This window comes from Arvicanthis niloticus, chromosome 1 (genome assembly GCF_011762505.2).
Source record: "Arvicanthis niloticus isolate mArvNil1 chromosome 1, mArvNil1.pat.X, whole genome shotgun sequence".
Classification (NCBI taxonomy): domain Eukaryota; kingdom Metazoa; phylum Chordata; class Mammalia; order Rodentia; family Muridae; genus Arvicanthis; species Arvicanthis niloticus.
Genome location: NC_047658.1, coordinates 127,750,385 through 127,822,473, shown reverse-complemented (window position 1 = coordinate 127,822,473; position 72,089 = coordinate 127,750,385).

The following is a 72,089-nucleotide window of genomic DNA, read 5'->3' as shown; positions in this document are numbered from 1 at the left end:
GATGGTGACCTTTTTCTTACAGAATTATTTCAGTTTTATGAGGTCACACTTCTTAATTGTTGATCTTGGTGCCTGTGCTGTTGGTGTTCTGTTTAGAAATTTGTTTCTTGTACCAATGTGTTCAAGGGAGTTGACCACTTTGTTTTCTAGGAGATTTAGTATATCTGGCTTTATGTGGAAGTCTTTGATCCATTTGAACTTGAGTTTTGTGCAGGGTGATAAATATTGATCTATTTGTATTCTTCTACTTGCAGACATCAAGTTAGGTGATCACCATTGATTGGTTGAAGATGATTTTTTTCCATTGTATAGTTTTGGCTCATTTGTCAAAAATGAAGTGTCTATAGGTATATAAATTTATTTCTGGGTCTTCTATTCTTTTCCATTGATCAACCTGTTGTTTACATGTCAATATCATGTGGGTTTTATTACTGTTGTTCTGTATTACAGCTTGATATCAGGGATGTGATACTTCTAGATTTTTTTTATTTTACAGGATTATTCTAGTTATTCTGAGTTTACTGTTTTTCCCTATGAAGTTGAGAATTTCTCTTTCAAGGTCTGTAAAGAATTTTGTTTGATTTTTGATGGGAACTGCATTGAATCTGCATTGATACCGGTTTTGGTAGGGTGGCCATTTTGCTATGTTAATCCTACCAATTCATGAGCCCTGGAGAGCTTTCCATCTTCTGATATCTATTTCAGTTTCTTTCTTCAGAAACTTGATGTTTTTTACATACAGGTCTTCCACTTGTATAGTTAGAGTTACACCAAGATATTTTATATTATTAGTGGCTTTTGTGAAGGGTGTTGTTGTCCTAATTTCCTTCTCAGCATTTTTTATCATTTGTATAATGGGAGGGGGGCTACTGATTTTTTTTAGTTAATTTTGGTATCCATTCACTTTGTTGAAGATGTTTATCAACTCTAGATTTCTGGTAGAGTTTTTTTGGGGGGGCGGTCTCATATATATACTATCATAACATTCACAAATAGCAATACTTTGACTTCTTTCTTCCCAATTTGTATGCCCTTTGTCTCCTTTAGTTGTCTTGTTGCTCTAGCTAAAACTTCAAATACTATGTTGAGTAGATATGGAGAGAGTATGGTATTTTTTCATCAATGTATATAAAGGAAGTTTGTCTGAAATTCTCTTTCTTTGTTGAGCCCTTGTATAGGTTAGGTATTTTGATAACTATGGCCTCATAGAATGAACTTTGCAATGGTCCTTCTGTTTCTATTTTGTGAAGTAGTTTGAGGAGTAATTGATATTACCTTCTCCTTGAAATTCTAGTACAATTCTGCTCAAAATCACCTGGCCCTGAGCTTTTCTTTGTTTCGTTCTTTCTTAGGAGTTATAGGTCTACTTAAATTGTTTACCTGATCTTGATTTAACTTTGGGAAGTGGTATCTACTAAGAAAATCATCCATGTCGTTTCCATTTTTCAATTGTGTTAAGTATAGGCTTTTGAAGTAAGACCTAATGATTCTTTGGATTTCTGATTTTGATAATGTGAATATTGCTTCTACTTTCTTTCTGTCTTTTAGTTAGTTTGACTAAGACTTTGTCTTTCTTGTTGATTTTCTCAAAGAACTAGCTCTTGGTTTCATTGATTCTTTGTATTTTTCTCTTTGTTTCTAAATTATTAATTTTTGCCCTGAATTTGGTTATTTTCTGCTGTCTACTACTTTTGGGTGTGCTTATTCTTTTTGTTCTAGAGCTTTCAGGTGTGCTTTTAAGTTGCTAATATGAGGTCTCTTAAATTTGTTTAAGAATGCACATATACTATGAATGTCCCTCATAGTAGTGGCTTTCATGTGTCCCATAAGGTTGGGTATATTGTGCCTTCATTTACATTGAATTATAAAAAGTCTTTTAAATTTTCTTCATTTCTTCCCTCCCCCAGTGATCACTGAGTAGAGAGTTGTTCAGGTGACAATGTGTGACCCATCACTGTGGCTATTCATCTTTTCTGTTCTTAATTAATTGGGGTGTTCTTTCACTGTTTTGCTTTTTGTTGTTGTTGTTAATTTAGATGGGGGGGTTGTCAATCTGATTGATGTTTTAAAGAAATCGCACTCTTACATTGACTTTTGTGTGCTGGGTTTTGTATTTGCTTCTATTTTATTAATTTCATCCCTGTCATTGATTATTTCTTTCCATTTACTTTTTGGGTGTGATTTTTCTTTTTTGTTGAAAGCTTTCAAGTATGCTGCTAAGATACTAGGATGAGATCTTTCCACATTTTTTTTGTTAGCACTTAGTGATTTGAACTTGCCTCTTAGAACCTTTGCTCTGTGCCCCATATGTATGGGTATGTTATATTTTCATCCAATTCTAGAAACTTTTTAATTTGTTTCTTAATTTGACATGACTCATATTAAACTCAATAGTGTACTGTACTGTCACTTTCCGTAAGTTTGTAAACTTTCTTTCTCATGGTGATATCCAGTTTTAATCAGAGATCTTCAGATAGAATACGGGTTGTTATTTTAATTATCTTGTATTTATTAAGACTTACTTTATGTCCAATTTTATGGTTAGTTTTGGAGACAATTCCATGAGATTCTGAGAAGATTGTATATTCTTCTGTGTTTTGGTGAAATTTTCTGTAGTTATCTGTAAGTCCATTTGGTATTTAACATGTTAGCTCCATCATTTCTATATTAATTTTTGTCTGGATGACCTACCCATTGATAAAACGTGGGTATTGAAATCTCTCTGTATAAGTGTGTCAGCATACATAGGTAACTTAATCTCTACCAGTGCATCTTTATGCACTTGTGTTTGATGTGTATCAGTTAAGAATTACATGTCCTCTTGGTGTATTTTCTTTTGATAAGTATGTAGTGTCCTTCCCCTCTCTTCTCATTATTTTTGGTTTGAACTCTATTTTGTCAGATAATAAAATGGCTATACCAGTTTGTCTTTTAGGTCAACTTCCTTGGAATATCTTTTAACTCCTTTTACCAAGAAGTGATACCTATCTTTGATATTTAATTGTCCTTCTTGGATGCAGGAGAACAGTGGATTCTGTTTTCATATCTATTGACATTGAGAGATGTCATTGAGAAGTGTATGTTGAATCCTATTATTTTGCTGTTGTTAGTGTGTGTGTGTGTATGTGTTTGTAAGTGTACCCACTTTTTGATATGTTGCCCTAAGATTATTATTCCTTAATTTTGCTTGGTTATGGTTAGACTTTGTCTTTTGAAATGAATATGAATGGTGACTATAACCCTAAGGGTCTTCATAATGGGCTGATCACCTGAAAAACCCAGGCAGGAGGAGGCATAGTTTAAACCTGAACAGTATCGTCACCAATAGATAATAATATCTGGTCATGTATATGATAACAAATCCCTAAATTACAAGTTCTGAGAGCTTTCATACAGCTAAATACAAGAATGTTCCTAATGATGAAGTTTTTGAAGTCCTTGGAACTATCATGCTCCTTCTTTGTATGTGAGCCTATGCCTCTACATAATATCCATCATTATAATGTGGAATGGAGTTATTTCTCTGAATTCTGTGAAGCATTAAAGCAAATTATTAGAAGTCCACATTAGGCTTGTGGAACACTGATTTCTTCCTCATGTCTCAGAACCATGTACAAAACACTTGTAAGTCTGTGAAGTGTCAGGGCCCATGTCTCAGAACCATGTACAAAACACTCGTAAGTCTGTGAGGTGTCAGGGCCCATCTTGCCACAGACCCTTTCTGCCTGTGGGGTCTATCTTCAGGTAGTGTATCCACAGAACAGAATAAAATGTTATCCTGTTTTGCCTCCTCCACTATTTGTTTGGTATTTAACAGAAAGTATCACAGAATGTATTAAAACTAAGGTCTTTTGACTGTAGAGCTAAAAAAATGAGTTTGTTATTCAAGTTCACCTTTTCTGCCCTATCATCAGGTCTAGACTTTCATTTTTCTTTTCTTGTAATTGTTTTGATGAAATGAAGAATATTATTTTGTCTTAATTATGAAGTTATTTGATTCTCCAAAGGAAAACATTGATAGTTTGTTCCATAAATATGATTCTTGTGGTAAATAGATCTTTCTTTGACATCGATATCTAAGTTAAAACAATAAAATAACATTTTGAAAATATAATGCTTTAATAATTTCAGTCTTATGCTGTTTGTTGATTACTCCTACCCTTCCTGTGCTAACAATCTGTTCCTTTGAGTTACTATTTTTATAACATTAAAAGAAAACACTTGAAATAAAGGCAAAATACTCTACAGTTATGATTTAGTAATTTATTTTTCTAATATTCTCAGTTATGAATAAGTGCATTATCTCTGAGTTGCTCTCTGACTTTCATTTACTAATTTTCTCATGTAGTGAAAGTCACTGATTATATTGCTTGTGAAGGTGACTTTATAACCCTGGTATCTCTGTTGGTTCTTTAATTAAGAACATTATAAGAAAGATTAGCTAGAAATCTTGAAACAAATATATCATGACATCTTTACTCACAGAATCTGTCTATTTATAATATCATCTCATAATGTCATCTCTGTTTGTTACTTGAAAGTACTTAAGTTCTAATTCATAATTTTAACCATTGAAGAAAATATGAAGAGCTGAAGTCCTGTTTGTAATAGTGTATTGGTCTTTTTTTGTTTTGTTTTGCATGAGTTCATCTTCTTGAAGGAAGCTTTTAACCCTCTGCTTTAAACATTTGAAGCAGCAGAGCCACTTTGGGGTTAGTATAAAGTTAAGCCTTGAACTCAATAAGTAACAAGACATTCTAGCTCTTGAATTATTCACTACAAAGCTCATTACACTATAAAACCGGAGACACGACTAACTTAATGATGCAATAACAGTTCATATTAAAACTGAATCTTAACTCTTTGAGACTGTCTTAAACTTTTACTTGTCTTTTGAAAATGTCTCCATTTATTTATAACACAAAATTGTTTGTAAGAAAGTGTCAATGACTCAGTTCGGGTTTGTAAAGTACTAACAGTTCTTGAGAGGAAATATACTATATTGAGAAAGTGTAAATAGAATTATTGGTCTTAATATAATGTTTTTCAAACTGTTGGCAGATGGTGAATACAATGAAGTATTTTCACAACTCCTTGTTATATTTTCAGAGAATTTGGAGGCTTAGTGGAAATATGAAGTTCTAAATATTTGAACATCCAGATGCTTCCTCAGATCAATATACTAAGGCTTGCTTTTTGTCAAATAATTTCTGGTAATTTAAAAAGGAAGACAGAACTAAGAAAAAAGGAAAAGGAGGAACAATGGAGATCAATGCAAGACTACCAAGCATCACGCCTTCTAGGCAATCTCTGCATATTCCAAACAGAAGAAGCATCCTCAAAAGAGCTTGTATAGAATCACTGACATAACGTGGGCTAGTATGTCAGCATTGAAAATACTGAGTTGGCTGGAAATACTGTGGTGTGTCAACCTTTATTTGTCCTTTAAAGCAAGAAAAAGAATAAAAGTATGCCTGTAGGCAAAATAAAGTCCCCCTTCCTCCCTCTCCCCCTCACCACTCTTGCTCTTCAACTTATATGCGATTTGTAAAATGAACTGTAATAGAAAGTTCAGATGACAAAAATTATAGTGGTGTGGCCAAGAAAGCACCCAGGGGGCTTTTAGCTTCCGTTGTGCCAGGACAGAACTCTCAGATCAGCCTTCTGGACTCAAATGCGACACTGTCAATAAGGATACATCATCTTTTTTGTGGTGTAGAAGAGCTGTCGGTTGTAATTCCCATTATTCCAAAGCCAGGATTTTCCATTAGTACAGCCACCTGCTGGGTTGCTCTACTCAGGTTTAATGGAGTCTGAATCTGAATTTATCACCATCTGCAGGAAGAAGGGTAAGGAGAGAGCATCACTAAGTCCTTCCTTCATTTGCTAAGGAGGGTTGAATATAATCTTTATAAGGTGCAAAAGCTGCTGAGGCTGAAGTGCATGCAAGAATAATTTAGCTCACCTTGATATTAGAGCTTCAGACTTAGGGAACAAAGTGCCCTCTGTTCTAGGGCCAATTTCTGCAACAAAAAGGATGTTTTAATTTGCTATGTAATACAGTATCAAAATTAAGCAAATTCAAGATATAGTTTCTCTTTTGCTTACAAGAAGACCTTGAAAGATTTCATCATATTCTTGGTAACAATGAAAGATGGATTCTGAATTAAAATAGTATCTTATAAATAGAATAACATAGAGTAGAGCTGTCTGTTATATGTAGATCGTTTTCCTCCATAAATTAAAAGGAGTCTCTGCAGAGCACAAGAAGAGAGAGAGGTCATGGAATAGCGATCATTGAAGAAGATATCTCATATCAAAATACTGTGGCTAGATTTCATATAAATAGAGATCAGAAGTTGGGACTTACTCAGCTGCCAAGGATACACAATTGTCACTCCCTACAGTATAAAAATAAAACATTGTTGACAGGGATGTACACAACTGACAATTAAATTCTGACATTGACTATCAGAGAAACTAGCTGGTATAATCTTTCAGTTGGTATAATCTTCCAGTTTCTTTCTTTGTCCCATCAGTCTTGCTACAGTCTAGATTCTGCTGTCCAGGCAAAGGCTGAGAGGAAAATGGAGCCATCCTGACGTAGCAGCAGCAGTGGGTGCTATTGCCAGACCCAAGGAATCTCTAGCCAGGCCAGAGTAGTACTTGAAAAGATGAGGGAGAAAAACGTGCTTTCAGGAAAAAGAAATGACGAAAATGCTCCCCCACCCACACACACACACACTGGGGAGGTATTCTGAAGAAACGCTGTCATTGTCTTTCTTCAGGAACCATGAGTTCACCCATTTCTCATGAGTGTCCCTTCATGCTTATAATCGTGGATTAATGACTCCAAACAACTAGTGTTTTCTGAAGTCCTGGGGGTCAAGCTCTGTGGATTGCAGAGCTTGGATAATTGGAGGGAAAGCTACTTACTGCAGTGAGGCAATTCCAAGGGAGGAGGTAGAACCGCACAACAAATCACCATCCTGTTGTTCTCTGAGGCTGCAGGCAAGTCTGTTCTCCCATCAGAGAATCTGTGAAATCTGTATTGTGACAAAGCAAAATGCCTCCTGGGTGCATGCTTCTTGCGAAAAGTGTTTGATGTTTGATCTGTAATAAGATGGAAGAGGGAAACAGTCCCCTTGGTTCAGTAATGCATTGTGGATGCAAACACAATCAAAGATTTAAATTTTAATTCTGGGACAAGTTGCTCCATCCCTCTAATTTATTATTTACAAAAATCTGTATGCGCCTTTTTTAAAAAAATTCTTTTTTTTCTGTGCATTGGATCTAGCATACGTCTGCCTTCAAATCCTATTTAAATAAATCTGAGAAGTACGAAGCAAAAAGAATTTACTAGTTTGGCTCTTTGCTCAGTGACATTATGTGGTTTATGGGACTGTCTTTGAGCAAATAGTCGTCCAAACCTGAGGTTGCATATTGCAACTTGGTGCTATGGCTGGAAAGCTTCTTGGCACAAAGCTAGGGAAAGGTATGGATAGCTACCGGTAGCAGACATCACAAGGAATGGAATGAAAAATAAAACAAAAAAAAATAGCTGAATACATAAACAGTTCGTTTTCTTCTGCATGGCATGCTCTGGATGATGTACCACATATGGTTATTCATACCAGGAGCACCAACTTCAGGGATGGAGACAAACCTTAGAAAATCTGTCAGCTTGGGTTAATGGAACAATGTTATTACCTCAGGTCAAGCAGATGGAGGGCAAACTTCTCTGCTGGATTCTACTGCTCTTTAATTAATGTCCACATTTGTTATGTCAATATAATGCATCACATTTGCTCTAAAGGCTGTGTTACTTTAAAACAAAAATTATCATTGCATTTAATTTCAATGTTTAAGGAATTGCACAGGATCTTAAAGGCACAAGTAGATACTTGACTAATACGTAAATAAGAGTGGAGAAGAAAATGCAAAAGACAAAAGGAAGCAGGCTGGTTTTTTACACATCTCAGTCTTGATGTGGAGGTGATATTCATACTATTTTTATGTACATTTCCAAAAACAAAGAGAGTTTGAGGGCATGTATATAAGTATATAAAAGAAAATAGAAACCACGGATGATAAAAAATTGTGGGCCTTATTAAAGTGTTATTCCTTCATAAAGAAATTAACAACTACAAGTTATTTGGAGCTGTGTTTACCCTTGTCAGAAAAGAATGGCGGAGGGAAGGGGGACAGTACAGTGGTGACACCTTATATCTCATGTAAACTTTCATTATCTTAAGCTTGTTCAGAAGGCACAAGGGATCCCTGATGTCTGACACTAGGCATGTGAAGCTTGGTGCTGGCAGAATTCAAAGAATCAGCTTATGTAACTACCAAAACGGTGTGTGTCATAACTACAAATGTGCTTTCTTAGAGATGACAGGCTCACATTGTTCAATTTTGGAAAAAACATTTTTGCAGTGCTGGCTCCAGCTCCTAATTATTTAAGCTAGTCAAATCCAAAATCGTTAAAATGTGAAAATATTACCTGGAATAAATCCAAAAAGAAACAGTAGGCAGTGATCTGGCCCACCCTGTGAATTTACCACTTAACTGGTACATGGTTTTCTTTCAAAATTTATCATCGATATCCTTTTTAACCAAAGTTAGTAGTCTGACAAAATAAATGAATTTAATAATTTCTCAGTGGGTTTCTAAGAAACAGGACTACACCCAATATAGCTTGCTCTGATCTGTAGAAGACATTACTGAATTAAAATTAGGGTTATGGCTAAGTAAAATACACTCACATGTGTGAAACTTGGAGAGACCCTCCCTCCCATCTCCCTAGTCTCTCCCTACAACTCCAGTAAATGTAGATTCAAAATAAACTTTAAAAGACAGCTGACACACTACTTTAAACTGAAAATTTAGTTCAGTAATTCTCAAACAGTGGTTTTCTCCATGTACAAGCATTCCATTAGTGGGATCTAATAAATAGAATGCAAATGCACACTGCTGCTAAAGAATCCCCAAATGGACAAGACAGACTTTCAGCAACAAATATTTGGAACTATATGTTAATCATGCTGCTATGGGGAAGGTATGGTCTCTGTTAATGAAATTATCTTGTTACCTCAGGAAGAATGAAAGAGAGACCAAGAGAGACAGAAACAGACAGACAGACAGACAGACAGACAGACAGACAGACAGACAAGCAGGAATGAAACTCTCAAAATAAATAGGTATAACAAACAAAAATTATTTCCACCTATGTACCTTATAAAAGAGATGAGTAATAATAGTGTTACATGCCTTCACTGTAAATAGAACTAAGAAAATAAAATATGACAATGAGACATGCAAGGAATTAAAAGTTATCTCTTTAACAAGGTGGTATCCCTCTACTTTCCTTTTTTTTTATTATTTGTATCTCATTTTGAGCATGTTTTATAATCTATGCAGAAAAAAACCTGAAAAGTGTACAAATTAGCATGACATTATACTTAGATCAGAAATCTTTCATTTTCAACTTCTTCCATTTCTGAGACAAAACATCTATTAGTTAATGTCCCTGTCCTTCTGAACTTCATTCTTTTTTTTTTTCTTTTCAATTATGTTTAATCCTTTGTAACAGTCCAGTTCTTATGTCCCTCCAGGTATGCCCTATGACAGTTCCACATCCCATTCCTCCTCCTCCATTTCCAAGAGGATGTCCCCACCCAACACCCAGCCAGGCCTCCTGACTCCCTGTGGCCTCAAGTCACTTGATGGTTAGGTGCTTCTTATTTCACTGAAGCCAGACCTGGCAGTTCTCTGCTTTATATTTGTTGGGGAGCCCATATCAGCTTGTGTATGTTGCCTGGATTGTGGCTCCGTGTCTGAGAGATCTCAGGCATCTAGGTTAATTGAGACTGCTCGTATCCTATGGGGTGGCTCACCCTCCTCCAGCCTTTTTCTAATTCAACAATAGGGGTCCCCAACTTTTGTTCTCTCGTTGGGTGTAAGTCTCTGCATCCGTCTCAGTCAGCTGATTGTTGAGTCTCTCACAGACTACCATGCTAGGCTCCGGTCTGTAAGCACACCATAATATCAGTAATAGTGTCAGGCCTTGAAGTCTCCCCTTGAGCTGGGTCCAAATTTGGGCGAGTCACTAGACCTTTTTTCCCTCTGTCTCTTCTCCATTTTTCTCCCTGCAATTCTTAAACAGGAACAATTCTAGGTCTGAGTTTTTGACTATGGTATGACAACCCCAGTCCTCTACTTGTTCCTGTCTTTCTACTGGAGGTAGACTCTACAAGTTCCATCTCTCCACAGTCCAGCATTTCATCTAATGTTCCTCCCTTTGAGTTCTGAGTCTCTCACCTCCGAGGTCTCGGGTACATTCTAGAGGATTCTCCCCGTGTCCTATCTTTCAAGGTTGCCTATTTCCATTCATTCTGTTGACCCTCAGGGCTTCACTCCCTCACCCCCCCCCACACACACACACAACAAATACCTGATCATGTTTTTTTTCCTCCCTGTTCCCTCTCCCACCTATGTTCTTCCTCCCTCTGTTCCCCCTACCACACCCTCATGATTGCTTTCTTCTTCCTCCCAAGTGGGATTGAAGTGTCCTCACATGGGTCCTTCAGATTTGGTTAGAGTTACTCAAGATATTTTATATTATTTGTGACTATTATGAAGGATGTTGTTTTCCTATTTCTTTTTTTCAGCCTGTTTATCATTTGCATAAAGGAAGGGTACTGATATTTTTAGTTAATTTTATATCAGGCCAATTTGCTGAAGTTGTTTATCAGCTGTAGAAATATTCTGGTAGAATTTTTGGGGTTTCTTATGTATACTATCATATCATCAGCAAACAGTGATATCTTGACTTCTTCGTTGTCTATTTGTATATGCTTGATCTCTGTTTATTGCCTTATTGCTCTAACTAGAACTTTGAGTGCTGTATTGAATAGATAGGGAGAGAGTGGGCAACTTTGACTTGCTCCTGATTTTAGTGGGATTGCTTCTAGTTTCTCTCCATTTAATTTGATGTTGGCTATTGGTTTGCTATATATTACTTTTAATATGTTTAGGTATGGATCTTGAATTCCTGATCTATCCAATACTTTTAACATAAATTTTTTATCTTCCATCTATATTTTTACATTTTAAAATGATTTGTAAAGTAACTCTAACATTTATTTATGTTTTCTATTTCCTGGAAGACATCAACATCCTTGATGCTTCTTATATTATTTTCTACTTGTTCTTCAGTCTTTGTTACCTTCTCTGCTAACACATACATACAACAGGGGAGGCATTGACATATAGGACATGTACAAGAAAGAATGCTGTGTTTCTTTAAGAAGAATCCAATCTGTAATTTTCTTCATTCTTTTACAAAGGAACAAAACCATCAGTCTCTAAAGGGAGATGTTATCTCTATAAAGATATTTATTTAATTCTCCAAGTCCTGACACCTCTGGTATGTACTATTTTTTTTTTTTTTTTTTGGATATTTTCTTCATTTACATTTCAAATGTTATCCCCTTTCCCAATTTTCCCCCCTCTGAAACTCCCTATCCCATGCTTCTCTCACTGCTTCTATGAGGGTGCCTACCCACCCACCCACTCCTGATTCCTCACCCTGGCAATCCCCTACACTGGGGCATCTAGCCTTCACAGGACCAAGGACCTCTCCTCTCACTAACTCCTGACAAGACCATCCTCTGCTACATATGTAGCTGGAACCACAGGTACCTTTATATGTACTCTTTGGTTGGTGGTTTAGTCCCTATGAGCTCTAGGGTGTCTGGTTGGTTGATATTTTTGTTCTTCCTATGGGGTTGCAAACCCCTTCAGCTCCTTAAATCCTTTCTCTAACTTCTCCATTGGGAACCCTGTGCTCAATCCAATGGTTGGCTGCAAGCATCTGCCTCTGTATTTGTCAGGCTCTGGAAGAGCCTCTCAGGAGACAGCTACATCAGGCTCCTGTCAGCAAACATTTCTTGGCTTTCACGATAGTGTCTGGGTTTGGTGACTGTATATGGGATGAATCCCCAGTTGGGGCAGTCTCTAGATGGCACTTTCCTTCAGTCCCTGCTCCATACTTTGTATTTCCTACCTTGAGTATTTCCCCCCTTCTAAGAAGGACCTATACATCCACACTTTGGTCCTCCTTCTTCTTGAGCTTCATGTAGTTTGTGAATTGTGTCTGGGTATTCTGAGCTTTTGGGCTAATATCCACTTACCAATGAATGCATACCCTGTATGTTCTTTTTGTGATTGTGTTACCTCACTCAGGATGATATTTTCTAGTTTTATCCATTTTCCTAAGAATTTCATGAAGTCATTGTTTTTAATAGCTGAGTAGTACTCCATTGTGTAAATGTACCACATTTTCTGTATCCATCTGGATTCCTGCCAGATTCTGAATGAATAAGGCTGCTATGAACATAGTAGAGCATGTGTCCTTGTTATATATTGGAGAATCCTTTGAGTATTCTAAAAGAAAACACAAATGTTAAATGTGTTTTAAGAGTAAGATAAAATTGAAGACAAGGTAGTGACCAAATCACATAATACATTTTTAGTATCAGTAGAACTACACACATAATCATAAAGGTTTTATCATTATAACATTGATGACAGGGCCAGATTCAACATAACATAAGCCCATGATTTTATTGTTGTACATGTTAAAAATAAGCAAAGCATATATATATATATATATATATATATATATATATATATATATATATATATGCCTGTGGCATGAGCATATGTATGGGTCCAGTTGGGGGTCCTGCATCTGCCATGGCTCAGGCATGGAATTTGACTGTGCTCACTCCATGCCTCACCAGGTGGATGTTAGGCTGTGGGAAGCCACAGAGTTCTGCTCTGTGAGTGGGGAAAACACAGTTTGTGGCCCTGTGGGCACCAGAGCTATTGGGTTGGGGATCCCTGGGCCAGGAGATGGACAGGACCCAACTGGTGACAGCGACTCACTTGGCTGGGTCTCAGCTGGCTTGGCTAGCTCGTTTGAGTTGGTGGCCTCCATGGATGGAAGCATAGAAAGGTTCTTGATGGGAGGTTAGAAGGTGGCTCCATAGTAAAAGGCCTTCTCCATGGCTCCCCATGACTAGAGTTAGTCCAGGTCTTAAGATGTGGTCTTAAAATATTTATTGCCTCTGTCCTACTTAGAAGGAGTAACAAAATACTCAAGGGAGCAAATATGGAGACAAAGTGTGGGACAGAAACTGAAGGAGGGGCTGTCTGGAGACGATTCCACCTGGGTATCCATCCCATGTGCAGTCACCAATGGTAGACACTGATGTGGATGTCAGGAAGTACATGCTGACAAGAGCCTGATATAGCTGTCTCCTTAGAGGTCTGCCAGAGCCTGACATATTCACAGGCAGATGCTCACAGCTAACCACTGATCTGATCAAGGATTTCCCAATGGAGAAGTTTGAGAGAAGACTGAAGGAGCTGAAAGGGTTTGTGGCCCCATAAGGAGAACAACAATACCAACAACCAGAGCTCCCCAGGATCTAAACCACCAGCCTGGGAGCACATAGGGAGGGACCCATGACTCCATCTGTATATGTAGGGGAGGATGGCCTTGATGGGCATAGGTGGGAGAGGAGATCCTTGGTCCCATGAAGGTTGAACACCGAGTGGAGGGGAATTCGAGGGTGGGGTGGTGGGAGTGGGGGGAGTAAGTGGGGGCACATCCTCATAGAAGCACGAAGAGGCGGGATGGGATAGGAGGGTCCTGGGTGGTGGGGGGAATGGGGTAAGGGGATAAAATCTAAAATGTAAATATAATATCCAATAAAAATTTAAAAAAATTTATTGTCATGGTAGAAAGTGGATGAAGCTATACCCGCATATTCTCAGGGTGAGTCTGAGGTTAAATATCCTTTGCAAAAAGGAGGGTCTGGGAAGAAATGCTTTATTGGCTATGCCCTCTGACCTTTAGGTATCTCATGAATATGGAGATGCCTTGAGGCTTTGTGGCCTGTAGTCACACACTCTATCTGTGCTAAGTGACTGATAGCCACAAACCTCTCTGTGGGAGGTACTCTAGAGGCTGTGGCTATGGGAAAGCAACCAGGGGTTCCAGGAGCAAAGCCAAACTCCTACTGTCTCTTTAGGGTCTCTGAGGTTCAAGACCTGTGCTCAACCAAGTACCCAGTTGCCTCTCACAGCCCACCACTCACTATATATATGTGTGTGTGTGTGTGTGTGTGTGTGTGTGTGTGTGTGTGTGTGTGTATGTGTGTACATATATATATTGTTCAAATTTTAAAATCATATTTACATTTAGATAGTACAAAACAATATTTAGAGTAGATTCTATTTCTCATTTTATTTATTGAAGGGAGCTGTATGAGTTCATTCACTGTGTGATCATTTATGAGACATACATTATTTTGATTTTTATTGAAAAAACTTACCAAAAATATATTGGCTTTAAATCACAGTCATTTACTTTTTTGGGTAAACATGGGTCAGAAGTTGTGGCCCAGTAATTTCTTTGCTTAGAGTCTTAGTTTGCATTTAAATATCAGACTGATTGTTTTTAGTTTCTGAAGAATCTGGACAACACTTCCAGACTTAGATTGTAGCTGAGTTTAGACTCTTGTGGTAGTAGCAAAGCAGTCTTAACTTTATTATTAGCTATCAGCCAAGTCTAATTTTCAGTTCCTATATGATTTACATCGTATACTGCCTACCTGTAGATTTTCTAATGCTCAGGCCCAGTCAGCAATGGGCTGAGTTGTTCTGTATAAAACAAACTCACTCATATTCTTCCACCTCATATATCCTGCCTCTCTTTCTCTGTTATAAATCTTTTGCCGTCCTTCCCCACCCAGTCTTTCCCCATAACTGTTGATTCGGAATAAACTTTAAAAGATAGCTGTTATTGCCACACTTCTTTAAACTGAAAGTTTGGTTTATAAGTTATAAATCAAAAGTTTTTAACTATGTACACATAAATCATAGAATATTCTTTATGGTTTTTAGTAAATCAAAAAATACTTATTAATTGCTAATAAATACCAGAGAGTATTAACTGGTGGTAATTTGAGGTATGCATTTAAAATGTGCACAGTGGTTTCCTATTGTATATGGATAAAAACAAATATGTGTGAAGCATTTTAATGAGACAAGAGGTGTATAAACCACATTCTGGATTTTTATATGCTTAAAGAACATAATTCTTATGAAGAAATAAAAATATTAAGCAACGAGTAAAAATGTAAACCACTCTAAATTTGCTTATTTTATCACCATGACTTTTCTATTTGTTTAACATTTTAGAAAAATGAAGACATGCAAAATGTAATAGAAAATTTTAAAGATAAATTTAGCCATTTATTATACATTCATTTAATTCCAACTGTCTCTCTTTTAGGTCTATGATCCAAATTGAAGTTAAGATTCTGTGTTTTGACCACAATGACAGATATGTAAAAGCTCTCCTCAAACACTGCTTTGCAGATGAAAATGATGAGCCTTTTGAAGAAGTATTTTTTTATTCATGGGTTTCTCCTCATGTTTACAAACACTTTCTGCTGCTCAGACTACTGCCTACCACATAGTCGACATTTATTATATACTTTCTGACTAGATGAATGGTTATAGCTGGTGCCTGAGTACAAATAGTAGAAGTAGCAAAGGTTGCCCAGTATTCACTGCTATCCTTCCCTTTTCTGTTGTTATGGAAATATGAATGATGCATGCCATAGCAAATGTTGTCTACCACCATCACAATTTCTGGAGCATAAAGATTCTGTTGCGTTGCTTGCGAGACTGGAAACATATACCTGATTTACTGCCAATGGGACTATGGAGAGGTATGTGACTTGTTTGTCACTTCTGGTTAGAGACAAGAATGATTAAAATGGTTTCTCCACTTCAGTCCCCAATATCTTGGAAGTTTAAAGAAAAAGAATGTGGGTCTTGATATATAGGTCTGCGTAAAATGTTTGCCCATCTAATGTAAGACTCTGGGCTCGATTTCCAGTATTGAAGAAAACACATTTATAATGATAGGAGTAAAAGGTGGGAAAGCAGGAAATAAGGAGGCTACACTTCAGTTTTTCTGATCACTTTTAAAGGAGAATCATCAAAGCGAGCTCCCTTGATTAACAGTAGGTTGTGATCTGAACAATAATTTTAAAGGAGTATCAGTCTGAGATTTTGAGCATTATTTCTTATGAGAATCAATATTGTCACGATTTAACACTGTGATAAAATTTTGCAAAGCATAGATCTTTCACAAGTGTATTATTAGGAGATATAGGGAAATAATTTTGAACAAGATTTCTCAATCTGCTCTCTAAAGAAATGATATAAAAATGGAAAACATTGATCTATAACAGCTTGTCATGTGGAGTTATTTTATTGCTATGTTCTTTTAGTAGAGTAATAGCATTAGATTTTTGCTTAGGCCTCAGGCCTATCTAGTCTCAAATTCATGGTCACTTTAACAGGGTCAGCTATGGGGTTCATTTTATGGAGTGGCCCTTATATTCAATCAGAAAGTGGTTGGTTACTCTCATGATATTTGCACCAGTATATCTTGAAGACAGGCTACTGTTGTAAGTCACAGGGGTTGTAGCTAGGAGATACTGATGATTACCTTTTTTCTCAGGTAGTATCCAGAATAGTTTCCAATAAGAGTGATGCTTCTAAGAAGGCACCAGGTTTAATTCTCTCTGCTCAATACCATATATAAATATTGTCTTCAGCAATAGAGCCTCCATCAGGTTAGAGTATTGAATAGCCCTGACATTTCCTGGTGATGTTCAGCAGTTTCCAATGGACCCATTCTGCTGACAACTCAACAAACTATAACCTTTTTCTCACATTGAAGAGTTTGTTGGTGGCACGAGATGTATAGTTAGAGCATATTTCCTCTATTACTTGATGGCTCCTTTTAGACTTCTTTTATGTTATGTACATAGTAGAAAGCTTCAATACTTACTGGTAAGTTTCCAAATAGTTTTACAAATGGCCTTAGTGTTAGTACTGCTTCACCTTAGTCTTCTCTTTTCTCTTCTTTTTCTTCCCAAATTTATTTAATCTTCACATTTCAGTTTCCCTGCTGTCTCTCTGTAACACTCCAGACTCCATTCACCCTTCCTTTGCATCTTCTTCATTAATATCAGTCCTATACTCAGATTTAAGTATTTACACAAGCAAGATAGGGGTCCTGCCACTAAGAGGGAAAGTGGTCACAGGCTCCCATTCTTCACCCAGAAACTATTTGATACCAGTTGGAAATGGAAAAATTTATTTTCTCCAATGGAGTCTCATTAAATATATTAACCATACTTCAAGGCAGGCCCCATACCTAGAAGTAGTTGGCCAATACAAAATAAACTCAATTGTTGACTGATATTTTTAGCCACCTATGCCTCTGTTTAAGTATGTTTTTTTTTCTTGTTGGTCTTTTGCTTCTTTATTTTGATTTTTGATTTTGATGTTTTTGTGTGTGTTTTGTTTTTGTTTACTTTGTTTTATTTTTGTTTGCTTATTTGTTTTTATAAATAGAGCAAAAGAATGTTAAGTTGAGTGAATAAAAGTATGGGGAGGATGAGAGAGAAATTGGGAGAGGAAGAATATAATTGAAATATAATGACTAAAATTGTACTCAATGAAAAATAAAAAATATATAAAGCACAATAAATTTATTTGAACTTGTATAACTCATGTAAAATTTATATATTTTCTATAATAATATATAATACATATTAATATCAGGTAATGTTAATATGTATCATTCATATTTAATACATTTTGTATTATATATTAAATTTTATTAATGTAAATAGTATTAACTATATTTCTATTACATTGTTTATGTTAGTATTTATTTTTATTTATACATGTATAATATATATTAGTAGTAATATATAAAATATATGATTTTATTAAGAGTTAGAACCAAAGTAATCATTTGGAAATGATAAACTAAAACCAATAATTTTGTTTACTGTAAAAATATTCCAGTTTGTGATTAACTAACACGAAGTGTAAATTTAAACATGAATTTGGAAGCTATTTTTAGCAAACTTAGTGGATTGCAGAGTGTTTGTTCACATGGACTTGTTCACAAATATATGCATATTTGATTAAATATGTGCTCTGAAGAACATACCATGTCCTGTCTCATAAGCTAAATGGAACAATTTTCTTTACTATAATTCTCCTTCCTGGACAAACTCTTTTATAGATTGTAAGATCTTCAAAATATGCATATTCATCTTCTTTTACAAAACGTTTTATTGATTTTTTTTTGTGAATTTCACATCATCAATTTGCACCCCAATCCTACTCATCTCTCTGTCCCTCCATATCATCTGATTTCTGCCCTTGTAACTTCCTTCCCAAACGAAAACAATACTTCATTATGGAAGCCAGGGGGTGTCACAGTGTGTTGCACAGTATACCCTTTCTTCCAACATCTTTACTTGCAAATGTGCATTGCAATGGGTCATTGTCTGGTTCAAGGCCTCTGGCTTTTGCTACACTACCAATACTACAACCTCACCAGGACTTCTGTTGTATACCCCCTTATTGTCCTGTGTCATTGAGATCCTGCAGCTTTGCATCTGATGGACTAGCCCCCTTACCTGTTCCAGCAGTTCATAGATGAAGTAGATGTCAACTCAAAGCCCTGAATCTGGGTGTGTGAGGTAGTTGAGCACTGGCCACCATGTCCATTCTCTGTACCTGTACAAGAAACAGCTCTCAATGTTTGCTCAGGTGAGGTGCAGGGCCAGATCTGTGTTGGCCTTGGACATCAACATGGTCTCAGGTGTCCGCAAAGACCAAGGATGGCTGCATGTCCCTTGGAGGTACAATGAGCCATGAATGTCTACTCATACCCCTCCTGCCACAAGACCACTCAGCAGCAGTGAGGGCTAGGACATCACCATGGCCTTAGGTGGCAGCACAGGCTATTTACACCAAGCTGTTCCTTACTACCCTTATCGCTCCAGTTCCACCACCTCTCTTCATAGTGCTCAAACCCTTCCACTTCTCTTTTTCTCTCATCTTTTCACTACATACTTACACATTGTAATGGCCATGTGGCACTCTGGGTGTCTTTGTCCCAATGCTCTCATTAAATATTCTTCACGTGGGAATTTGGACTGAGCAACCAAGTCCAGCCCAATTCCTCCCTGACTTGAAAGCTGATTGTTAGCCAATTGGTCTTTTGCCAGCCAGACTTCTCAGCATCTGCTGCACCCTCTGTACTTCATTTTATTGAAAAGGGCACACATCAAACTTGAGTGTTTACTAAGTGTATGCTGTTTACTAATCAGATATCTTACTTGTTCAAGTCCTGGATCTCAGACCACAGCCTCTGACTATCCCCACCATGAAGTCTTTCTGGAAATTTTTTGTTTCCATTCTGGTGTCCATTAGAGGACATATTGTAGGTGTTTCACTTGACTATTGCATCATGTATTTCTGCTTTGCTATATTTTGCCAGTGTAATGAATGGGTCAGATACTGTTATAATCCCCTTTGTAATAATGCATGCATGATGAAGTCGACTTTACCATACTAGTTTAGTTTAAAGTTCCAGTAAACTAATAAATGTAGATATAAATTGTTTATATAGAATCAAACTTTGAAAAAATATTCAAAAATTTTTCTTTGTATTAGGTATTCAGTAAACACAAATGTTCTATCTGTATTCAAAGTACAATAAGTGGCTGCTCTCTTTAAAACAGACTGAAAAATTGAGAAGCCCAAGATTTGTCTTTTTGATACAGCTATTTGGCCAAGTTGCTGAGTGAAATGATTGCCATATAGTATCTCTTCAGCCCTGCCTCAGCTATGAACACAGCCCTCTGAGTTACATTTTATAAATACCACAAAAAGTGTATGATATTGATGAGTGCAGCATATCACTAACTAGAAGACGATCCTATATGTATACATTTAGAATGTTGTCTCATAACTATTTTATTAACTTCAAAGCTTCAGATCATGTGCTGTTTTTAAAAATGTATTAAACACATTCAGGAAAGTACATAATTTTACTCACAACATTTCTAAAAATCATAGGTAAACATTACATTTTACAATTTACTTGATATGACAAATAATTGAGAGGCATGAGTGACTTTAGTCAGGAGAAAAGAGAAAACATAGAAAGTTACATATCACCAGAGAACTGTTAAAATTAACTCATTGCAGTTTGTTGAGAAGCTTTGGGAATATAAATTGTATTTGTAAATAACTATTCTGAGATGTATGAGGTAAGTTTATGTCTTGATATTCTTGCAGTATAGGAAAAAACAAAAACAAACAAATAAAAACAACTAAGTATCTGCACCAGTTCTTAGAAAAATGTCAATACCCTTGATGGATATTATAATGAGATAATATTATGTTCAGATAAAATATTTCCATTTAGAAGTTAAAACTTGTCATGCATTAATTATGAGAATGATGTATCTTTGATGTATATTTTTAAATTAAACAATACTCAAGACTGATTTTATACTAATTTAAAAATATTTGTATTAAAACAGTAAATGACCACTTAAATTTTAGCTCTCATATTCACACCAAAAAGCAGAGTACATATCTCCTGCTCAAAAATTCTTAGTCTTAAATAAAACTCTTACTATCTATGGCAACATTGAAAATTTGTTCCTAGGATGTGTGGGAGGGGTGGGCAAGATAGTTGATGCTTGCAATTCTAAGCATCAACAGGTTGTTTTTATTTATTTCTTCAAGGAAAACAGAGTATTGTTCATGTGGTTGTAATTGATCATTATGGTATTTTTCCTGAGTGTTTTCTGACAGTGTTTTAAATATTAAATCAGTTGAGATATATTCTAGAATTTATTTCATTAAAGAAGTTGATGCTGGAGAGCACATTTCTATCTTCTTGCTCTACTTGAATTCACAGAGTAAAATATTTGGTCCTATTACGAAGCAAAAAAAAAAAAAAAAGGGTGACCCACTAGTCTTATTAAGACCAGCATGGCTCAAACAATATGTTTACTTTCTTTAGTTTTAAATTCAGAGATGTCAACAAAATATCAATGACATAAAGTAAAATAATAATGTATTAATTTCTAAGTGATATAATTTTATACCAACTAGTAAATTATAATGAGAAACATATTATGAACATACTAAGAAACCCTACTTCTAAAAGTTACATAAAAATACAACAATGTAAATCTTTAAAGAGCTGTAGAGAAATTTTAATCTGGCAAAGTAGCTGCTTTAGCAAGGGATTACATTCAAAGACCATTTAGGTCTACGTAATCTTACTGTAATACACACACACACCCTTAGTACACAGCTTTAATTCCAAATGATGACATTCAATTGAGGGGCAAAGTGATGAATCAGAGAAGAATTTGACAAAATGAGTCAGAGGTAGAATACACCCATCTCTTACAGGGAGAGTGTGAACAGAGACATGAGTAGGTTGGGTGTCAGTGCAGTGAGCTCAGTGCAGTGGAGTTGGTTTGAGATCATTTCTGAGTTCCTGCAGTTCAGTGCAGGTCAAGAGGAGGCAGTTGAAACCAGAGAATAAGGAGCCAGAAGGTTACAACAAATTGCCAGAGTTAGTCTGAGGCCAAGCAGAACAATTCAGTGAGAAGCTGAGAGAAGTTAAACTGAATCAGTCAGTCTGGAGAGGAGTTTGAGCCAGAACAGCTGAGTTGAATCAGCCAGCCAGAATTCAGAAAGAACTAGAAAGGGTGAGCTTATTCTGCAATAAGCATCCTTACTTTTACATATATATATATATATATATATATATATATATATATATATATATATATATATAACAGATTGTATCATTTTAATTACTATGTCCTAAGAATGTTTTCCTAATATTTTTCATATTAAATTGGAAGAATTATGTAGTGTGGTGTATGTTAGTTTTAGTACAATCACCATCCATGCTGAGAATTACTCCTAATACCTGTTGGCTACCTAGGAAATATTCCTCACATTTTTACATCAGAAAGACATGCACTGAGATCATTCCTTATGCCTTCAAGAGATGAGGAGTTTCATAAATTTGTGTCTGTTCATTGAAAACCTATTTCTGTTATTGATCATAAAAATAGTGTGACATATATTTACATAGCATTAGTTGACAATCTAAACTATCCACAATACAAATTGTTCAGTTATTAATGCTGTTTGAGTAGAAAAAAGTAACTCACAAAAAAAGCAAAATTTAAAGTATTCATTTTTGGTGGTTTGGAAAATAACCATGCCTTAAAGAAAGCACTACAATCAACATTATGAATCAACTTTCCAAGAATATTTGTGTAGTAACCAAACAGTCTTACCTTTCTATGTGCTCTGAATATAATGTTGCTTATCCAGATACCAGGTCTAAATCTCAAGGAGGAAAAAAATAATCTCTCAGTCTTACCTTTGAGTTTATTGTTGTTTTCCTCTTAATATTGTATTTAGCATTTGAGTCTCAGAAACAGGTCAGTGAATTAGTATATATACTCCACTCCTGGACAAATGCCTAGAGGGAATGAGACAAGCATTGTGAACATACAGTTTTATAGCTTGCTAAGTATTTCTACAGCACAAAGTAAATATTGACACTCTTCAGTGGAACTATGGTGAATTTCTGCTCATGTGAATTGCTTACCCATTCTGTAGTTTATTTTACCTTGTTGTTATCTATGATAGTTAATCTTCATTTTCACCTTGATCGAATTTAGATGTATCATTGAAGCAAATTTTTGGATACATTTTGAAGGTGTTTTAGAGAAGGGAAGACCCTCAAACCCAATGTAGGTGACATCCTCCCAAGAGCCAGTATCCTGATTTAAGAGGATGAGAAAGCAAGCTGAAATATCAGTCTTCATCTCTTTCTGCTTTCCGACTGTGGATGTAAAGCAACTAGCTATCTTTTGTCTCTATGACTATGACTTCTCCATTATTATGGGCCATAACCTCAAACTCTGAGCCAGAGTAAACTTGCCAGACTCACGTCCTGTTTGGTTGGTATGATTGGACTATTGCAGAGTAGCGGAATCCCAGGGGATGAAGGGTAGAATGGTGAGATGACGAACATCCAAGGGAGACTATTTTAGGATAGCTCGTTTATTAGGAGGGGGCAGAGAATGTGTATACCCTATGGAGAATGGCTCATTGGGAATATGTGGCAGTATATTATTGGCTGGGGAAAGAACATTGAGGGTGCTTCATTTGCATATCTGAGAGTAGCAGGGTCCAAGGAAATGAATGAACCGTAGAAAGTCAAGTAGAAAGGAAGTCCATCCTAGGATATTTCAGACCCAATATTCAGATAAACAACACCCAGCCCTCATAACCCTGGAGACCAGTGAGTTTAAAACTTTCTACATGTGTCAGGACTCATTCATGCAGGGAAGCCTATATGCTGGGGTCTCTTAGTACCAGGGCAAGGCAATGGAGCAGACCAATTCTTGCAGCTCTCAGGATGAGAAAATCCTGAATGATTCGACTTATCTTAGCTCCAGGCTAGCCCCACATAAACTCTTTGCTTTGTCATAACAATTTAAAACATAAAAATAACTAATGGAGTGTCAGAAAACAGACTATATAAAGTGGTGACCAGGAAATTTAAGGGTAGAGACACTGAATTTAGATTTGAAGGACACCGTGCAGAACTTGACATCAAATCACTCTGTTTTATAAAGGTGATTTGACCTGAATTGCTAAGAAACTGATTATCAGATTTGAGATTTCCTTTATATGGAGTAGGGATAATCTGTGAGTTTTTGTTTCTCTTAAGTCTCCAATGTTGACCACATCACCATTATTATTCCCCCTCAAAGTTACTAATGAATTTTAGTTTGTTATCTGAACCTTGACATCCTCTTGATACAGGATGGATCATATAGCTACCTGAGCAAACCTCCATGCGGTGATGATGGGAACCTGAGTCTGGAAGATCAGTATAATCTTGATCGTTTTGATTTTCTCTACTCAAATACAAGTTTTAAAACATTTCTCTTAAACAAAGTTGAGTGACATACTTAAATAAATGTTAGTTTTATTATTTTAAACATTAAAATAGTTCTAGCCAAGTGTGTTCATGACCAAAATAAAAAAAATGACTAGAATAAAGTGCTTACATACCAGAAAGTAAGAAGCACAATAAATGTTCAGGGAATTCAGTTAATTTTTTTCATGGAATGTACAATGCCTTACAGAGTTATTAAAAGACATGGTATTTTAAGCCTTCTTGTGCACTCATTTTTAGGACTGCTGAGGACCCGATGTGTCCTTTTACTTTTGTCAATGCAGTCTTGATTCTTCCATGAACAACCTCGCTTCAAGGCAACTGAAAACAGCCCTTCATACCTCACCTACTCTTAGGTTGTTCTCGTATGTCATTTGTAGAAGTGCTTGTAATGTGGAAGATTATCTTTTCTGTAACTCACTTTATGTGCATAGTCTCAACAAAGAGATCATGATTTGAACCTCTAAAATTGCAAGCCTGAAGAATTAACACATAATAAAATTAAAATCATTCTAAAAATTTCTTCCCTTGATCACTGAGGATTTCTAAGTACCATTTACCAGGAATTGGTCTTAGAGCAGAGAAGTCAATAACATGCCAAAAATCTTACGATAGTTAAAGTAATCATCATTTCTTGTGTTGCTTTCAAGGTTGCTCTATGTGAAACATTATTCTGAGCATCTGTAAACTTTTAATTCATTTATTATATAACAATTTCTTGAGATAAATATTGACATGTGTTTTGTACATCAAGGAAAGAAAAGAATACAGACCATCTATAATATACATATATGGTATAACACATAGAATATGTTCTATCTATAACATAGAGGATGTATATTACATATGTATAAATATATTATAATAAAGTATATGCAATTTATATGAAGTTATACAGTTTTCAAGTTGTAGCTAGGGCAGAAAATTAAAGCTATCTCTTCTAGAGTCCTTGTTTTTATCCATATGTAAACAGAGATCTGTGAGTAGGAGACTGTGGGCATGAAAACAGAGTCTCAGCGAATTTATGGGTCTTTAAAATTTTAGTTTTATTTTTAATTGTGTGTATATGTATACATTTGTTGAGATGGGATGAGGCTATGTCCACATGTTGAGAGCAAAAAGTTGGTCCTTTTACCAACAGATCGCCTCACAGAATTGTCTTTTCAATTGAAAAGTTATAAAACCTGTTTTTATTCCCCTTCAGAAAGTTAGGGACTGAGAGTGATCTGTTATATCTGTTGGATCATGCCATATCAAGCTCCTACAACTAGGACTGCAGATACCTAACACTCTAAGTGACACTTACACCTTGCCAGAACCCCTCCCCATGCACCAGCTTCCACAAGGAGGACCAGAGGTGCCTAATAGGCCAAATGACCTCTATATTCTTTTTGACCGAGACCAGGTGAGATATTTCTTTAAGCCCTTAAGGTAATACAATGAGCCTAGCTCCAGAACCATCCTCTTGTAAAAATTTGCACGTACCCTGAGTTGAGTTTCAATATAATTATGTTTTCTTGTACACTGGAAATTGTATTACACCAGAAAAATATGCAAATTATACTGTGCTTAAAAATGTTGGCATCTTGCATCAGATGTCAAACTACCTGGAGTTTGACCCAGGTTTACAAAGTCAATCTGAATCAAATGTTCATTCTCACCTCTTTGTGGATCACTGTTTGCCTTAATACTTGCAGAAACACTGTAAGGAACATACGTGCGCATTGTTGTAGAGGCCAGAGAAAAGAATTTATAGAGCTGGAGTCATCTGCATAAATGCTGGGAGTCAAACTCAGGTCCTCTGCAATATGTATTCCTATATATTTCTAACTGCTGAGACAAGCCCTCTCCAACCCCTGACCTTATTTTTAATTTGAAATATTTGATTTTAAAGAATTTTAGCCAAGTTCATTATAATATTATATGTTCGGAAACTGGGACTATATTCAGTCTTAGAAAACATCAGTCTTGTATTGTCTTGGAAGAGACAAAAGAAAGATAGAGAAGGGGGCACTACTGTGGTATGAAGGGGAAACAGGAGAGAAAGAGAGGGGGTAGTTTAAAGAGACCATCACCATCACTTACCTAGTTAACTTCCTAATTATTGTGTCTCAGCTAAAATTCAAAGCTGTTGCTAAGCTTAAGGATACATATATTATAGAGTAAAATGTAAGTTTTGGGTTGTGTCATGTGAGGCAGACTCACATGATGTTTTGCTTAGGCAAGATTGATGGGAGGACAAGCAATGTTTAGAAAGAGTATAAATAGGACTCAATGGAGAATGACGGTGCGCTTGCATAGTTAGCTTTGCAATGTGTCGGTGGTCCCTTGTCTTTGCTGATCTTCACTTTGTTGAGGGAGGCATGGCAGAGGACTTCTCCTAGCATCCCAACTGGTTCTTGCTACTCAGTCCTGCTGGCTCTTGCTCATTGGAGGCCTGGTGGTTCCTGCTGGATCATGCCACCACTGCTGATTCATGTTTGGTATCCTAAAACTACTGAACTGGGGTGCTGGTGTCCTGACAAACCAAACTACTAACCTACTAAACTACTGACAAAGTAGTTCTTTGGGAGTTTGCCCCAAAGAACTACTTTTAGACAGGTCCACATCCCCTTGTCCTATTTACCATCTGTCTCCCCTACTCTTGGATTGCAGGCTTTACTCAGCATATATTTGATGCATGTACAAACAAACACAGTTTCCTATGTGCATATGTGTTCAGAGTGTTTGGAGACTATAGTTTTGATGCTTTCTTATTATTTGACAGATCTGAGTGCCTAATTACTATGTTTTAACTAAATTAATAAATGCTGACGGAACAATCCCCCCTACTTGATAATAATCATATTGGTTAATGCCTCAGTGTGAGGGAAGAAATTGAAATGCCTTTAAAATATTACTCATGTGGATGACTCACAGCTGCTCAACATTTTTCTTTTTTCTTTCCTTTTTTTTCTTTTTGCCAAGATACTGTGATTATTCAGAATGGTTAAATAATCTTGGAAATTGCCAAACCTGATGATAACTTTAATTTCAAGTCTTTGAAGTTTTCTCCTCGACATCTCACTACTTCTATGGTTGTCTTCAAAGTTCACACTGCCCCATTTACAAAAATCTCTATGCAGATCTATTGCAAATTGTATTTCATGTGTGCTGTGCCCATCACATACTCATCAACATATTTTGAGGTTATTAATAACATAATAATTTTGAAGTGGTCAGAAAAAAGACAAAAACAAAACAAAAAACAAAACTGAGCCTTTTATGTAAAGGATATTGCAAATCCAAGCTGAAGTTTGTGCAGTATAAATTGAATTGAATTGAATTAAAGGCTTTTTTTCTCTTTTTCTTCTTTTCCTTTCCCTTTTTTTTTTTTTTTTTAATGTTCTGCTTAAGTCAGTCTATGAGAAAATGATGGTAGCTCTGATTAAATCTTAGTCTCTTATTCTCTTATATTTGATTAGAAGGAAAAATTCCTCTTTTTGGGGAAAGTGTTTGTTAAAAAAAAAGTTATTACACTTTAGTTCTTATTCTGTAGACATTGACAATATGCATCATGATAGTGTGATCAGCCCTCACAAGACAGTCAGACATAAAAGAAATGAAAGAAGACATTAGAATAAAGAAGACTATTCTTTATAAAAGATTTGTAGTGAGGCATGATAGGAAAGCAGAGTGTAGAGAGGAGCGTCCTCATCCTGGGCCCAACAGTCCTTGTCGGCCTCTTCATGTAGAGAAATCTCATCAACAGAGCATAAAAGCGCAGAATGAGGAATCTCTTCCCCTTTGGTAAAAGAAGATGAACATTTATATTTGTAAGAGTTCTGGTGTTTTATTGTCCCCAGAATCTCTTCTTTTGCTTTAAGTTCTTAAAAAGGGGGAATATATAATTTTAAAAGGACAAGAGTGCTGGAGAAATGCCTCTGTGGTTATGAACAGTGACTGGTCTTCAAAGGGACCTGAATTCTGTTCCCAGCACCCACATGACAACTCATAATAGTCTATAGTTTCAGTTCCAGGGAATTCCATGCCCACTGGTCCCTGTGACCACAAATCACACTAGCAGTAAACAGAAAATTATGCAGGCAAAGAACTCATACATATAAGATAAAAACAAAAATTTAAATTAAAATTCAAGGAGGGTTATGAATGCTGTCAAAAAACAGGAAAATATTGTTTTAGATAAGAGTCAAGGCTTGAGTGAAAGGTTATATTTCAGCAACTACTGTTACTCATTGTTATTTAATTAGACAATTAATTAATTAACTTGCTCACTTGTCACTGTGATGAAACACCCAATAAAATCAACATAAAGGAAGAAAGAGTGGTTTGAGCTCCCAATCTCAGAATCTCCAGCCCATGGTCATGTGACTGCCTGGCAATGGCAATAAAGCTTAGTGTGTTGACTTGAAAGAGAAGGAAGAAAGAAAGGAAAAGAGAGAAGGTGGGAGGGTAGGGAAGGCAGGAAAGCCATGGGTCAGAGAGGGATGGGGAAGGAGAGAGCGACAGAGACAGGGACAGAGAGACAGAAAGAGACAGAAAGGCAGAGAAACACAGAGAGACAGAGAGAGACAAGGATAGAGACAGAGAGATACAGAGATACAGAGGGAAAGACAGAGAGAGAGAGAGAGAGAGAGAGAGAGAGAGAGAGAGAGAGAGAGAGATTGTTTCTATATCTCACTATTGTTTTAATGGCAATAAATTATTAAGTATCTTCCCTGGGTTTCCAGTCCTAGAGTTTCTAGCTCTGTTGTTTACCACAAGCTGGAGATCAAGCCTTTAGCACATGAGCCTTTGAAAGACATTTCATTTCTAAGTCATAGCAACAACCAAAGCACATCCAGGAATCAAGACACATAGTTCTCTAGACAACACAGCTCCAAGTCAAGAGAATATCAGAGGCAGTGGTGTGATGGGAAAAAAGGTTCAAGGGATCTTACAGAGTAGTAAAGAAGTCTTTATAGTTCATGGCAGTAGGTGAAGAAGAGAGTGCTGAGTTGATGATGTGAGTACCATGACAGGAAGGTGCCATAAAAATGGAAGGTCACTTTATTGTATTTATTAAGAATAGAGCCCACGAGAATGCTATGCCAGGTGATTTGTCATGATTAGAAATACATCTTAAGGTAATCCTACCATCTGGGTAGTGAAGCAACTTTTAGTATTCATCAAGTTAGATGTTTGAAATTAAATACACATGTGTTTGATTGTCATTGAAGTTGTATAATCAGGCTATAAAGTGATGTTTTTCAAGTTATAATGTAATAATTTCAGATGCTGTATGGGTATTATGTTTTATGAAAAATAAAGAGGCCAATGAGGAAGTTATTTAATGGTTTAAGAAAGAAAAAGTAATGGTTTGGTGTACGAAATGATAAATGATGTGTTTGGATATTGTTAATGGCATAAAGAGTCTTGATGAAAATGCAACTGTACCCATTATGAGAAGGGAGAGTATCAAATAGAACTCAGTGTTCAATGTGTAAACGGTTTCATGGTGATTAAATTGTCAGAGATTAAAATGGCTCGAGGAGCAATTCTTGAAGGTAGAGGGAGTCAATGATTTCTGTTTATTTTAATTTTTGGATGTGCCACTTTTGAGATGTTCTTGAACTTTCAGATTGAAGCATGGAACTATACACAGATGCCTAACAGTATAGGACTCATTTCATAACTGGAATTATGAAATATTAGAGAGAAATAGATCATGCCAAAACGGATAACCTTAGTTCTGTACTTTAGAGATATATAGTAGAATTTAGTATCTTAGTGTCATGATGCTAGATAGAGCCATGGGAACACATATGAAAAGAAAAATTTTAGCTTGGACAATTTTACTTCAGTATCAGAGCCCCAAGAATTTTTGTTTGTTTCTGTTAGTGTCTGTTGCTAGTTGTGCAGCTGGTAGCTGCTGACTCTGGGTGTGAGAATGAGGCCAACTTACGGTATAGAGCCCAACTGATTGAAAGGAAAAACCCAACAAAGCTGAGAAGCAGACCTTCCTGCTTTAGTTTTTTGAAATCTGGAAGCTATTTGTTATTGCATCATAACCTACCTAGTTCATCCAGGACAAGATAAAAATAATGGCATCTAAAAATTATAATAGAATCACCAAAGGAGTACATAGAAAGAAATAGAATGTTCAAGGGTTGATTCATGGGACATTTTTATGTTTACTAGCTGGACAGAGAAAGGGAAGAAGAGTCAGGTAAATGAGCAGACCATGGGTTACTTATTTCTTTTAAAAAATGCTATTATTGTTATTACTACATAATTTTTTGTTTTGAATTGCTAGAAATTAATAAAAGGAATTTTTCCTTAGGATGCAAAAGGAACACTGCTTTAAATACCACTTTATCTGATTTTAGCATTCATTTGGTTGTATAATTGTGAAACTATTTTTACACCAGAGTAAGTTCAGCTTAAAACGCCTCTACCTCCTTCTACATGGACTCACATGAAATGCTTTAGGACACTGAGGGTAGCACAAATGACCCACGGCTCATAGTTTAATTTTAACCTCAGCAGTTATTCAGTAGAGTTGGAATTATGCTAAAATATTCTAACATACGCTTCCTATATGGTATAGTCCAATAAATGACAGTATAGGGAACTTCATACATACCTCACTTTCAGGTTTTAACTGCATTTTCTATTCAGTTTATTACAAAGTCATATTGTCTTTTTAATTTACATTTAATAAGATATAACATTAATACAACTTTGTTAAATATATATATATACATATTGTAATGTGATATATATATTCTGTAATATGATATATATTCCATATTACCACATATATTTCATATTTCAAGTCAGAGCTGTAAGTATTTCAATGTCTTTAAACAATCATTATCTTTAGGTGTTAGTCTTTCATACTACCCACAATTCTAACCTATAGCCATGATACTATGCTAAAGGAGAGCCAGAAATAATTCCTGAACTGTTTTCAGTGACCCTTATTGAACTTCTTCCATTTGATCTCATTCCTGCCTTCTTAGTCTGTACTGTGTGTCAATTCTATGGTTCAGATGTGTTACTTTACAACAATGAGTCTGAGCATGTGGTCTATGTATTTTTCTGTCTTACTTATTACATTTGAAAGTTCCCTCCATGCTTACACAAAAGGTTTTTGGTTGTTATTTTAGATTGATAACATTGTGCTATTTATATATACCAGATTTTCTTCATTCATTCATAAATTAAAGGGCAACTAGATTGAGTCTGTTTTTTAATTATAACAAATTGTGCTTTAATAAACATGGAAGTTAAAATGTCTTCTAGACATAATGATTTTATCTTTGGCTATACGTTCAGTAGTGGGATTTCTTGATCATATGGTAATTCTATTTTCAGACTCTCTTTTGTATACTGTTTTACATAATGGCTGTCAGTTTTCTTCCTCAATTGAATTATATATCCCTGAACTTTATTTTTGACATGATCTTTGGGTGATTTGGAGTGATGAGTATTTGATGTCTGGGTGAAAAACTACAGAAACCTTTGTATTAATCAGACATACACATACCACAATTTAAATAAGATGTATATTGCTTTTGTATTTTTACTACATAACTAATGATAGAAAAATGTTGCTTTCACATGCACTGATTACAAGGTGGACTAATCTTCACTAGTGAGTACCTTCTGTGTAAACTGAAACACTTCAAAACAACTGCACATGTATCATCTTATACCAGTGTCTGCTTCACATACACATGCTATCTTGCAAACTGTTGTGCATTCCTCCCCAGGTAAAAATAATGTGGCAATGTTTTCTTAATTTGATATACTTGAAGACAATCTGTATTTATTTTGCCAAGTTCCTGTTAAAAATCTACTCCTGTGGTAGTATTAACAAAAATAGGTCTACAGAGGTGACCATTGGTTATTCAGTGCATGTTAAACATGGCTCAACAAACTCAGATATGCACTGACTATTGTGTCACAACAGTCTTCTTATCAAGAAGTGAGTTTGTTTTTGACAATCATTTTAAGATAAGCCAAGCTTGAGAAAGTTTGAAGAGTTATAGAAAGACAACAATGTTTATTGCCTAAGTATAGCCCAGTCATTTCTCTTGGGTTTCCTTCTTCTTGACTGTTCTCTTATGGGCTTAGTGGATAAAGGAGATATGTCCTGCTAAACTGTGTGTGTATGTGTGTGTGTGTGTGTGTGTCTATGTGTCTGTGTGTGTGTATGTTTGTGTGTATATGTGTGTGATATTAAAGTAAAGAGAAAGAAGGGTTGAACACGAAGCTTATGGAGTATTAAAATTCAGGACAATAACTTTATGGGAGGAGAGAGATAGATGGCAGGAAGAGTAAGCAGCAACTGTGACTAGTCTTAGTGCAAGAAGACAAGGGATGGACTGCAGAGATGGCTCAGCACTTGAGAATGTTTGTTTTGTTTGCAGCACATGTAGGTTTAGTTCCCAGCACCCACGTGGTAGGTCACAACTACCCATAGGTCTTGTTTGGGTGATCGGGAGGCCTCTTCTGTGCTATGTAGGCACCAGGTAAACAAAGTGGGGCAGACATCCATGCAGGCAAAACATTTATATACATAAAATAAAATAAATAATTTAAAAAGATTATTAAAGAGGACAAAGACTAGATATCAGAAACTAGAGCTTTATTCTGGGTTTCTGCAAGTACATATAAAACATGGCACCTCTTTTAAATTCTTCAAACCTTACAAAAAGGTATAGAGAAAAGAATGAAGGAAAGAAAAAGGAGAAGAAAATTTATGTACTAAATTCTATTATTCATCCAATTTGCAAAACAATATAACAATTTACATAACAAATGACAAGCATTTCTTATAGCTTCAAGTATTAAAGTATTAAACAACATAGTCAAAGACCTTGATCTTTATTGAGCCCAAGGTGGGGAAACCTTAATTAAACAAATAAATTAATAAAGCACGCTCAAGAGAGTGATAAATCAGCTTAGCAGAGATGTAAGTTGAGTAAGATGCATAAGGGCTTTGAGTTAGAAACATTTTCACTGGTTGTAGGAGAACAAAGGTTTGTGTGACAAGAGCTAGGCACATTCTGAGGAGTTTGGATGACAAGAGAGGTAAGAGAACCAGGGTTGGGAGACTTTGAACCACTTTGAGGGTGGGTGACCTTCACTCATCAGGAGGCAAGCCTTGGAGAAACTGGAAGGTTTACCATGAGATGATGGGTTGTAGCACTGGGTTCTACCTCTCGTCACAGGGTGCCTGGCATTTCTGGTACACTGCCTTGGAGAGGACAGGCAAAAATGATTCTGAAGTAGGTAGGGTCTGCAGTTTGCCTCTTCCATCTGTAGCATCAGACACTGCTGCCCACCAGGCCAGGAGGAGGTAAAGCAGAGTTATTGCCCTTTAACTTAAAGGACTTCTCCAAGGATTTTTTTTAATGAAGCAGCTCTCTGAGAGGATTTTAGCCTGTTTGTATTTCTTTATTTGGGGTAGGTTTGAACAATAAACTTTATTAGGGTGAACTAAGTGTTATCCAGTTTTGGGAGAAGGATATGAGATTATCCAAGGAGGAAAAGGTCACTGGCTGAAGTCTAAGGCTACTGATATGCTTTACTAGCATGGAGAGGCATCATAGGTGCTGGATACTTGACTGACTCCCTGTGCTGGTGATGGTCATCTGTGTACATGCTCTGGGGTAGTCACAGAAACAAGGAAGGAGCTAGAACTTTCTGGGATATGAACTTGCTCTCCCTCACCAGTTCCATGCCAATTCCTGTGGGGAACCGAAAGAAGGCAGCTATCATCCTTGCAGCCATCTTGAGCCATATACCCTGACAAGAGATCTGATTACAATAGCCTACAACAGCTGAACACACGCTGATAACATCCTGTTTTAGGTACGCAGGATTTTCCCTTGGTTGTGTGAGACTTAAAGGTGTGTGATTTAAGGGCGTGGCTTAGAGATCAGATTTAGAGACAAGACCTAAGGGCATGACTTAAAGGCGTGACCTAAAGGCATGGCTTAGAAGTGAGACATATAAAAAGTGAGAGGCAGACAGAAGAAATCAGGTAAGAATTAAGCATTGAGGAAGAAGAATTATTATTAAGTATTGGGCACTTGGAAGGGAGCTTAGAACTTGGAGGCACTAGGGACGAGGGACTAGGGACTAGGAACTAGGGACTAGGAACTCAAAACTTGGGACTTGGAGAGAAGAAGAGAGACTGAAGAATAAACAGGATCAAATCACACTCTGTCTGGTCTCCATTCCTCAAGTTCATCCTCACTTTCTCTCTTGCTGAACCCTGACCCGCGGACTGGAGCAGCTTGGGGCGGTGCGGGCTCTAACAACTTAACCCCCAAGGCTTTGGGCAGTGCAGGTTCCAACATTGACAGAGTGGTCCGACACTTTGGCACCCAACATGGGGCAGAGCAGCTCAGGCTGCAACAAATTCCTCTGGTGGTATGGTCCATATGCCTACAATGGAAAAGATAAACACTGTTTATTTACAGTGAGGTATTTGGCATGTTGCTCCAAGTGAGTCCCAAGCTAGAAGTTAGACTTCAAATCAATCTAGTTTTTCAGGTGTACAGGTATGAGATTGCAACACAGGAAATTGCCTGTGCTAACTCTTCCACAGTATTTGAATATTGATTAGATACAAAAAAATGCATCTATGATTTTTATATAGCTCTGATCCTGACAAACCAAACTAGACGCTGGTATTACTATGGTCACCAGTACTTCTTGCTCATGGTGTGAGAACTGACACATAATACCAAGATATCCATCACATAATATCCAATGGATGATGGTTTCTGTAATATGTTCCTTATGTAGCTGTTTGTTTACATAGCAAATTTCAGGAGATAGTTTTATAGTGTCTGACTATTGAGCTCTGTCTTGATTGGTGTTTATCAGTCACAAGTATTCTGGAGGGTAAACATAACAAACACATGAACTTCTAAAAGTAATGTCTAGGACAAATTGAAATAGATACATGTGGTAGAGCACATGAAAAATACTACTAATTCAGTTTTAGAAATTCCTTAATTAACCAAAGTCTAAACCACAAAAGCACAAGGTAGAAATGGGTTTAAATGGGAGAAGTCTGAAGGGAGGTACATGTAATTCTTCAAGGCTTCCTCTTTTTTTCTTTCTTTTTTTCCTTTTGTCTTAGAAACTTTGTTTAAACTATCCCTTTCCCAGATCCCACTCTTTGAAGCAATAGGCAGAAACTGAGCCCTGAACATCTCAGCCCAATTGTGAGGGTGACAAACTAGCTACAACCAATGGAAATTAAATAAGAAGGCTATTGAACAGGGTTCTCTGGAGAACAGTGGGTCTAGTCAGTGGAGACACAGGGATACTAGGAGGAAGAAGCATTGTGTTCAGAGTCTCTGAGGTCTCTGTGGACAGGGAAGGAAGAGTATCCAAATAGTGCTTACATTTCTCAGTGGGCATTTCAAAGCGCTTAACAAAGCAGACCCAAAAGAGGTAGCAGGGGCACATATTATGTAGGCACTTTCATTGCATCCAGAAACCTAAACCACTGATACCAAAAGTGACTACAGAAAAGAGCTTTTCTCCCTACATAGTTGTATGATTCTAGCTCTAGTGCTGTATTAGAGAAAGGGGAAGCATTACATTCAGAATCTTAAATGAAACCCCCACATATGTGTGTCAGTCTAGTCACTGATAAGAATTACAACCATCTTCTGTTATGTTTGTGTTCTAATTCTTAATGATAAAGGGCCTGGCACAGAATCAGATTCAATGATATACTCTGCAATACAAAGTAGGCAAGTAGAAATACTAATATTAGCCCCTTTTATTGACATTAGATTTAGCCAAAATTGAGTACTTAAAATATTTGAAAACGAACAAGCTGTTTATATTAAAGCCATTGATTTACTATATTCTAATTAAAAGTAAGTCTATCAATTTAACTGTTTTTAACTTTCAAAACAATATGAAACCATCTTATAAGTGGCAATCAATTTTATTAATGCTTAAAAAAATAATTCTGCCTTAGGGGAAAAGCCAAGAACAAAAATAGTGGTATTTACATTGCTTCCTCTTGAAAATTTCATTTCTATGTTCATATTATGCACCAAAATTGAGCTAGTTCAACCCTCCCTCTCTTTCTCTCTCTCCACCCTTCCCCCCTCCCCCCAGTTCTCCCCACTCCCCTTAGAGTACAAGGTCATTAATTGCTATTGGGACCTTCATAAACCCTAGTCTGCCGACGGGGTGAGAACTCTGTTGTTAAATGTATTATGGCAGGAATGTCTTTGGAGATTGCCTGCTTGATTGCTTTGTAAGGGCCCAATGGCACATAGCAATTAAAATCCATAGACCTCCGTAACCCCTCTGATGTTTTATGGGCCTTTTTGTGTCCTTCGGTAGAGTTTACCATTTGTGTATTTCCCATTGGGTCTCTCTTTCAAAACTCTAAGTGGGATTTGTTTTTTATCCACTGTGATGAAGCTAGTTATACATCATGTGAAAGGTTAATGAATATTTTCAAAAGGAGCATATGTTTTTAAGTCATAGGTGAAAGTTATACTAAAGAATGGACGTATAAAAACTAATGGTATTTTTTTCCTAATGACATTAGAGTTGATTTCTATAAACCTCACAAATACCTGCAATTCCTAAAACATAACTTACGGTAGTTCTCAACCTGTGGGTCATGACCCTTTTGGCAAACTTCTATCTATAAAAACATTTACACTAAGATTCATAACAGTTACAAAATTATAGTGGCAACAAAAATAATTGTATGACGTGGTCAACACAACCTGAGAAACTCTATTAAAGAGTCACAGCATTAGAAAAGTTCAGAACTGCAGGCTTATAAGATTGTAAGGAGTTAAAAAGTAAGGGAGTATATTGAATTTCCACTGTGAGCTGCTTCACATCAATAACTGCACAATCTACACACACACACACACACACACACACACACTCAGTGACATTAGAACATTTATTTGGGGTAGGTGTGATTACACATACCTTTAATCCCAGCACAGAGGCAGAAGCAGAAGCAATTGGATCCCATTAACTTTGAGGACAGCCTTGTCAATATAGTGAGCTCAAAGACAACCAAGGATATGGAGGTAAGATCCTGCCTCAAACAATAACAAAACAAACAAATAAACAACAAGGGAACAACAGGAAAAAATAACCAAAAACCCCCCAAAAAACAAACAAACAAAAACAAAGAAGAGTCACCTGAATGTGGGGTGGTGGGCTGTGAGAAGCAGCTGTGGCTGTGGGTGCTTGGTCAAACATGAGCTTCGAACCCCTTAACCTTACTGGATGGCAGGAGTTCAGCTCTGCTCCCAGGTCCTGGTTCTTTTCATGTAGCTTCAGCCTTCCAACAACCACTCCCACAGAGAGGTCTATCACCAACAGTCTTGAGGAACAGGCCTCAGGCCCTAGAGAGATTTACATACTAATGAGGTACCTGAAGGCCAGAGGGTGGAGCCAATAAAACATTCTTCCGCAGCCCCTCCCCACTCACTCCTATTTAACTCAGGTCTGCCATGGGTTTTGGGGGTTGGGGGAAAGAGTGCATCCAGATCCATCCACCATCTGCCATGACTTTAAAGCCTGTAAAAACCCATGGACTTTCTTGTGTCATTGGGACTGCGCCATGAGGAACCGTGGAGCCACAGCAGCCATGCCTAACTTCCCCAAGGAGGAACCATGCCTTTCCAGCCAATTACCTACACCTGAATAAAGGACTTTGCAAACTAATGCATCAGGATTTGTGCACTGGGAGAAGCTTGATGTCATCATACTGGGAACTGGAAAAAAAGCCTCCCATGCGATGCTGCAGATAAAAGCACCACCAAGTATAAAGCTCTCTGAACATACCCCAGTTTCAGGGACACTTCTACTTACAACATTTCAACATTAGCTTATACAGTTGTTCTCAATCTGTGGGTTATGACCCCCTTGGCAAACCTCTATTTATAAAAGCATTTACATTTCACTCTTGTGACCTAACAGGGATATCACTAGGTAACTTGGTCATCTGACATTATAGTTCTTTCTTTTTCTCAGTACTTCCTCCCTCACTTAATTTTTTTCACCCATCTTAACTTGCCCTTCTTTCACATACTCTAATGGCATTTAGAAATCACCGTTCAGAAAATGATTTGCCCATTGTAAAATCAATTTCTTTGGTACCCAAGCCTCTTAGAGAGGAAGTGCTTCTAAGCTTCAGAAACTGAACACTGAATTCACAGTATGCTCTGCACAAAGCCTCCACTTTATCTCTTGCCAGGAAGATTGAGAGAACCAGAGTTTGAACCTGAGAATCACATGATACAAAGCCAACTCCCACATGTTATCCTCTGACATGTCCAGGTGTACTGTGAAATATATACACACCCAGACCACCCCTGAATGGAATTCTAAATAAATACACATTTTTAAAATTAAAATCAAAGCTCATATATTCTAAATATCACAAATTCTTATATTTGGTATAATTGGTAAACATGAAAAGAATCCAAGCCCCATGTTATTCATCTTCAAAATCATGCTCTGACTAACATTATGTGCACTAAAACTAAAAGACAGTGATTACTCAGTGTAGATGGTATGAGAGGGGGAGGATGAAAATATACTGATAAGACTCTATTATTTAATGGAGAGAGGTCTTAATCCCCACCACCAGATGGTCACAGATCAACAGGAGTAATTCTGTAACTCAGTTGTCTAGCTTATCTATTGATGGGTTCATGCTGTAATGTGTTTTGAAAATTGTGCATTGGTTATATTTTTAATGTTTTTGCTTTACCTGTGATGTCAAATTTGAATGGTTTAAACAGTTTACTCTGGTTGTCACTGTTTTCCACTGTTGCATTTACCAGAACTCATGTTTATAAAGCACCTAGATCATTTGCTAGATTTCTTTGCATGATAGATGCCCAAAGAGAACCTGAGTTTGATCTCCAGCATCCAGTTAAAACTGCCATGGTAATGTACACCTCTAATTTCAGTTCTAGTAAAACCAAGATAGTGGAGACCCTGCTACCTCAAGCCAAGTTTGGTTGTCCTATCTAGGAGAATCTGTAAGATTTGTGTTCAGAGATTCTTTCTGTCTTGGTTATTTTTTTGCCAAGATGATACCAGCTAATTTCATCTGGGAAGAGGAAGCTCTACTGAAAAAATGTCTCCGTGTGATTGCCTGTTGGTAAGTCTGATGAATATTTTCTTGATTAATGATTAATATAGAAGGATCATGTCCCACTTAGGGCAATGACTATTCCTGGGTAGGTGGACCTGGATCATAAATGAAAGCAGGCTGAGCAAGCCACAAGGAGCAAGCCAGTACGTAACATTTCTCCATGGTTTCTGCTTCAGTTCCTGGCTGGAGTTTCTACCCTAATGCATGATAAAGTATATGTTTAAATGAACTATTTTCCCAACAAGTTGAGTTGGTGTTTTATCATAGCAAGAGAAAGATAACAGGGATAAAGTCTATTTAAAATAATGTAGAAAGTAATTGAGGAAGATACCCAATCCTGGCCTCTCATAATACAAGCACATGCCTACCCAATCTCCCCTACACATAGGTATACACAAATGGATATGTATACATACATAGATCATGCAAATGCACATACACACATAAACAGAGAGAGAGACAGAAAGAGACAGACAGAGAGACATAAACAGAGAGACAGAGAGACAGAGAGACAGAAAGACAGAGACAGACAGAGACAGAATGAGACACACAGAGAGATTCCTTTTGCTATTTCTTAACGGAAAGAGTAGAAAATCTGCTCTATAACTTAAAGTTGCAAACATTTATTTAATATGAAGTTGGTACTGAAAATGTGCATTGTAGGGACTATTATTTTAAACTTGTTCAACACAACTTATTTATAATTTACAATATTCTGGCCAATAGACTTCATCACTCCTAATATGTAATATTTTTAGTATTCATTAGTTGTCCATAAAATATAATTTGAGAACTTAATATCCTTAAGGTACTGAAAATTATAGTAATACCTAACTGTTAATCTGAAGAGGTGTAGTGGGTTTGCTATTTCTCTTATTCTTTCATTTTGTCATTTTAAATACCCTTAAATTAATAGTGAATAATTAAGTATATGTAAAACATACATTAACATCTGTATAGTTTTATTATATACATAATCACATTGTAAATATGACATTATATATTTCTATTGCTCAAAAATGTCATGCTTTGAAATGTTCATTTTAATTATATAGTGTTCTATATTCTATTAATATATATGAACTTACCACATTTTTATAAAATACATTAATAAAATATTTAGCTATGTAGGGTGTAAGTAAAGTGAGTGAATTACTATAATTTTCTCTCACCAAAACATACATTTTAATATAGATTAGATGTACTTTTATTCAGTTTCTGTTTTCAGACCTTCTCCATCCTGATGTGACTGACCTAGAAATGTTTATCCAACCACTTCCCTATAGAACAGCTAGATGTGACCTACCCACTAAATCTAGTGACTCCAACACCTTCTGTGAGACTTTGAGATTTCTATATACTACACAGTCATAATCTCTCAATCATAATATGACTCTACATTTATGCAAGCCCCAACAATTAGAATTTCATCTGGAAGATATGTTCAGGAAACACTTTGAGCTTTGGGTAGCAGCACAGTTCATTCAGTGCACACTTCAAATAGCCCTTTTCTATCAGGCCAGCAAGGCTCACAATGGCCATAGTGATTATGGTACGTATGCTGCTAGGCCTTCTCTCACTCTTCAATATTGCTAATCAATAGAACCCATATCGGGCTTAGCCTGATTTTAAAGTGGTAATTTTATAGGTAGATATAGCCAGTAACCAGTATCTTAGAACTCAAAATGCAAATGAAACTAAAATTATTGGGTTTGTTCTCTGCAGCTCAGTTGGTAACACAGAGTTAATCAATATCACAGTCATTCAAATCCAAAATATTTATTTTAATTAGGAAATATTTTATTACAAACTGTATATAAACACATAAAATTGTATTAGATACAGAACACAGATTGCTGGCACCCATGTGTGTATGTGCAGACAGTCTGCATCTGTAACTATATCAAAATGGCAACATGTTCATTTAGGTTGAAGATTATTTTCAATCCTGCATGAAATTCTTAAGATTTGTTGTCTTGGGCAAATCTTCTCAAATGGCAGTTCCCAAGGAAAGTAAATGCATATTCAAATTCTATTACATGATTTTGGATATGGAACAAAGACAACAGAACAGTATAAAAATATCCATATATGTATGATATATGTGAAGCAATACTCTAGATTGAGTATTCTACATCTTTGAAGGAATCAATATATTGTAAAACTGAATGAGAATTATTCATTAATATGCTGAGCTAAGGGGTAGATGAAGTTTTGGTTATTTTTCAACTCTTTCTTACAACTGAGATTTTAAATTACATAAATCTTAACTCATTTACAGACATTATTCCATAATCAATAAATGTCTTATCTTTCAAATTAATGGACATTTTGTTGGTCAATATCTAGTATTCATTTAGATATTTTTCAGAAATATGTACAAACCCATATACCTCATAAACTCAATAAAAACAAAATAGATGAGCTACCTCTGGGCTCTGTTGAAATACAGATTTGTATCAAAATAAGTCCTCATAATTTTCCTTCCCAGTTATGATTATTTTCTTTTCCCTATATTACAGAATCTATTTAAATCATGGATTATTTCATCTGCTATCTGCTAGCTATGCACTTAACATGAAATCTTTCACACAAGAGTCAATTATTTCATTTAACAGGCTATAGGTAATTATTCATTAGAGAATGTATATATTAAATTTAGAACATATGAGAAAATCCACATTTGTTTTAAGAAGCCAATATGTCATCAACATCTAAACTAGAGCAGAATACAAACGAAATCAGGCAAGAGTCTGTATTAGATAACATGATAAGCATCTAAAAAAGACAGTCTCACTATTGTATGAGACATTATCACTATAGTGCACAGTAATACATGTAATAAATGGATCAACATTTAAATTTTCAAGAATGAAATGAGACCTTTATATAAGTCAAATTGTTATTAAATCTATTATTATTTATATTTATAATATCCAATATATAATTATTTATAATATCTAATAATATATAATATTTTAATAATTGTTATTATTGGGACTTACCTGAATCACAAATTGAGCAAAATATATGTATAGCATATTTAGAGCAAAGATAAGATTACCAAACAAGAAGAGGTACTTACCACTAATTCTGTAGTAGAAATGGAATGAAACTCATTTAAAAAGACAAAGAGTATTTGTTATACAAAAAGAACATCCCACACAATGTTAATGGTTGAGGTTTTGGAACAAATTACATGTAGAGTGGCTGCTAAAAAAGTAAATATTTGGTATTTATAATGAAATTAGAAGTCTGAGTGAGGTCAATCTTATATAAAATACATAAATGAACAATAATTGGAAGAGAATAGGTGCTAGATATTGGGTATTAAGGAAAATATTGTACATATAGCAGAGTCATATAAAATTGCATGTACTCAGAAAGCATATGGAAAATATACATGTAAGCATGTCAGATTTTATAATTGTATTTCTACTTCTATTTTTATATATAAATCTAGGTACACATCCTCATGTATACTTATATGTGTGTAGATATAGATATAAATATAGATATAGATATGTAAAATGGAAATAAAATATCTTAACACAAAATATAAACTTGAAAATACCTTTGGACCAAGACTAACAAGAATTATTAGATGAAATTTGAGGGAAAATAAACTATAATTCTACTTAAGTATATATAAAAATCATCCCAACATATAAAGAAATTCACTAAAAACATAAATGAAATTATAATTGTCCATCTATATAAATTTATATCACTTAGACAATTTCAATAAGAATGTGAAAATACTGCTAAATGATATTTACAAACTTTTTATAGGACAACATTTTAACAAGCAGTAAAGTAGAAAAGAAACATTAACAAAAACATTTTGGATTTTATGCAAGGAGAATTGTATTGCATTTATCTCAAGTAATAAATAAATTATGAATTAGTGGAAAGAGACAAATAGTATCATCAGGAGAGAGGCATTCAAAGTGCAAAGAAAGCCCACACACAGACACAATCATATTTTAGGATTAAACTTATTAGAATGTCTGTGATCATAATCATAGAAGAATGATGAAACATTCAATGATTAGTCCAGGCACTGACAGTGCTTATATTTTTTCTGCATCAGATACCACAAATGAAAACAAACTCTAGATGAGCTAAATCATAACAGTGAATATCACAATCTTCAAATTCATAGAAGAAAATCTAATAAAGGATAGAAAAACATGTATATGGATTATTTCGATACTAGCTTTGAGTGAAAATAAAAATATTTATAATTATAAACTTCAGATCAAGTCATTCTTACAACAGAATTTGAAACTTAGAAAATAATACAGTACGCTATCTATAAAAGATATACATATAATTTCATACATAAGTATTGTATATACATCATTTTCACTCACTTTCTTCCACTTCTAACACCTCCAGTATATATATTTTTCTCCTCCTCAACTTCTTTCAGCCTTTCCCTAATTCAACCACCGTGGTTCCTGAATTCAGACAAATGGCTGGGTGTTAGTATTTGCATCAGTCTCAGTCAGCTGCTTGTTGGGCCTCTCACAGGACAATCATGCTAGGCTCCTGTCTGTAAGCACACCATAACATCAGTAATAGTGTCAGACCTTGGAGCCTCCCCTTGAGATGGATCCCAAGTTGGGCTGGTCACTGGACCTCTTTTTCCTCAGTCTCTTCTCCATTTTTGTCCCTGCAGTTGTTTCTGACAGGAATAATTCTGGGTCAGAGTTTTTGACTGTGGGATGGCAACACTATCCCTCTGCTTGATGCCATGTCTGTCTGCTGAATGTGGACTCAGTGTTGGGCATTTCATCTAAGTAAGGACCCTCCCTTTGAGTCCTGAGAGTCTCTCATCTCCCAGGTCTCTGGTACCTTATAGAGGGTCCTCCCACCTCCCACTTCCTATCTCCAATGTTGTGTATTTCCATTCATTCTGCTGGTCCTCAGGGCTTCTCTCCTGTATCTCCCCCACTGTACCCATTCATCTTCCTCTTTTCTTATCCCCATCCCCTCTTCCACTCAGGTTCCTTCCTCCCTTTGCTTCCCCTGATTGTTTTCTTCAAGTGAGACTGAAGCATCCCCACTTGGACCCTTCTGCTTGTTAACCTTCTTGAAATCTGTTCATTGTATCTGTACATTTTTTTTTGACTAACATCCACTTACTAGTGAGTACATACCATGCATGTCCTTTTGAGTCTAAGTTACCTCAGTAAGCATGATATTTTCTCTCTAATGGCCTAGAAGCACTTAAAGAAATGTTCAAAGTTTTTAGTCATCATGGAAATGTAACTTAAAATGAACCTGAGATTCTACCTTACACCAATCAGAATGGTTAAGATCAAAAGCTCAGGTAACAGCACATGTTGTTGAGAATGTGGAGAAACAGGAACACTCCTCCATTGCTGGAGGGTTTGCAAACTGGTACAACCTCTCTGGAAATCAATCTGAAGGTTTCTCAGAAAATTATAAATAAATATACCTGAAGACGCAGCTATACCACTCTTGGAAATATTCCCAAAAGATGCCCCCTCATACCACAGGCATACACATGCTCCACTATATTCATAGCAGCTTCATTTGTAATAGCCAGAAGCTGGAAACAACCCAGATGTCCCACAAGTTAAAATGGATACAAAAAATGTGGTTCATTTACACAATGAAATACTATTCAGCTATTAAGAATTAAGTTTTTCATTCATGTCTTCTTTAGACTACTGTATATTATGAGATTTATTAACACAACTCCCCTGTTTTATTTAAAGAATATACTGTTTTGAATCATGAACTTTGGTCCTCTTGTTCTTATAATCTTTTTGTTCTTTATTTCTTCGTGTTCCTGAGCCTTAGGAACAGTGGTTGTATCGAACATGTATTGATCTTGACTAAATATCTCACAGTCATGTATGTTCATTTTTTTCCAGTTTTAGATCTCTGTAATAGTTTATTTTTATTTAAAGGACATATTTTATTGCTACTTTTATATGTATACATAAATGTAATTATTTAAAATACTGTTTGAAATTACATTGGCTTAGAGAAATGGAAAAAGGAAAAACTCCTCTAGGACTGATAACTTTTCCAGAAACATGCATTTGGTCAAGTTGGCAGTACTAGGCACAAATTTTCTCCTACTGAGTAAGCCTGCAGTCCAATGAGACAGTTGTTGGTCATCCCCCAAATAAGCACACTTACTGCACAATTGGAGTTATTTTTCCAGGCCAATCGTTATAGTGGTTTTACATTTGGGTGGGACTACTGATGTATTTCTCCCCTGTCTAGCATAGCATCATCTGAAACTATTAGAGCTAGTCTGCAGATCGGAAGCCTCTTAATTCTAGCTTGATTCTGCCAAATCCTCTGTCTGAATATATGGTGAGTTCAATAACAGAATCTTTCCTAAAAGTCCTAAGAGGCAACCAAAGGCAAAAACAAAATTCTGTATTGTTTGGTGTTTTTTGTATGTGCATATATGCATGTATGCATGTATATGTGTACGTGTGTACGTGTTTGTGTCTATGTATGTGATTTATATATGTACATACATATGAAGTATGTATATGATGTATATGTACACATATAATTTCAAAATATGCTTATGAAATTATATTCTTTCTTATGTCTTTATCAACCAACTTTCATGTTTTTTTTTCTCTGTTTCTCTCTCTCTCTCTATTATGACCCCCATCCCATCTCCTTGTTAGTGTTCACTCTCATTTTTTTATCCTTCCCTCAGTCATATAATTATTGTTATACTATACCTGTCTCTGTAGCACTTCTACAATGCTTTACTTTGACTTCACTGGCTTCTGTGGTTCTTTCAGGTTTTACATTCAAGTCTGTAGACTGGAGAGAAGATCTACAGATAAGAGAGAACAATGGCATTTGTCTTTCGGAGTCTGGGTTGCCAGTATATTTTCTAGTGCCATCAATGTGTATTAAAATTTCATTGGAACTCCATAAAATTTTATTCTATACATACATATCTCATTATCTTATCCAGTAGACAGTTGAAGGACATATAGATTATTTTCATTTTCTAGGTGTTGTGACTAGAGTGGAAATGAAGACAGCTTAGCAAGAGTCTCTGGAGACTGTCAAGACCTTAGGGCATATGCCAAAGAGTGGAAGAGTTGGGTAATGAGGTAGATCTACGTTTAGCTTTTCTTCTTTTAAAAAAGAACCTTTTATTGCATAATTATGGATATATATCATATGATTATTTACATATATATGTATATGTATTCATAGAAAAGTAGCATAGCTAAATATGATGAGGAAGAATTTTCTTGCTGTTGTAACAAATTGTTATACGCAGACTATCCTGAAAACCATAGAATATAAATATCTGTGTTTCTATTTGAGATATCTGAAAACTAGATGTCCAGAACATCTTGCAGTAAAATAACACTGAAGTATCATCCATATTATATTTATGTCCAGAGACAAAAGGGAAGTATGCCAGATAGTTTTATGTCAAACTGACAAAAAACTAAAGTCAACTGAGGAGAGGAAACCTCACTTAAAAAATGCCCTCATATTAACTGTCTGTATGCAAGTCTGTGGGGCATTTTCTTAATTAACAATAGATTGGAGGTCCTAGGTTCTATAAGAAGGCAGGATGAGCAAATCATAAGGAGCAAGCCAGTAAAAAGTATTCCTCCATGCCCTCTGAATAAGCTCCTACCACCAAGTTCCTGCCCTGTTTGAGTTCCTGTTCTTACTTCCTTTGATAATGAATGGTAGTATGGAGGTGTAAGCCAAATAAATTCGTTTCTTTCCAATTTGTATTTTGTTCATGCTATTTCATGCAGCAATAGAAATGCTAACTAAGGCGGGGAAATATATGTTTTCATAATTCTTACAACTTCTAAAATAAGTCTACAATCCCTGGGTAGTGGTCAAATTCTATCTTCAGTTTTATAGTCAGTAGGGGGAAATCTTTCTTCATCACATATACATTTATTTCATCTGGGAAAGATTTTACCATTTTAAGGACTTATGTAATTATCTTGGAGCTACCTAGAAAACCAAGAATATTCTTACATTCTCAACATACCCAATGAGAACTATGAAGCCCCTTTGGCTATGCAAAGCAGGATACATAGGGAGCAAAATAGAGAGGTTATTATTCTGCAAATCACCATTTGGAAACTCATTTTCTTCTGAAAGAAAAAAATGTCCTTACATATGATAGAATAACAAGAAAGCAAGCTGAAAGTAGATAAGAGATTCACAAAGCTCAATAAATTCAGGCAAAAATGCAGAGAGAAAAGCAAACATGATGTGACAATACAGCAAAGAAAAGCAAACACAATGATGAATTATGTACAGTATATCATACTTGGATGAATGATATACACATGAGCAAAATTCATAAATCACCAATAAACATCAATATTTCTTATGTGGTTTATAATAATCTCTTTCCTGCTATGAAATTATGAGATGGGAACTTTGAGGTAAATACATTCCAGACAAATTTAACTCAAGAAAAATAGATAACTCTTAATGCAACCCATAATATAATTCTATTCTATAATACTAAATACTTGGACAGCTGTTGACAAAATTTTCTTGCACTATAAAATAATTAAGAGGAGTTGCTCTGTCATATTTTAATGCTATTTGACAGCAACATTCAATACATATAGTTATGAAATATAAATTGGAGCATGTATTTTATAATTCTCAAAAGACATTGCTGATACCTTTATTATGTAATATATAAATGGCAGTTCATATAAAAGGAAAACCCATTAGAAACTCACAGGGAAATGAGACTGAAGGAATAAGGTCCTGTTAAGAAGTCTTGTCTATACCTGTAATTTGTATTTCCCATTTTGTTCCAGAGTTTCAGCAATTCAGGTTTTATACTGATGGTTTGTATCCACTTTGGAGTGGGAGAGTGTGTGATTAAAGATGAATACTCTCAGATGTCAAGTTGACTACATCTGGAATTTACCAAAAACTAAATAGCTGAGCACACCTGAGAGATTTTTTTCTTAATTAAATTATCTGAAGTGAGGAAAAACAACCTCTAATCTAGATCTTTTAGATATATTTTTAATCCAGAATTTTTGTGGTGGAAAGATCTTTAATTTGGGCCAAGCCTTCTGTTGGACATGGAAGAATAAAGCTGGCTCTCTTTTGGCCTGCTTACTCTCACTCTTCCTGTTAAGTCCATTTCTTCACTAGCATTATATCATAATTCTTCAGGATTTCAGTATATACAGAAGACCAGCTGACACATCAAACTTGTGAGCTGAACAACTACTGGGTTATTTAGACAATCATTGATAATAATTGATAATCAAGCTGGAGCCTGTAAGCCATTCAAATAAATCTAATTAAATATAGTCTAATCTCTCTCTCTTCTATTCTAGGATTTTGAATTGATGGGACTGCATTGAGTCAACAGACTGCTTTGTATAGAATGTATGACCACTGTCAGAATATTAAATTTATCAATCCATGAGTTTGGGATATCTTGCCATTGTCTAATAATGTCTTCTTTAATTTTTTTAAAAAGTATTTATTAATTTTTATTTTTCTTTGAAAAATTAATACATGAATTCAATACATCTTTATCATACCTATCCCCAATTCTTTCTCCAAATCTTTCCAGAACTCGCTAGAATATTTTCTTCCTAACTTCACAACCTCCTTTTGTGAATGTTTCTTATTTACATTGTTTTATAACTTGACCCACTGACTACAACTTAAGAACCTTATAGGCATATGTTTGTTGGTCTTTCAGGTCTCCTGTGTGAAGAATAATATTATGTACTAATATGGATTCTTTGGTTTCTTCTCTTTCTGCTTTTTTAATTTTGCTTCCTTCTCTTGTCTTACTGCCCTACCTCAGACTTAAAGTACTATATTGAACAGGAGTTGGGCTGGTATACACCCTTACCTTGTACCCAGTTCCAGTGGAGATACTCCAAATTTTTCTCCTTTAGCACAACGATGGCTACAGGTTTGCCATATAAAGTCTTCATTGAGCTGAGTTGTGCCTTTGACATCCTTATTTTCTGAAGGAATTTTAAATGAAATGGTCTAAAAGACAGATCCCTACATAAGGTCAGCTTTTAGTTGACTATCATTTTCTCTTTGTAATGTGTTAGAGTGTCACTTAATTTCTGAGACACTTTGGTAAAAACATGTTTGTATAATTTTTGTAGAAATATGCTATTTTAATGCACCTACATATTTCATTTCTGACTTCCCTTTCATGCTAAAAAAAAGTGGCTTGTTAGTAGAATTTATATGTTCATTTACTCTTGTTTTGAATTTGTAAATTTCTCTGTGCAGAATCACTAATATGTAACATGTTTCCTAGGTTTTACTGAGATAGTAGAAGTGATTAACTGTATTTTATACACTGAACCTTGGATTTTGTACCTAAAACAAAGAACTAGACATCCATATAGATGTTAACAGTGTAAATATGCTAGGAATTAAAAAGAACACAAATGAAACAGTGCATATGAGCTTTTCATATATGCAAATGAATCTATCATCATTCTAAAATTTATCTTCTCTTAAATTATGTAAGGGCTTACTATAGATTCATGTTCAAATACTCTTCCCTCTTCCTTGTAGACAATAATAAAATTGCACATTCAATTTATATAATTTAATTATATACTTCATTCATTTATAGACTTCAAACATTATATGTATCAAGTATGAGAAAGGTATCTAATTTTGAGTCATCATGTCTCCTGTCTATTAGATAATAGAACATTAGCAATAAAGGTCTAACTTCTGATTCCACTAGAAAGGTCTTTGTAGAGACATCATTTTATAGAGAAGCTTGAAAATTACTTGAACCAGTAGGGATTTTGGTAGAAATAGATGATTCAAAGGAATATAATGGTGAAGATATCCTGTGGCCAAGAAGCAATGATAAAAGGATCTCCTTTGACCCTGTGACAATGGTTATTGATTATCTTGTGATACAAATGGACAGCTGTAATTCTTAGGCACTTAAATGTATGTTTTCCATGTTACATATAGCTTTAGAAGTGCCCTGTATATGTGTTCATTCTAATATTATTAAGTGCATCACAGTAATTAATGTCCTGTGTTTCTTTTCATGCTGTTTTGTAGTTTGATAATGAATATGTTTATATATCAATAACACTTGCAGTGACACTTTAAAACAAGCTGATCTTTTATTTGGGTTACATCCAATGGTTTTTAGTAAGGTCATGATTTCTAAAAACAGGGTCTTTGGTTCTATCCATATTTATAATAAAGAAGATCAACACTTGCCCTAACTACACTCATAATTATTTGGTAATGCCCAACAATTCTAGAAATATATTGTAGAAAACTGACCCTTAGATCTTTTAGCTAGATGACCCTCAATCTTAGCTTAATGGGATGATCAATGATGCTGGGACAAGGCTTAAAGACATCAAACAGGAATCACTATTTTGATCGGATGATTTCAACCCAAATGACAGGGCAAGTGTTACTTCAGACACTTTGATGAAATGTTTCAGAAAATCAATGAACCTTGAATTTATGACACATAGTTTTCTGTAGAAAAATTATCTGTTATGAGGATAAAAAAAGGGGTTGTTTTTCCATGTCTCTAAATCAAAGGTTACCATGAATATAATTCTACATGTCTCTATAATAACATTTCTATTTACAACAGTCTGTGAGGGGGGATATACATTTATTTATGTGAATAAATATAGAAATTAATTGCATAGAATATCCTTATTTTATCCCACAGGGTCACATTACAGTTTATCCATATTCTTCTTCAAGAATTGTATATAAAAGTGAAGCACATATTTATATATGCAAGTAAAAGAATATGATTGTATAAGTACATATATATCATAGTAAAGAATTTAACTGCCCAAATGCCCTGTAGAACAGACATTACCCTGTATTCTATAAAGCTGTGTGAATTTGGAGCCTGGTCCCAAAATGATATATTTGTAAATCAATTCACTGTAATGTCAACCTTCTATAATGTATGTTGTAGATCTATATGAAGGTAATAAAAAATAAACATAAAATCTTTGTATGTGATATACTTTGAAGTTGGTAATCTTAGAATCAATGTCCAAAGGGAAGCATTTATAGAAAGAGGCAAAGAAAGCTTTATATGCCATTGAGATTTGCAGTTTGACAAAGAACTAGTCCGATTAAGAGCTAGGAGGCCAGGCATTAAAGGCAGGAGGAAAAACATGTGTTCAGAGAACACTGAAGCAGGAAAGAATTTAACAACATTGAAAATTATCAAAGCATAGCACAGCTAGAGAAGAGAGAGGGAGAAAAAAAGACCTAAAATGAGATTGGTGCTGTCTACTGCTTAGATCATACAGTTCCTTACAATGTATAGTTAACAGTGTGGATTTTACTCTTCGTGCGTGCAATGTGCAGACACTGCTGGCTTTTAAGGATCAGAGTGGTGGCTCAAATAATTGACTCCGGATATCATGTAATGAGAACCTAAAACAGAGATAGAGCAAAAGTGGAAATAACAGTTGGAAAACGTGGGCATTGCTCCATAAAGACATTACAATGACTTTACTGTGATAAAAGAAGTGGAAGTAGAAACTAGTCAATTCAAATATTATCTATGGGGTAAAAGTTAGAAATTTGTGATAGTGTTTTGATGTTTTTATGGCAAAAGATTGTTAAGTAGGTAAAATAATGTATGTTGTCTAAAAATTTCCCCAAAAGCATATAAAAATAATTATGTATAAGTCTAGAATAAATTTTGTAAATAGGTATTGAAATCATATTCTATGTATCTACTTATCTAACAAAGTTAACACTTTTATCTGATAGTTAACAAGTATTAGATTTGTAATTTTATTTTATTTTTAATGTGTCAAAATTATTTAGCTTTGATAATTGAGTTTTTATTGTCTGTATATGATTAATAGTAACAATCAATTAAACTGTCTTACTATTTATTTTTATTTTTAACATGGTTTTAATTTAAATAGAGTATGTCATCTTTCCCCACCAACCTGTTGTCCCTCAAGCCCATCCCAGCTACCCATCTTCCAATTTCTGCATATCTTCCCTTACTCTTAAGTTGACAGTCTCTCAATTTTGAGTATTATTGATATATACATGTATGTATGCATGCACAAATATAAAAAATACAACCTACTGAGTCAGGTTTTATTGTTGATGCTTGTATGATTGCAGGGCTTATTACTATGCATTGGAAGCCAAAAGAGGAGGCTCATCTCTGGGAGAGGCTAATTCTCCTTCTTTGGACAATTGTTAGTTTCCCACAGTTTTTTTTTTTTTTTTTTTTTTTTGTCTAGTGGTGGGATTCTGTAATTTTTTCCCCTTTCTAAATTAAGAGTTCCATATTCCCAGTACTGTTTGTGTACCAATTTTAGGAAAGACTGTTTCACCTCACATTTTCTGTTATTCTGGCTCTTACAATATTTCCACTCTCTCTTCCTTGATATTATTAGAGACATCGACTCAGGATCTGAAACGTAAATGTTTCTCTTGTGGCTGGGCTCCTCATGATCTGTTAGTCACTGCATTTTTCCCCCAGTAGCAGTTTTTCAAGGTGGCCTCTATTTGCTGTAAAGAAAGGCTTCTTTTACATGAGTGGGTATAATATTTAGAATATAAATATTAATGTGAATTATAATTTTTTTAGAATGTAGTTAGAAATTATGCTGGTCTATCAGGAAAGTGGCTACTAGATTTACCTCTAATCCTCATAGTATGAACTTTTGTAAAACGATGTCTATATGGAAATGTATAATTGTAAATATTTTTGTGTTAGTCACCTTTATATTACTAAACATGTCTGCAATAATGATAATATAAAGAAGTAAAGATTTTTTTTGGCTCACAAATATAGAAATCTTAGTCCTTGATTTAACCATCTTGCTTCAGACCTAAAGCAGCTCATCCTGAAAGAGATGTGGCAACATGTAGTCAATTCCCTTATGGCATCAATAAGAGCAAAAGAGAAAGTATATGTATTTCTCTCAAGGACACAGTCCCAGTGACATAAAGACTTCTCTCAAGGTTCTACCTCAAGAAGGTTTCATCACTTCTCTGTGGTTTCATGTATTACATAATAAGGTACTTGAAACTTCAAAGGGCATTTGAAAGAGAAATTGTATTTTGTGCCTTCTATAGCACAAACTTTTGAGATTAATCTATGTTGTAAGATGTATAAGTAGCTTTTTTTGCTTCCTAGGATTTCTTCATATAAATGTTTGACAATGCACTTAAGTATCTCTTCACTAACAGAAATATTAGGGTTTCTAAAAGTCATATTTAACTCTTCTGGATACATATTGACTAAATATTGAACATCACATTGATAAGGATGATTCACCATCATAGAAATATATTTAGCTGCTTTTTAAAATGACTGAAGCACTTATATACCCAACTATTGACATATCAGAGTTCTTAGTGTCTCCATAATATCACCAGCATTTTATAATATCAAAGTTCTATAAAATTGTGCTTGATAATATGTATTTGTTTGAAAGAATTGTATGAGAAAAGAACTGTAAGACCTTCTGTTTCTAAAAGACACATGGTCAATCTTTGATAATGGTGTGGTGGTTGAAATTAAATTGTCAATGTGAAACAATCTGGAATCACAGGGGAAACCTATAGGCATGTCTATGAGGGTTTGCCTTGATTGTCTCAATTGATGTGGGAAGACCCACATTAAATGTTGGGAGTACATCTTGGTATCAGCCCCAACAATTTAATATGGAAAAAGGGAGATATTTTGCATTGATGCACTCATGACCATCACTCTTCTTAGCAACTTTGAATATGTAACAGCTACAGCTGCTTATTCCATCAGTGATAGCTTATTCAGGCTTCCAGTGTGTACTGGAGTATTGCCCAGACCTTTGCAAACAGTCTTGGACCGTTGCTGTATCCTTGTGGACTGAGCAAGGCATGAATTGTCTTATTAGTCGAGATTTATCATGGAATCAATCTAATAGATTCCTTTTTATATGCATCCATTTTCTCATTTCTACTGCACTATGAAATCCTTTATAATTTAGGTAGTAATACACAAACCACACAGAATATCCTACAAAGTTACAATATTTGTCTGTATACCAATATTCAAGTAAAGTCATAATAGTGTGCATACAATTATCTTATACATTGGGAAACATGTGGTTAAGGATCAGGGGCTATTAGAAAAGCCAACCTGATTGAGGATAATGCTGTGTTACCTACTGGGAAGTTCATTTTATTATAAGTTCAACTCTGTAATCAATAAAATGAAGATAAATATAATATCTACATTACAGGCCTACTTTGGGGATCAAAAGATTTAATGTAAGATGGGACTTTTAAATATGTAAAACATCAATTTCTGTTATTACAGATAAGCTGATTTATGCTAATAAGATTATGTTGTTTCCAGTATTTCCATTGAGATATTTGAGTCAATTTTGTCTTAAAGAATAAAATATAAATATAATCATTCCTGTGAAACTTTAATTTATTGTGCCAGCTATTTTCTTAATTAAAATACTTACTGAGTAACTATACTATGTGGCAACCATAAGAGCATGGCATTAAATCAAATAGACATGAACCTCTGTATTAAACCTTCCAAAAACTGACTGTTCACATTACAAATTAAATGTTAGCATAATGATAGAATATAGTACATGTATCGAGTAAAGAAGAACAAAGAACATTATGGCAGTGAACTCTACAAGTTATGTCAGTAATATAAGTTTATAACGAGGTATACACAGAATTAGAACGTGTCTGACACATGTGCTAATGTGTCATAGAACATGAAAAGAAAAGGTGGCCTGTGTAAAAGGAATCAAGAGGACAAGATTGCTTATGTAACATTTCCTAGGAAAACATGAAGACATTTTCTTTCACCCCAGATAGTGCTGCAATGGTGGACCAAAGTAAGGAATTCCACCCAAGTGTAGCTCAGCGACAAAAAGGAGTTCACTAGGCTTAGTTAAAGAAACATTCATAAGGAGTTATTTATGGAAACATGCATGTCCCAAACAGCTATATTACAACAAAAATCTTAGGAAATCATGAGTGACCACAGTTTCCTCATAGATTCTCATTTTCAACTAACCTTCCATTTTATAAACACTCCAAAAATCTTCCCAAGATCACCTGCTACTGGAGTGGGGAGAAACAAGAGGAAAGACTGGAATCCCAGGTAATGTTCTTGTATTCTTCTATCCTTTGCCTTCTGCTAGAGGTTGTGAGTATCCACAGTAACATTCCCATAGACTTAATCACCACTTTGTTCTTCTACTTATTTCATTGTCATGGCTATCTAACAAAGAGTACCTCTACTCCAAGGTGATGACTGGATGACTATGTTAAGCATGAAGGAAAAAGCCATACTCCAATAGAATTGAAAAGGAATAAAACATAGAAAGGAAATAATGTTCATGTTCACACAAGACATGAAAGGAAATGTAATTAGATTTTCAAGTTTACTCTAATATAGATAGAAAACCTTGAAGTGGTTTTGAGAAAAGTAATGCATGCTTCCAATGGCATCCATGTGCTTGTTACTTTTTGATTGATGCTATGAGTTCTCACAAAATTGCACAAATATACTTGCTTAAAATTCTAGAGGTAAGAAATATGAAAGTTATGTAAGCTAATTTTGCTTCATCAATAAAATGTAGTAATTCCTGTAAAAATAATAATCTACTATGTCACTTATATTATTAATTAAAATATTTACTGAGTATATACTACTCACTACCATATATCGATTAAAAATATCAAGGTTATACCAGCATGATTCTGAAGGATGTAGGGGAGAATCCTGTATCTCTGCTTGTCAAGCTTTGGTACTATCTGGATTCCTGGGCTTACAGCTCTTTTCTCCATTTTTAAGAAAAACAATATTGCATTTTAAAATTTATCTCAGACCTATTCCTCACCTTTTAAGAACCCTTGGATTATGCAGATCTACCTGCTTTATCTAAGGTAATATCCATAAATAAATTCTGTGACTCATTTACATTCACAGTATCTCTTCAGTCACATAAAATAGCACATTTAAAGGTCCTTAGGATTTATACTTGGACATCTGTCCCTCACTGTCTGTCACAAGACAATGGTGCTTTTGAGGTTTATTAAAAAGCATCAGGAAATAGGAACGTTGGACTGAAGAAGTACAGCAGTATTTATTCATTGTCTAGCACTGTGTGGGATAAAAATAAACTGAAATTGAATGGGCTATGGCACATTCACTTCTGTATTATATGACTTGCCTCCGATGCAGAAGATAGAAAGAAATAGTTTGACTAGATGGCCTAGTTTAATAGAAGTAAAACATTTTAAGTTTTTACTTATTTTTTATTCAGGGTACATCAATATCATATGCATGCAGGTATTCTCAGAGAACAGAAGAGAGTTGGAAACCTTTAATTTGTAGTTACTAGAGATAATAAGCTGTCCAACATCAAACTAAACTTGAGTCCTCTGTAAGAGCAGTACATGCTCTTAATCTCTGAGCCATTTCTTCAGCCATAAAATGAATTTTTCAAAATATCATAGTATTTTCTTTATCTAACCACATCTGAAAATTTCATTTTTCTTTATGGATGAATAGAATTTGATTGTGTCCCTGTACTATATCTTCATTATTAATTCATCAGTTGATGGACATCTAAGCTGATTTTTTAGGCATTGTAATAACCCAGACCCAGAGTGAAAAAAAAACCACATTTTTCTATTATTTGTAGATTTTAGCTTCCCAAATTTAGATTTAAGATATAACCTGAAGTAACTGATAAAGCAGGGAAAGCACAAACGTAATGTGGAGAGGGATATAGAACCAGCTATCCCAAAGGGAATAATGGCACTAAAGTGCATTGAAAAGGAAAGATGGGAGGGCTTAAATGAGAAGAAAGAAGGTTTATGCAGAGGAAGCAGGAAGAAATACAAGCAAATAATATTAAAGGCATCTGAAAAGGTTGTAATAAAACTATTTCATAAGCTTTCTTAAAATACATATATTTATGTGTATATGTGCATATATTTTATATTGTATATACATGTGAATGTATAATAAAATTATGTCTTACAGAGTAGTTGATAATGTTCCCCTCAGTAGCACCAGCTATTATCAAATATCTCAATGGTATGAAAGGCAATTTTCCCTTTGGGTTCTTGGTCAGATGCAGAGGCACAATCCGAGGGACTCCTGTAACAGTTGAAACTTTTGTCATTGCACTTGGTTGCCTCGATAACTTGAAGGGTTGACCATATTACCAAGGAAAGTACTAGACTTGGGGGGATAGAGCTGGAGCTAACCAAATATCCATTGCCCTGAGGTCCAACTCTTGGTTTGTCCAGTTTTTACAATTTGCCAATGGGGTATAACAATCAGGGGTCTTACACAGATGTGTTGCCTACAAACTACAATGATAACCAGCCCAACATGATCTGCCCAATGCAGTAGTTACACTTATATCTTGGGGATACTGAACAACTATCTAATTAGGTGTAAGCCACACAATAGGAGGGAATTAAAATGTAGCCAGGAAGCCATGGTGAGGTCATGGAATCTAAAGGAGCTCCTATTCTTACTACTTTCCTGAACTAGTATAATTTCTAAATTAATTCTAAATAATTATCTTTATACCCACAAACAAGCTTAGCTCTCACCCCTCATCAAACGAGCTTATTTTTACAGTAGATAGTTAATTACAGAAAACCATAAAATGACACAGAAGAAGTGACTGCTGGATGCCCAACCCCAATTTATATATCTACAACATAATCTTACACATAAGCCTCAAGAAGCATCGCACAAAAAGAAGCATCCCACAAAAAAGGGTGATTGATTATAAGAGCCTGAAGACTGGGGTGTATACTCCAAGATTGTGTTCTCGATATATGTATGACAGGGAAAATGTAGTCATAAAACCTCAATGTTATACTTTCCTAACATGCCTCCCCCAACCCCAATACAATACCAATTGACATGCTTGCAGGTTAGGCAAATTACACAAAGCCCTAACCCTATATGCAAAGTTATAGGCATTACAAGCTGTTGAGAGATGGATAATTAGCCTTCCCCAGAAATGAACCCCCTAAATGGTTATAATGAGCCCAGTGGTCAGCTCTCAAAGCATGTATAGCATGTTCAGCTCATTGGTAGAAATATTTTTTTACTGTGTTTTACTTTATTATCTCTCATTTATGTCACTTTCCATTTTGTTTTTACCTTCATCTTTCATTCTGATATGTAACTCTACTATATAAGAGCACAATGTGAGTGGTGACCGTAACAAAGAATTTATAATCATTTTTTCAAAGTCTGATTGACAGTCACTAGGGACCATTCTTGTGGGTTTTATATTCTTGTTCTGGTTATTTGTTTTGATTTTGTTTGCGTGAAGATTTACATAAGTAAATGAAGAGGGATGTTAGTCTATCGATATGGCTGCTCTGGCAAAAGATCACATCCAAAGACCTTCTAGGTCTATGTGATTCAACTGGAATGCTCACATGGCCTGTATTGACAGTGTAATCTGGCTGGAATATAGATGTGCACTTAGAATGCACCTTTAAGTTCAAACAATGAAAGTAATGTTATTTTATAGAATGAAAAGTCATATTTGAAAATAATATCTAATTGGGAGGCAAAGTGATGAATCAAAAAAATATTTACCATGAGTCAGAGATAGGATACACCCAACTCTTGTGAGAACAGCTGAGGAAGAGAGGCACTTAAGAGAACAGCGAACAGCATACATGCACACACACACAGAAGCACACACACAAACACACACAGAAAGAGACAGAGAGAGAGAGAGAGAGAGAGAGAGAGAGAGAGAGAGAGAGAGAGAGAGATTGAGAGAGAGAAGTTTTATCAGTAGTTTTACAGAGACTAGGTTTCAGGTGAAGACAGAATGGGCCAGAGAATGAGAAGGAGCCAGAAGATTAGAACAGATTGCAAGTGTTACTATGAAGTCAAGCAAAGGAATTCAGCCAAAAAAACCTAGTTTGAATCAGTCAGCTTGGAGATGCCTTTTTACCAGAACAGCTGAGATTAACCAGCCAGCTATTGTTCAGAAAGAGCTAGAAAGTGTGAGTTTAATCAGCAGTAAGCTTCTGAGATGACAAATACATAAGGCAAATAAAAGTTAGGTAAGTTTAAGACTAAGTTTGGTTTGAAACTTCCAATACCATCCTCATTCTTACAGTGCAGGCATTTGAAATTTTTTAGAGTACTTCTTACAAAAAGGTTCAGACGTCTGTTTTGTTTTCCAGACTAGAAACCAAGCTTGTTAGTTACATCTTAATCCCAGGTATTCTAGGCCCCAGGATCAGTCCCCAGTTCTACCCTGAGACTACAATACTGTCTGCACAAAAGAACTACTGTCAAGGTTAGGACCATCATGCAATAAAATAAAAGCTAGAAAACATAGTAGACCATTCAGAAACAGCATTCCTGAAGCATTTGGCGAAACTCATGTTTGACCATTTATCCCAAGGAAGATGCTGGTCAGCAACAGCTCTATGTCTAGGCAGTAACGGCTACCAATAGATTACACCCAGGCAAGGGCATAGGGTTCAGGATAATGATGCCTACATAAACTGCTGGACATTTTAGATAGAGTGACATTAAATATTCAAATCTGATCTCATTTGCTATTGTGGATTCAAAACTTTAACACTTCTCCCTATAACATCCCCCCTCCTCCTTTATGCTTTTATACCATTTTGATTATATGCATGTATTAAGGTCAGTTCTAGATTGAGGGTCTAGCAATACAATAGAGGCAAATAGTCAAGGAACAAGCAATACAATAAACACAAATAGTCAAAGAAAAAGCAAGGCATTATTACACCTAATTATGTGAATACTCCCATGATAACTGTTTCTAAGGTCTTATCAGGGTGACCAAAGTATCTACTACTACTAAATGTAGGCCAGACAAGGCCACTCAAATAAGACTTGCTGCCTTATAATGCAAAACTAAGTAAGTCAGAAGAACCTCTTCTGGATGGTTCTTGAAGCTTAAGCACCTTTATTTAGTCTAGAAAAAGCAATTGAGGCAATTATAGTCTTGCTTCTTAGTGCCAATCACTGTTACTAATTCTTATATTTTGAAACAATCCCAGATTTGGAACTCTAGCCAGCCATAGTTCTCTCTGCACCAGATGACATACAAACCTTCAGAACAAGATATAAATGGTTCATTGGAACTTGTAACACAAAATCACCTAGCACATACTATTCCAAACAGGCCCTGTTAGCAACCAGGACAGTCATCAGCAATCTTACAACCTTTTTATTATTATTATTTTTTTATATTTCTATTTTTAAATTGTTTATTGGATATTTTATTTATTTACAATACAGATGTCTTTCCCTTTCCCTGTTTCCCTTCCCTAGAACCCCCTATAACATCCCCCCTCCTCCTTTATGCTTTTATACCATTTTGATTATATGCATGTATTAAGGTCAGTTCTAGATTGAGGGTCTAGCAATACAATAGAGGCAAATAGTCAAGGAACAAGCAATACAATAAACACAAATAGTCAAAGAAAAAGCAAAGCATTATTACACCTAATTATGTGAATACTCCCATGATAACTGTTTCTAAGGTCTTATCAGGGTGACCAAAGTATCTGAGCCTACTTCCCTGTCCTAGTGCAAGGTCATTTTCATGTCCAAAGCCCACTTCTTTGTTCTAGCCTAAGATTTAGATTCCTACCTGAAGTTACATTTTTGTTCTAGGCTAATGTCTGATTCTTGCCTGAAGCCTCATTCCTTGTTGTTGGCCAATGTCATATTCCTGCTAAGCAGTCCATTTCCTTGTCCTTGGCTCATGTCAGCCTCTTCCAAACAGCCCAATGGCTCTCCTCCTCTCCCCCCTTTTTATTTAATTAACAAGACTGAGCCTTTCTTAGGTCGTTCTTACAAGAATGCCTTCCTTACCATCATAGAACAATCACAACCTTTTCTCAAAGCATCCATGGAGTTGTCTAAAAGGCTAATGCAAGCAAAAAGGCAGACCATTTAAATTTAGTGACTTTAGATTTTAAAAATAACTTAACATTGTTTATATACATTATCAGTGCATGCGGACTGGTAGACCTCCCTCATCTGTTATAACAGCATGTGGAAATAAGAGTGGATAATATAATTTACATCAGAAACCATATTAACCATTGACAAGTAGAAAATATTCTGAGCATTTTCATTGTTATTGAGACTTGCTGCAAATAAAATTAAAGTACTCTTATCTTCCATTTATTTCAGAATAAAAGAAACAATACTTATTAGCTGTAAAGTTTATTACTTTCTTTTAAAAATATTTGAAAAGGATGCTAGGTTCTCCTTTGCTTATTAGCATAAAAATGTTTGCTGCATTTTTTATCATGGAACTTGGTACAGAGTATAGATTAGTGCTGAAGATTTCATTTCTGAAAGATGAAGTGATGGCAAAAGCTTGAACTGTTTTCTTCTTCTGAGTGATTATTAGGTAAGAGTGAGATTCTTACATTTAAAGCAGAGCAGGCGGGTAAGGTGATGGGAATATTACTACTTCTCTCTAATATCTTAATACCTTAAAGATGTTTTATATAGTGTTTACTGATTACAGAGAAAAAAGTAAGCAAACCGTAATATCATTCTTGACACTCTGATACCAAAGTCAGAGCTCAATATGGATACTATTTTAGAAACAAAGACATAAAAAAAGTAAGACACACTGCCTGTCACTATAAGTAATGTAATTCTTGCCAGCACAGGGCAAGTGCATTTAATCGGCTATGCATTGATGGCATAGAAAGTGGTAAAATTCCCAAAGGAATTTTAATTTATAGTATCGAATCTATATCCATGGTGAGTCATCTTGTGACCTTACATATTGGAGATGTAGTTATGTGTGATGGATTTTATTACATTGTGTGATCATTCAATCTATCATGACTCATGGACCATATTATGTAAAGTTTTCCTATAACCATGGTTCAAATAGGAAAGATAATATGTACGTCATCAAAAGGTAAAGGCAGCATTACTTGCAATGATAACACTGTACAACATTGATCTTTCCACAGTATCATGTGATTCAGTTGTTTATATAAGTTGATACTTCCATTTGAAGTGGTCGTTGTGCATTTTAATATTATTTTCTCTATTTTCAAAATCAAAGGAGGTTGCAGTAGGCATTTGTTGTCATCCATGGGACTCATTTGCAGATATGAGAAGTATAAACATACATTTAGTACAATATGTTCTGGGCGGGTATATTTTGCAGCACATCCAAGTTATTAACTTGGTTTCTCTTAACTCTTTTGGATATAGGCATTAAGCACTAAACTTTCCCTGTATGACTGTCCTCCTAGTGTCCCACTGATTTTATTATGTTGCATTTTTATTTCTTTACATACATGCAAACAATTTCGATTTTTATTGTATAAAATTGGCTTGAGAATTGAACTTATGTTTCCAGCAAATGGGTTGGGTAGGAAGATTAAGCAGAAGAAAATCACATCAGGGAAAGCAGATTAGTAACTACAGCAAAACAAAACAAAATAACAAGACATCCTGTAATTTGTAGCATAAGATATTAAGAATTTCCATTCTTGAGTTTTCTATTTTGTTTTGGTCCAAAACCAAAGACTAATAATAGTGGTTTTTTTCTTAATTAATTAAAAATTCTCCACCCTTATCTCCTCCCAGTCCTTCTTGTTCACACATCCCTTTCCCTCTACCCACTCTATCTATCTTTCACTTCAGAAAAGTGGAGACCATCCATGTATTTCAACTAGTCGTGGCATATCAAGATTCAATAAGACTAGGTGTATCCTACTGGAGCTAGATGAGGTAGCCTTGTAGGGAAAAGGATTTCAAAGTAAGTCAACAGTCAGAGACAAACACCTGTTCCCACTGTTAAGAGCAGAAATTGAGGTAATAGCCAACCAATGACTGATCCATCTTTAGACTTATGATGTAAGAGGGAGCCCATATCTGACACTGTTAATGATATTCTTCTATACTTACAGACAGGAGCCTAGCATAACCATCATCAGAGAGGCTTCACCTAGGTGATGGAAGTCAATGAAAATACTTGCAGCCAAACATTAGGCAGAGTTTAGGAAATCAGAAAGAAGAAGGGGAGGAATAATTGTAGGAGAGAGAGAGAGATCAAGTAGACCACAAAAAAAACCTACATAATCAACTAACCTGGGCCTATATGGCCTCATAGAGACTGAACTACCAACCAGAGAGTATTCATAGGGACTGATCTAAGCCCTCTGCCCATATGTAACAGTTATGTAGCTTGGTCTTCATGTGCATTTTAATTTTTTAAAGTATATTTTTGAAATATTTTTTCCAAAAACTATCTTGTACTTTGATTCTATTTTAATATTCCACAATCAGAAAAGAAATTAAAGAGGCAGAAAAGATTTTTTTCCCTCTAAAATTGGGAGATAAAGCTTGAAAAAAATTTTCTGAATTCCAAACAAAAAGATATTTTATACAGACTCCAAAGTGAAGCGAAAAGTAGAGAGGAGGAAGAAATTAAGTCACATGGATAGAGATAGATGCCCTAAAAGTGCTTGGAGAGTACTGCAGAAAGAATGAACCACTCTGAAGACAATAGGTTGACCCGTGGATTCCTGCTGTAATAATGACAGCCACAGGGCTATTTATATCCATCTCAGATCGTGTCTCTCATGACAATTATCACCAAGTTTCATATATGTTCAATGACAGTAATTTGAGGATGATCTACTATGTAGAAAAATGCCATAAACACAACAAAAATATCCTCAGGCAAACTTAAAAGGGCAAAGCTTATTTTCTAAAGGATATGACTGATAAAGAATAAAACGAAGAATTAAATTATAAATGTCAGAATGATAAAGAGGCTATTGCAGCAAATTGTGAATATTTTGTACTTGTATACATTTCCTATATTCACAAAATACAATAAAGCTAGGATAATACCAACCACTTAATTCTTACTTCAAGTGATATTCATGATTTACACAGTAACCTTTAAAGTAATATCCAGGTATTTCCTTGGTGCCATAGTAGAAATTAAACTGAAACTCTTCTTATATTGTACTCAGAAACTTTCTAATAGTCACACCTTCAGCTATCTCCATGCTAGTTTTGCTGCAGACGGGATACTGTACAGTAGAAACTGATTTCCCTGTCAGTTAATTGATTTTAAGGAAATTCCTAGATGACTACTAATACCTAGTGCAGGTGTCAAGATGCCAAAGCCCACCTGTTTTCCTGAGACTTGTCTGTGTATCTAAAAGTGGTTGATCCTACTGGGAATGGAAATCTCCATCCAATCTTTATACCATATGCCATATTGGTTTTAAATTAACAATTGTACCCCATCATTAAACCATGTTAGTGCCCTAAGCTCACTCACTGGAAGGAATAGAAAGGGTTTGCACTTTCTATTTCCTTGGACTTGTGTAAATTTTTCTAGCATCATTTATTTTTACTAACATTTATGAATCCAAATTACAGAAGAAAATGGTGTGTTAGAAAACACATAGCATCTGTAAAACTAAAGTACCGTTTACATGTAACTTCTCAGTCCAGGTTTTGTTAAACATAATGTAGTTTATTTCACTTTAAATGAGCCAAAGTATCAATTCTTCAATAATACTGATTCTTATTTTCTCATTATTTTCTTAAACATAACCTTGCATAGTTAATTTGACTTTACTTATTGTCAATTATAAATTAAGTTGTAGATTATTGTCTAATCACATTAATGTAGTAAAATCACATAATAATTGAATTGGCTAATTTTGTTTTTCATAATATTAAATATTATAACATATGCAGGAATAATGAAAGCCATATAAAGATAACAGTATATTTTAAACAAAGTATATGAAGTACTTAGCCTCAAACCCGATTGAGAAATATTCTCATTAGACCCTGTTATAGAGAAGGAAATAGAGCATAAGGAGATATGACAAAGTTAATACGGACTTTTACAATGATGTTATACTGCTTCTAGAACAATAAAAGCATAAAGAATGATGATGTCATGCCTTCTACATTGTCTCAGGTTCTGCTCACAGACTGATACCACTATTATGTCTAGCTGAAAATTTACAAAGCATTTATATCTTCACATTCTTCCAAATACTATAGGCAAATTGATACATTCAACTTCAAAGCACCCTATAAAAACTACACATTGATGTGTTAATGAACACATTAATAAAAATTTCCAACATATAATAAACTTAAAATTACAGCTGTATCAATGTCAGCTGAAGACCATCCACTCAAATCTTTTCTCTCAAGGTAAATAGCCAGGATTGGCTATGAGGCTATAAGTTTTCAATCCCATCAGAAATCCAGAATGACTGAGTTAACTATAATTGTGGAAAGCACAAAGCATAGCTTCTAAAACTTAGCCAATTTATAGAGACCTCTGAACACCTGGATACTCCCTATACTACAAAACATTGGAGCATCCGTTCGTCTGCCTTCTGGCCCAGAATCATCTGACAGACCTTAGTGCTGCAGATTTATTAAGGGCTGATTACTCTGTATAGGCAGATATAATCAGTCGACTATTCTGCAAGTGTGTCCTTTTCTGGACAGTAATTTGTCTGTAGATGGAGAGAGACAATTCTTGTCTAGTGGCTGTCTCACCACAACTGGAGTAACTCCAAAGATGCTCAATTTCTTCTTAGAATTCAATATGGAAGCTGTCAGGAGCAGACAGGTCTCTGATCAAAATGAACATAATACAGATAATACAGAAATATTTGTCACGTCAATTCTGTAGACTTCTGACATTTTGAAAACCAACTATCCATGTAAGGTAATCTGTACTGTTGTCTGTTAACTCCACTCAGCTATTTCTAAATGAAACATAAAAGCCAGGTTCAGAACTAAGTGTTTTAGTTAGGATAGATGACAGAGGTTCTGGTTAGTCAACAAAATGAAGAACTGGGTATTAGGATTATCTCGTACCTCACTGGTACAAATTGGCATAATTATGCTCTAATTGTATTTTGAGAGAAAAGTTTTATTTTAACAGGAAGGGTGATAGGTAGGAGGAGCTAAGGTGGGAGCAGTACTGAGAGGAAGAGAAGGAGTAAGGAGAGGAGGAGAAGAAGTAGAGGAGAAGCTAGGTGATGAGAGAGAGAAAGAGGGGGGAGACAGGGAGGCAGATGTTCACGTATCTCCACCAGTCAAAGATAGTTGATATATCTAGGTTGGATATTGGGTTACACCTCTGATTGAGCATTATCAAACTTATAAAGCCTTTGATTAACATTTTTTAAAAAATATATAAGTGCAAAAAGGAAAAAGGGGCATGGGTTAGGGGCTTTCTAAGGGGAGATATGGGGAAAGGGGATGGCATCTGAAGTGTAAATAAAATATCCAATAAAAAAAAGACAAAAAAAGAAAAAAATTACAGCTGAATCTTACTAGTTTAATATTGAACAAATAAAGATAGATGCATACACAGTCTTGTGTTTACTGAGTACAAAAGCATTTAGTAGTTTCTATCTGTTAGATGTCACTGAATAAGGTTGTGGGAGATGGGAGGTGGTTAAGAGTATTTGCTTTTTCTTCTCAAGAACTTAAGTTTTATTCCCAACACCCACTCTGGGAATCTCATTATGGGATGTAACATCAGATACAGCTGATCTGATACCTTCTTCTGGACTCTGTAAACACTTACACACATGTGGCATACAGTCTGATAAAAACAAACACATAAAGATTTAATTTCAATTTTTTTTTAATCAAGGTAGTATGGGATGACAGAACTTGAAGTGGCCATATCTAGTAGATACAAAGGGACCCTAGTGGAGAGATAAGAATACCTCCCCACCTTCAAAAGTTTTGACCCAGAATTGTTTTTGTCAAAAAGAAATCCAGGGCCAAAAATGGAACAGAGACTGAAAGAATGAACAACCAGTGACTTGGCACAACTTAGGATCCATTCAATGGGTGGGCACCAAACCCTGATACTGATGCTATGATGTGCTTGCAGAGAGGAGCCTAGTATGGCTGTCTAAGAGAGCTCTAATAGGCTCTACCAGAAGCTTACTGACACAGATACAGATACCTACACCCAACAGTTGGGTTGAGGTCACAGACCCCTATGAAAGAATTAGGGGAATGACTGAAGGAACCAAAAGAGATTGCAACCCCATAGAAAGACCAACAGTGTCAACCAATCTGGACCTGTGAGAGCTCCCAGAGAATAATCTACAACCAAAGAGCAAACACAGGTGAGTCCATGTCCCCCAGCGCATATGTAGGAGAAGACTGCCTTGTCTGGCCTTAGTGGGTGAGGATGTGACTAATTCTGTAGAGACTAGGTCCTTCAGGGAAGGGGGGTGTGAGGGAGGATCACCCTCTCAGAAGCTAAGGGGAAGAAGGATGCAGTAAAGAATTCTGGAAGGGGGACCAGGAGGGAGACAACATTTGAGATGTAAATAAATAAAATAATTAGTTTTACAAAATAAGAAAAAAATTGAAATAAAAAAGTCAAGGTAGTAGTTATATTTAAAAGGAGAGGTAACAGGAAGAGGAATGAAATGTGCCTGAAGGGTCTGTAAGATATTTGATTTCTTGACTTTGTACTGTTTTCATTGATGTGGTGATTATAAATCTCATTAACCTTAAAAGTAATAACGGCCTGACATTTAAATAAATAAGTTAGTCCTTTGTCATAGTTAGGGTTTCTATTGCTGCAATAAAGTACCATGACTAAAACTCAAGTTGTGGAGCAGAGGGTTTATCTTCTTTACACTTCCATATTATAGTCTATCATTGGAGAAAGTCAGGACAGGAACTCAAGCAATGATGGAACTTGGAGGAAGGAGCTGGTATAGAGGCCATGGAGGGATGCTACTTACAAGCTTGCTTTTCTTGACATACTCAGCCTGCTTTCTTATAGAACCCAGGACCACAAGCTCAGGGATGGCCCCACTCACAATGAACTCATTCCTCTGCATTCATATCTAATTGAGAAAATGCCTTATAGTTGGATCTCATGGAGTCAACTGAGGTCCTTTCTCTCTGATGACTAACTTGTGTCAAGTTGACACACAAAACCAGCCAGTATATCTGTTTGAAAGTTTAACATGGGTATGAACAAACACACATAGATAGCATAAATTTCTGCTTGAAAATGCTGTGTGGCATTTGGTTTTGTTGGGAGCACTGGGACAAACAAAGATCCTGAATCTGAGAGAGGTAACACAATCTTTCTAAAACAATCCTTGACTAGAAAATGATGGTACCTGAATATTTTTTACCTAGACTTTGTGGCCACAGTCCTCAGTGAGGTTAGTCTTAATCACACCTGGAAACTCGAGCAGCACACTATATTGTTATATAGTTTTAAATATATATTTAGATGCATTATTAATCAAAAAATAAAATTTTGTTCTTTATATTATGAGTTTTGACTTTTTGAACACCTCAATCTAACAGGATCAGAAATTCCTTTTTTATGTGTATTTTTGGCAAAAACAAAAAGGGATCTTCCTACTGGAAAGAGCCAAGAAACATTGACTTAGAGCATAAACATGAAAAATCAATTAAATCAATTTTTCATGAAGAGCCTTCAGAACTCATCTTCTACAGCCCCTGAACAGCCTGTTTATTCCACTGAGGACTAGAGTCTCGTCTGTAGATGATTGAAGTGCTGACTGATGTTACGAGCACTAATTAATACCTCACCCTGTGAGCTAGATCTCCAGTTAAATCATCATTTCAGAGCTCATTTTACAGAAACATTGGCCCACCTCGACAGATGCTGCACCAGTGTAATGTGAAAGGTGCTGTTGAATGCTGTGAAGGGTTGCTCACGCCACACGAGCCTTTACATAACTCAATTAGTGGTCTTTACCAAATTGATTTCCTTCACTATGTATTTCTCTAGCACCTACGTGGAGTTTGGAATTTTCAATTCATTTAGGGTATCGGATTCCACAGAATTGCTGAGGAGGTTAGAGACATAGGCTTTCTCTTATGCCTAGTGTAGCCCCAATGTTTGGCATAATAGAAAGAGAAAATATATCTTGAATCAATGAATAAATGTTTAGGTATTCCTAAATGTAGCCATGGCAAATTATCAGTCTGTCTTTTGTCAAGTTATTGTTGTTTTATGTGGTTTTATTTATCTGAGTTGAAATCAGTTCTGGCATCTTAGACTGGCCATAAATCTTATGTAACTGAGTAGAATATCATTGAATTTCTCTTCTCCTTTTTCCACCTCTTGAGTGTTGCAATGGCATGCAAGTACTTTGTTTGTGGGCTCCTAGATAGCAAACCTAGGCCTCTATGTAAGCTAAGCAAGCCCTGTATACATTGAACTATAACCCTACCCCTACCTATATAAGATGATTGTTTTGTTCTTTTTTTAATTGAAAACAATTTATTAGAAATGATAATTTTCCTCTCTCAACTCCAAGATCCTCCCCACTTTCTCACTCTTCCACTTCAATTACTTCTTTATACTACTATTAAAAAATAACAAACAGAAAAGTACACATAAAAAAGAAAGAAGAAAAGACAAAACAAAAAACAATGAAAAAGAACTAAAACACATACAGAAACATATGCACATGCAGACACACACAAATTAAACCACATAAAAACACAAAATTTGAAACTATAATATACAAGCAAAATACCAGTGAAGTAAAAATTCAGATTAAAAAAAATGTTTCTCTACAATATCACAATGACACATCCTCCAGTACGTTTGTAGGATCCTTATTTGTAATAGCCAGAAAGTGGAAGCAACTCAGATGTACCTCAACTGAAGAATGGATACAGAAAATGTGGTTCATTTACACAATGTTATATTACTCAGCTATTAAAAATAAGGACACCATAAGTTTTTCAGGCAAATGGAAGAAATTAAAAAATATACTGGATCGCATAATACAAACCCAAATGGGCATGCATGGTATGTACTCACTGATAAGTGAATATTGGTCAAAAAGTACAGAATATTCATGATATATCCTACTTACACAAGGAAGTTAAACCAGAGGGAAGGCCCAAGTGAGCATGGTTGAATAGCACTTAGAAGGGGGAACCAAATAGTCATAGAAGGCAGAGGGAGGGAAGGAGAGAGAAAAGGGGGCGGGCTGAAGCAGATATGGAGAGAGACAGGAAAGAAGCCAAAGGGCCAAGAGAATGAATGGAAATATGCAGATGGTGGGGCTGGGGTTTGGAAAGAACCTCCATAATGTCACAGAGACCTAAGATAGGAGAGGCTTCTGGCACTCAATGTGGGTGACCTTAGCCGAAATGTCCAACATTGCGGAGATAGAACCTGAGGAGACCACTTCCAGTAGTTAGATAGGACCCCCAGTGGAGGGATAGAGACAACAACCTATCTTCAAAATTTTCAACCCAAAATTGTTCCTGTCTAAAGAAAATTCAGGGACAAAACTGGTCCAACTTAGGATCCATCCCATGAAAAGACACAAAATCCTGACATTGTTACTGATGCTATGTTGTGTTTGTAGACAGGAGTCTATCATGGCTATTTTCTGAGAAGCAGCTGACTGAGACAGATGAAGAAACTCACAGCTAATCATTGGACTGAGGTTAGGGACTCCCGTGGAAGAGTTAAGGGAAGGATTGAAGGAGCTGAAGGAGATGGCAACCCCCATAAGAGGACCAGCAGTTTCAACTAACCTGGATCCCTGGGAGCTTCTAGAGATTAAACCACCAACCAAAGATCATACACAGGCTAATCCGAGGGCCCTGGCGCATATGTTGCAGAGGACTGCCTTGTCTGGCCTCACTGGGTGAGGATGTGCCTAATCCTGTAGAGACCTTATGCCCCAGGGACAGGTGATATCCACAGGAGCACCCTCTCAGTGGCAAAGGGGAACTAGCATGAGTGTACCCAGAGAGGGTCAAAATTTGGTATATAAACAAATACAATAATTAATAATTTTGAAAAGAAAAATAACTCAAACAAAAATCAAGGTAAGATTTTAAAAAATTCGTTTTGTTTGTGAATCTAGCCTTCAATGGCTAAGCCATCTCTCCAGTACAATAAGTGGATATTAACCCAAAAGCTCGGGATACCCAAGATAGAATTAACAGACCACATGAAGTTCAAGAAGAAAAAAGGCCAAAGTATGGATACTTCAGTCCTTCTTAGAAGGGGGAACAAAATATTCACAGGAGAAAATATGGAGACAAAAAGTGGAACAGAGAGTGAAGGAAAGGCCATCCAGAGACTGCTCTACCTGGGAATCCATCCCATATACAATCACCAAACCCAGACACTATTACAGATGCCAAAAAGTGCTTGCTTACAGGAGCCTGATGTAGATGGCTCCTGAGAGGCTCTGCCAGAGCCTGACAAGCCTGAAAAATACAGAGGCAGATGCTCGCAGCCAACCACTGGATTGAGTACAGCATCCCCAATGGAGGAGTGAAAGGACTGAAGGACTTGAAGGGGTTTGCAGCCACATAGGAAGAACAATATCAACCAACCATACCCTCCAGAGCTTCCAGGGACTAAGTCACCAACCAAAGAGTACACATGGAGAGACCCATGGCTCCAGCCACATATGTAGCAGAAGATGGCCTTGTCAGACATTAATGGGAGGAGAGGCCCTTGGTAGTGTGAAGGCTAGATGTCCCAGTATAGGACAATGACAGGGTAGGGAGGGAGGAGTGGGGTAATATCCTCATAGAAGCAGGACGAGAGGAGTGGGATAGATTTCCAGAGGTGAATCCTCAAAAGGCGATAACATCTGAAATGTAAATAAAAAATATCCAATAAAAAAAATCTCCAAATACCACTGAGATCATTTTGTGTTGGGCATCCACTGCTGGACATGGGGCCTGACCTTAAATATGGTTTGTATACCCAGTGAGACTTCTCTGGAAACATTGTTTTGTTCTTGCTAAACACAGAAGCTCATCCTGTA